General features: G+C 33.2%; 2 protein-coding genes across 2 annotated transcripts; one reads left to right on the forward strand and one right to left on the reverse strand.

Annotated features, from left to right (window-relative positions):
- Positions 1 to 4,172: 4,172 nt before the first annotated feature.
- On the reverse strand, positions 4,173 to 25,144 carry LOC134722161 (tetraspanin-1-like). Its single transcript, XM_063585727.1, has 7 exons — positions 24,971 to 25,144; positions 24,343 to 24,570; positions 11,219 to 11,293; positions 9,153 to 9,260; positions 6,486 to 6,662; positions 5,997 to 6,080; positions 4,173 to 5,460 (listed from the first exon to the last, which is right to left on the reverse strand). Exons 1-7 carry the CDS (start codon positions 25,040 to 25,042, stop codon positions 5,398 to 5,400), a joined length of 807 nt encoding a protein of 268 aa, XP_063441797.1. The 5' UTR covers positions 25,043 to 25,144; the 3' UTR covers positions 4,173 to 5,397.
- A 12,955-nt stretch (positions 25,145 to 38,099) lies between these two features.
- Positions 38,100 to 40,233, forward strand: LOC134722162 (fucolectin-1-like). The gene is made up of 2 exons (XM_063585728.1): positions 38,100 to 38,332; positions 39,999 to 40,233. The coding sequence occupies exons 1-2, from the start codon at positions 38,230 to 38,232 to the stop codon at positions 40,214 to 40,216; spliced, it is 321 nt and encodes a 106-aa protein (XP_063441798.1). The 5' UTR covers positions 38,100 to 38,229; the 3' UTR covers positions 40,217 to 40,233.
- Positions 40,234 to 72,089: the final 31,856 nt, after the last annotated feature.

Genomic DNA, 72,089 nt, shown 5'->3' on the forward strand with positions numbered 1-72,089 from the left:
ATCATACAAATATAAAAACTGATAATAATTAGGATATCTGCTACAAATATACAAAGTACACTCTTACTTACCGTATTGAATCTAAAATGAATGATAAAGCAAAATAATAATGATAATAATATTAATCAGATGTATTGTTACTATCATTATTATTAATTATACTATTATTAATAATAATAATAATTATTATTATTATTATTATTATTATTATTATTATTATTATTATTATTATTATTATTATTATTATTATTTTATTATTATTATTATTATTGCAATATAATATTTCCCATAGACTATTTCCCACAAAAAGTAACCAAAAGTTAGCGTTCAATAAATCCATATTACATCTTCAAAATTCATGACGTCGTTAACAATACAATCTTAGTTTAAACCAATGTTTACTTTCAAATAATATATTGCTATACAATAAAAGAGTAATTGCATGAATATTGGGGAATTTTGTCCCTCGTAGAACATATATTGCACTCGCAAGCTCATGCAATATAAAATTCTACTCGGGACAATATTCCCAATAATCTTGCAATAACCCTATATCATTATTATTATTATTATTATTATTATTATTATTATTATTATTATTATTATTATTATTATTATTATTATTATTATTATTATTATTATTATTATTATTATTATTAATAATAATAATAAAACCCTATTAAGATAAATAAAAACAATAACTATGCAAAACCTATTCAAATAATGGGTGATCTCACAGCGCCCAAGAAATGTGAGCAGCAAAAATTCCAAGGAAATTATATTCAATCATTTAATTCCACATTATATGTGTATCCTTTATTTGCGGGTTAGAAAGTGTTGTCTAACAACACTACCAGCAGTATTAATGACTGATCATTGCATTGACATATTTAAAAAAAAAAGGAAGGTTTCAATGATTTATATGTCGACAAAATTATGTCATGTCATTTTTTTCAAACCATAAAAGTACGGTGAATTTGTAAAGAGAACAAAAATCTTTAAGTTTTAAGGAACGTTGAAGCAATTAAAACGAATGCAAGTATTTTAAAAGTAAAATCACAAAAATACTGAACTTAGAGGAAAATCAATTCGGAAATTCCATAATCACATGGCAAAATGAAATAACAAAACGCATCAAAAACGAATGGACAAGAACTGTCATATTCCTGACTTGGTACAGGCATTTTTAAATGTAGAAAATGGTTGATTAAACCTGGTTCTATAGTGGTAACCCTCTCACTTTAATGACAGTCTCATCAAATTCCGTTATATTAACATTGATGCGTTAAATAAACAGACACAATAAATAAAATAGTCAAAATATGGGTACATCAGTCATCATCGTAAAGGAACAATTTAACAGAACACAAAAACATCTACTATCTACGAACATATTCATTGATTCGAGTGTCTGACGTCAGAAAAATTTATACGTCACATAAATTTGTCGTTCAATGTGCATACATACAATTTTTATTTTTTTTACCAAGGCAATGTTAGCATACAGCGTAATTATTAGCGTAAATTGATTAATAATGCTCATAAAAACTAATGGCTTATAAAAAATTCATCCGAAATCCGAAATCGGAAACTATAAGAGAGATAATATCTGATAAATGAATAGATGTAAATTGGAAATAAGGATTGAAAGAAATATGCAATATAAGGTTGATGTCGAATCCAAACCAGTATTTTTTTCATTTAACATTGACTCAATACTGTTTTATACTGCAGATAAGAATTGGAACAGTAAAAGTTATTTTCAATGCTTAAACAAAAAATTGGCTAAGCCTTACTTTTCTCTCCAACACGAGACCAACACTTACTTGAGAAGAAAAGTGACATAACAAGAAATCAAAATTGCACGAAATATCACTTTGATTATCTATTTACAACATTAAAGGACAACATGTAAAAAAACTTGAATGGACAGCTGGACATTAGTCAATTTAAGAACCTACAGTTAACACTTTAATGTGCACGAAGTGCTTTATTTTTAATAATGATAACAACAAAAGATAAAAAGGCACCATACTATTGACACTGGTTAATAAAAGTTCTTTTGAATGATACAATTTGCTATATGGTGAAACTAGCAGATGTTTCTTTAGGTATTACACTTAAAGTCTAGGAATTTATAGTAACTTCTAGAACCTTTCTTTTTTAAGTCATCTACTATCATTGCCTTGCCACGATTTCACATCTCATGATTCTTAAAATCAACTTATAAATACGTGGTCACATACAATTTTAATCACCCTTTATGTTAAATATTTAATATAAAGTACCCTCTCGTACTCCCTTTCCATTTTTTTATCACATGTTTTCATTTTAGTAATGCAAATGTGTCTTATTCTGAAAAATCATGCTAAAATATGTGTTCACACAATGAAGTTTGAAATATGAGCTAATTCTGATACTTTTGTCATTAGTATGGTTCAAACTACATTTTGTAATATAAAGAATTCATATAATTTTTAAAGTTATAAATATGCATCTTTTAATATGTAGCACAAATAAAATGACAAAAAAAGGAAATGTCAATAAATCAATTTACGTAAATAAAAAAAAACATTTAAGTATACACAAACTAGTCGACTCGAATGTCATATAACATTGCAGTTTTGAATATATAAAAAAGAAATTTTAAATCTATTTAGAAGAGTTTAAATACATGAAATTTTTGAAAACTTTAAACAAGATGACAGCCATAGACGAAAGTAAGTGCATCCATTTGGGTTTTGTTTTATTTGACATTACACAATGCATTTTTTTTAATAGTACGCAGAATGTTCAACCCGGAACAGCAAAGTATATCTACGGTAGAGATAATTTTTATCAGTAAAACTAAATAGTATGTTAAGTAAAAACTGTCCTGATGTAATATCTATGATATAAATTGACATGATATATTTGCGCTGTCGAACATTTGCAAAGACAGCACGACCTCTAGAGAACACATATTTCAGTGTTGTAGTAGTGTTACAATGACACTTATCTGTAAATGCTACCCCAACACTGGGATTAAGTGTATCATAGCAACACCAGAAGTTTGAAGGATACGTATTTAAGGTAAGGTTCGTGAATATATCACAATTTGTTATACACTATATGTTTCTTGTGTACAATTTGGAAATTAGGATGGCGTTCATTATCACTGAACTAGTATATATTTGTTTAGGGGCAAGCTTAAGGACGCCTCCGGGTGCAGGAATTTCTCGCTTCATTGAACACTTGTTGCTGACCGTCTGCTGTTCTTTTTTCTATGGTCGGGTTGTTGTCTCTTTGACACATTCCCCATGTTCATTCTCAATTTTATTTATAAATATCGGTATATGTTGTATAATTGCCAATAAAACAAATATCCACCAGAGACAAAATGACGAAGGAGTAAACAATGACATTTTTTTCCACAGACCGAGCTAAAAAAACACCGCGAAATGATAAATACAAAACAAGTCGGCCGGATTACACTTTAGATATCCTATTATTATATGAGTGTCTTTAGATTTAGAACATTAGATCTACAGAGGGAATTCTTTTTTTTTTATATTTCGGATATAAAATCAGAAATTTTATACAACTTTGAACACTATGGATGTGAGTTGATCTTTAAATTGGGTGTCATATATAAGTAAGATATAGAAGACTTACATAGGAGAGTGTCTACCAAATAGCAGTTATCCATTGTAACAAAAATGACAAGTCATGAACTTTCCATTTTCCGCGAATGAATTTGAAATAAAATAACAATGACATTGTGCTTTTTCTCGTTCCTAGATATCAGTTCAAAGTTTGGTGCAGTAGAAAGTTTACATGTTTTAAAAAAAAGACCCTTAAACACTAAAAACGGATTTAATCTGAGAAAAAATGTTTTCATTTTGGTTAACCATTATCAGATATCCAATCTGAATTACTGTAGATAAATAAATTTTTAATTACTGTAGATAAAACAAAGATGCACAATTTAGACTGATTGACAGTAAAGAAAGCTTCATACAACCAAAATGTTTATTCAATTTGTACCACTTTCCTAATAGTACAATGTAGAATGGCAATACTTATCTCTTACATTTTAACTTTTTTCAGGTGCTCACGTGACCAGTAACAATCATGGTGATTGCATTATTAATTATCTAACTGAAACTTTCACGTTGATAAATACATTGTAATAAGCAAGTGTAACATTTTATTCTAAATATGAACAATACAAATTTAAAGCTTATATATTATTAACAAGAAACATGCCATGCTTTCTGCTTTTACGTCAGGAAAGGATGACAGAAGATCTCTGACGTAATGTTTATGGTCCGTTTGGGAAATGATTTACCTTGATGGTTGACTCATAAGTGTTGTCACTTGCCAAGAACGAACAAGAAAACTTTGTTTAGATATTTAAACATTGACACTATACACACTGATGATATTTTTTGTTTTTAAACGTGGTTCAACTAGCATAAATATCAAAAAGATTCCGCTTTTGATATATTGACGAACGTGTAAACGGCAGGACAAGAAATACAAATTGTGACTCTTTTCGCACAGTTCAGACCTCACCATAGAAGGAAAATGACATTGTAATTTACATTGTACTTGATAAGCCTGTAAAGCAGGAAGAAGAAATTGCAGCGTCTATCACCATTTTACTTTTGATTGCCGGTTTCATTCGGTGCATATTTGATACTAAATCAATTCAATACAATTATTTGCATATCTTCCTAGGTTTTGATCTCATTTATTCCCGTATCATCTAATTGAAACATATTGATGTTGTTGCTTTTTCTTCTCTCAAACGTGTTTGATCAAAGTAGACAAAGCCATTTCTGTTAAGAATAGATATATTTCTTTAAAAAAGTTAGAAAAAAACATTAAGAGTTGATAATAGTATATAGCTTTTAAGGCATTCATAATATATCGGATATAATCGCATTAACATGACAGCATTGAGGTAATCTCTTTCATATTTCAGTACAATCTTTCTTGTTTCGATATAATTACCATAATTAAGCTGATAACAAGAATGCAAATCTTATAAATAATCAAATGGATTTAATTTCACCAAGAACTCTCAAAGCTGAATATTTGAAAGTCAATGATATATAAGAGCCGCAACAGTTGAAAAGCTGTATGACAAAAAAAAAATGTAGCCACACCAATCTACGTTTAGCTTAGCCTAATGGGTTTGTCAATCTTAGTTTCATAATAGTTTGTAAACAGTCAATTTGTAAACAGTCAATTAAATAAATGTTTGTTATAAATCATAATAGTTTTCCCATGTACAGTTATTTGACTATAACATCGTCATATACTTCGACAGCCAACGAACTTAATGAAACCATACTACAATATGTTTGAAAGAATCACTGAATAAAGGAACTGTAATGCAGGTCAGCTTTGTCACGTGGGACGGATTTTATTTCTTGTCCTGGCTATCACGATGGCAGCAACAAGTGTAAATATCTGTAATAAATATTTATAATTGTAAAAAAATGACGTGACATTCAACGGTCGGGTACAACAGTTCAGTTAGATAAAAAAAAATTGTTCTAAATGTACAATCATTAAATACGATTTCTCTTCTGAAATGTGTTAATCAAATACAAGATATCTAAAAGAGATAGCATAGATAAAATATTATCCTGTACTGTTTTTCGTTATATTGCAAATACATGTAGATGTACTTAAATGCAAATGATATGTGTCTTTGTATATTATCTTACGTGTTACGTGTCAGCCCATTCAACCCAAAAAACATGTTTTGGCATTCCGAATTAGACGGCGTTTTTTTTCTTCTTCATTTATTATAATTTGCCATATAACAGTATCCGATATAAAATAGGACAACTAACCAATCAAAACTATGGAATATAATCAGAGTTTAAACCCAAAGATACGATACTTAATATTTAAATTTCTTTTTATGTAATTTAAGAAAAGATAAGTACGATAATTTCGATAAAATTAAACAGCTGAATCAGTATATTAATGAGACTAACCTGCAGTGTAGCAATCGCAGCTGAAATGCCTAGTATATAATCGTTGTATTGTAATATCAAGTCCAGAATAGATTCATAACAGCCCTAGATAAAAAAGATAAAATGCCATACAAAATAATGCAATTACTACATTTATCCATAAAAAGTTGGAAACACTTCAAGCACAGTTGACATGTTTAACTTTGATATAATTACCTTTATTAGTTTGAAATCATTACTGATGTATTTTGTCATTGAATTCATGCATAATAGTTAGATTTTTGAAAATCACATGTTTAATTAATACCATATTTTGATACACTAGAATTACGAAAAATGACATCTGAACAACAAGTATAACATATTCAAAAACATTTTAGTATCTCTAATAAATATGATCTCATTTGTCCACATATTTCCAAACATAATATCGTTTTTACTTTCAGCAAAAGATTTGTAATCAAATGGGCCTGTTAATGACCATACGTCTTTCCTCCCGCTAGTCCATACCTTGTGTGCATGAGAGTTTCCTGTTGTAGGTTTCGTGGGACATGAAGGATCTGTAGGACCACTCTGATCAGGAAAATCTCCTGTTACAATACAGCACGTGTCTGGTACTTTGTTTGTTGAATTCCATTTCTTAGCTGACGACAAGTCAGTAGAATTATACACACCGCAGCAATGAAACTATTAAGAACATCATACATATTCACATTACAAAAGAACGATTAATTATTCTAAATATTAATTATCTTCAAAGTTGAAGCACAATATATGGGAATTATGAAGTTTGTAGATTTATTACTTGTGTTTTTGTTATTGCATTTCCTGTACAAAATCATTTGTAAAATAAAATTACTATAGGAATATCATTCAAGGTATACAAAATCAGCATAAGGTATTACTCCCGGGTATTGACACACGAATAAAACTATCCTTCATTGGGTCTATAAAATAATCTAACAAGTACTTTCTTATAGTGACCTGTTATCTATTCCCCCTATGAATACATAGTTATTTTAGCACTCTGAACAGACTGTGGTATTGATAATATATTAAAAAACTCTTAATTTCCGTAGCGTTTCCTACATTGTGGCACGAAATTGCAATATTTTTTATGACTACTCGTAAGATAAATAACGGCTGTCAAAGATCATGAAGATCACCAAGTACCATTGCAAAACGTAGTCTGTGATTTCTTCCATAAACACAAAACACTGGCATTTATCATCTAAAGATACCTGTATTGACAATGTTTGTGTCATTCTGATGCGTACAAAAAGGTTGGAGAATGTAAAGAAAATAAAAATACCAACCTCAAAGGAAAACCCCTTATCAATTTGCAAAACCAAAATCTCAAAAACATCAATCGAATGGAAAACATCTGTCATCAATTGATTTATTCTGTATTTTCTGTGTGTGTTACATTTTAGTGTTCTGTCGTTGTTCTCCCCTTATATTTAATGCATTTCCCTCGGTTTCAGTTTGTTACCCCAATTTTGTTTTTTGTCCATGGATTGATGAGTTTTGAACAGCGATATACTACTGTTGCCTTTATTTACAATAGTATGGGTTCATGACACACAATTTCAATATTGTGAGCGGAAAAATATATCTGAAATACAGCTTGTGAAATTGGAAATATTTTACCAGACTTTTGGTTTTTAAGTAAATTAAAATATTTTTGGAATGGAATAACTCAAGTTGATCACTAACGATATTCAAAGGAAAAATCACAACGGAAAGTCTCTAACCAAATGGCAAAACCAAAAGCTCAAACACATCAAACGAGTCATATTCTTGACTTGGTACAGGCGTTTTCTTATGTAGACAATGCCAGATTAAACTGATTTAATAGATAGCTTAACCTCTCACTTGTATGACGTCACTATGCGGTATGGGCTTTGCTCATTGTCGAAGGTCGTACTGTTACCTATAGTTGTTAATGTCTGTGTCATTTTGGTCTTTTGTGGATAGTTGTCTCATTTGCAATCATACCACATCTTCATTTTATAACATCAGATTCTATTATATTGACAACGATGCTTCAACAAAACAAAGAGACATAATAGGTAACAAAGTCAAAAATAGGAGTACAGCAGTCAACATTGTGTTATAATCTTTATCACGATAAAAACAAACAATATAAAAAAGAAGATGTGGTAGGATTGCCAATGATACAACTATCCACAAAGACCAAAATGACACAGACATTAACAACTATCGATGCCACTGCTGGTGAACGTTTCGTCCCCAAGGGTATCACCAGACCAGTAGTCAACACTTCGGTGTTGACATGAATATCAATAATGTGGTCATTTTTATAAATTTCCTGTGTACAAAATTTTGAATTTTTCGAAAAACTAAGGATTTTCTTATCCCAGGCATAGATTACCTTACCCGTATTTGGCACAACTTTTTGGGAATTTTGGTTCTTCAATGCTCTTCAACTTTTTACTTGTTTGGCTTTATAAATATTTTGATATGAGCGTCACTGATGAGTCTTATGTAGACGACACGCGCGTTTGGCGTACTAAATTATATCCTGGTACCTTTGATAACTATAGGTAACCGTACGGCCTTCAAACATTTAACAGAGAAGCACAAAAGGGCATATATCTTTAACAATCACATTCATTGCTTTCTTGTTTTTGTATTTAATTATTTTTGTTAAATCCAACAATAAAGTCTTGAAAGATTTATAAAACAGGGGCAAAACGAATAGATAAACATGGAATCGCGCGTATGACGTACATCAGTTGATCTGAACGTAAACGCATTTCACACTCATTATGAAACATATGAACATGCATGATGAAAAAATCTTTTGTTTTGTTCTGTAAGTCACGTAAATGTTCTAAACTTTAACCAAACTCATATTTTTAAGACGAACGAAAAGCGCAGAACAAAATAAGATGTTAAAAATTCAATCCGATTTTCATCTGTGCATCCAACAAGAAAAATTGCAATGATGTCTAAAATATAAACAGATATTTTTAATTGTTCAAATTAGAATAATCATTTAACTTTGTAAATATATGTACAAAAACAGTTAAGTGAATAAAAATAAATGTAGGTACGTTAATGTGATAATTTTATAGACTCATAATACTCAAATGACAAAAGGGTTTTATCAACTCTTGAATTTTGATAATGTACAGTATTGATAGTACATACCGTTACAAATGCATAGTTCCATGCCACGGATATCGGATCTGTTGCTGTTGATCCAGCATATTGGTCATCTATGGATATCTGTAAGGCACTTTTCAGTTGAGATTCAACCTTGATAAGGAAATAAAGATACATGCTTTAGAAAATTGTTTGAAAATTGATTAATTGCCACAGAACATACAAACATACAGCATCACACGTTCTACACTTTTGAGCTAAAGTAAAAATATGCCCATTCTTTTGCCTCCTAAATGAAATTGAACTGTTAATCTAGTGTTTCTTGTTGCCTGTACTACCTTAACATTATATAATCATATTTCTATGTCTGGTGTGAAATATTTTAGTATTTCGATTACTATAAATTCAATATTTTAAGAAACATTCTAAACGGAAAGTCCCTAAACAGATTGCAAAATCAAAAGCTCAATTAAATCAAGCAAATGAATAACAACTGACATATTCCTTACTTTGTACAGGCATTATCTTCTGTAGAAAATGGTGGATTAAACTTGGTTTAGCATGTCAACAAAAAAGTGCTGACTGCTGGACTGGTGATACCATAGAGTGGCAAAACGTCCGCCAGTAGTCTCATCAATACACTGAATATGTAGTATAATTTTGTTCACTGTGCGCGAGTTACGTCTATATCAGACCTATCAGTAGCACTCGAACAGTGAGAAGGCCAAATCAAATCAAATCAATTACAATATTGAGAAACATAAAAACAGAAAATTCACTAATGTGACCTTCCAAATTATACTATTTACCGGATTTGTAATAACATAAGCAACACGACGGGTGCCAAATGTGGAGCTGGATATGCCTACTCGTTCGAAGCACTTGAGACCAACCCGAGTTTTTGGTGGGGTCCCGTGTTGCTTAGTCGTTACTTTTATATGTTGTGTCTTGGGTACTATTATTTGTCTGTTTGTCTTTTCTGTTTTAGCCATAGCGTTGTCATTTTATTTTCGATCAATGAGTTTGACATTTTTGTATCGTTCGCCCCTCCTTTATGGGGAACGATTAAAATTAAAATGTTTTAACTACTATCCAGACCCCTTTTTCCCAAATATGGCCTTCATACAAAATTTGACTTACGTGAGTGATTCAACGGCTGCCATATGTGGAGCAGAATCTGCTTCTTAGATAACACCCGTTTTGTTTTATAATAGTGCTCAGTTTTTGTTTTTCTATGTTGTCTTTGGTGCGATTTACCACTGTTGCCTTTATGTATTGTGTACTATTCTTTATCTGTTTCTTTGTTTTTCTTATTTGAAATGGTAATTGAGTGACAAGACATTCTAAACATTTCTAGTAGTGAGTTTAAATAACTTTTCTGGTTGTTTTTCTTTTAGAAAGTATGAATTCTGATTCATATGCGTACAAAAACGAGTCTATTAGTAAGTAACGAATTTAAGTAAATAAAGGCAACAGTAGTATACCGCTTTTCAAAACTCATAAATCCATGGACAAAAAACAAAAATCGGGATAACAAACTAAAACCGAGGAAACGCATTATTTGTAAGAGGAGAACAACGACACAACACTAAAATGTAACACACACAGAAACGGACCAAGCATCAGACAAAATCCCACGAGAATAACAAATATAACATCAAAATCGAGATATCGATCTACCAAACTCAAAAAATATGTTGTCAAATTAAAAGTCAAACACTTTGATGTTTTAGATGTATTTGTTGTTGGATTCGGTATGATTCTTCACAAAGGAAGTTTTTCATAACCTAAATGAAGGAATTTTTACCTAAGAATCCATTTATTGTGGAAAAGTCCTTTTAAAAAAAACACTTTCAATTGAGCATGGTAGTAATATTAGTATAAAGCGTAGAAAATCGTTTTTTGTAATAGCATAAAATTGTAGATTGTAATTGAATGTATTAGAGTAGGAATCCGAACCTCACACAGAGATAAGGACGATATTTCCATGACCTAATCACCAAATGAGCTCAAACTGAAAGGTTCAGTCGTCAATCAGTTGTTGTTTTATGGACATTTGTAAACTTTGAAGATACATTGTTAAAAACACAAAAGTTTAAAATCTAACTTACCCAATCCCATTTCAAAACACAGACAACAACTAACGCTATCTCAATAACTAAGATGGCAACCATTGCTGCAACAAACTAAAAAGATAAAAGTTTGGTTAAGAATTATGAAATGATTTTTTATAGTTGTGATAACCTAAATAAAGAGCTGTTATAAGAACTCTAACAATTTATTTTAATTACAAGCTCTATACAGCCCTAGTGCTAAGATATTACAATATCATAATGTTTCATCAACATTTGAAATATGAAGTGTCTGCAGAATATCACGAAACAGCACTTCAAAGATACATAAATCATTAGTTGCATGTCTTAAAATGCTATTGTGGTAAAACATGATGGATTCATGTACTGAAATAACCGTTGATCAATGTTGACGCTATTTTAAGTTTAGTATTCAAAACGAATATCGTGTTAATTTGCTATTTGATCAGAACAAAACATTGTTGTCCGTTCTTTTTTTACTGAAAGAACGAGTTAGAGTAAACAAAATATAACAAACAAATTAGCAAGAAGAACTGAATAGTTATCAAAGGTACCAGGATTATAATTTAGTACGCCAGACGCGCGTTTCGTCTATATAAGACTCATCAGTGACGCTCATTTCAAAATATTTATAAAGCCAAACAAGTACAAAGTTGAAGAGCATTGAGGATCGAAATTCCAAAAAGTTATGCCAAATACGGCTAATGTAATCTATGCCTGGGATAAGAAAATCCTTAGTTTTTTTAAAAATTCTAAACATTGGTGCCTATGACATTTAAAAATTTCTGTTCCACCTAAAACACCCGTCAGAATACTAATGTCAAGTTATCTCATTTAGAATTAGATTATTTACCGGATTTAAAATGACATAAGCAACACGACGGGTGCCACATATGGAGCAGGATCTGCTTACCCTTCCGGAGCACCTGAAACCACCCCTAGTTTTTGGTGGGGTTCGTGTTGTTTATTCTTTAGTTTTCTATGTTGTGTCATGTGTACTATTGTTTGTCTGTTTGTCTTTTTTATTTTTAGCCATGGCGTTGTCAGTTTATTTGAGATTTATGGGTTTGACTGTCCCTTTGGTATCTTTCGTCCCTCTTTTATCATTTGGTGAAAAGTCGTTTGCACAATGATAATTCATGAACGAGAGAAAATTAAAAAGAAACTTAATTGCATTGTCCACTGAAAAACAGATATTTAGATACAGCAAACCAATCCCTGATATCTTCACGAGTACTCGCCGTCACGAAATATGATTTCACTTTTGACGTTAACAAACCGTGTTCCATGGTCAAATTGGTTGGAGATATGTACAAGCAATCGACTAATTGCTGCAATATGGAAATAAAGTTACCCTTGGAATTAAGATGAAAGTCATTTTAAGTACAAGGCCAATTTCGAGATACATCTTTACAATATTGTGGCAGGATGTTGAACCTATGAAAATGAATTAGATGTTACCCATATTATCACTATTCATTAGTCTCATAAGCAGGCGGATACTATTGCAGGATTTAAAATAAGCACCAATCCTATATTTATTGTTTAAAAGGATTTCAATCCTGATATTCTATCAAGTTGATTGTTACTGCGGTTTAGACTCGTTGGAGCAATAACATAATTAATTGTTGCGTGTATTGAAATTTTAACTAGCTGCAAAAGTAATATATCGCCATTTGCATCTTAATGAGGTATTAGCATTGTGATTATACTTTAAGACTTAGAAGGATAATATGATCTGAAAACTGTCAGCCTGGCTGTTAAAAGTAGATTATTTTGTTGCTGCTTGTATATATGATCTGATAAACAACCGTGTACAGATAAACAAGATGCATTTTAAGTTGCTTTTAATCCGTATTACGTCATTGTCGATATGACATTGACTTCATTCAATACGGTTAAGTGCATTTTATTATGTGATGATCGTGGTGTTATTAACTCTCGTTATTAGAAAAAAATAAACAATATATTTTTTAATGAACTGATGGTCATTCTTGCTGAGTTTTTATCTTTTTTTCACGTATAGATCTCTATTAACAGTATCGATATGTCAATGCTATAAACATTTTAATTATTGCTTTTCTTTTGAATATTTGTCGACAAGTTTAAAAATAATGTTTAGTCTCATAAATCTAATGGACCAAAACAATAACACAATTTCTGTTCTAGAACGAATGACGTACAGAAAAGTTAACAAACCAGCTGATATGTTTAATTGGTCTTTGATAACCATAAACACTTAGTTATTCTCTCTTTTTACATGAAGTCAGTTGTTATTCATTCGTGTGATAAAATGTAAAATAACAAAAAATACTGAACTCCGAGGAAAATTCAAAACGGAGAGTCCCTAATCAAATGGCAAAATCCCAACTCCGGGGGGATGGAATTTAAACTGGAAAGTCCCCAATCAAATGGCTAAATCAAACGTTCAAACACATTAAAAGAACGTACACCAACTTTTATATTCCTGACTTGGTATAGGTATTTTCTAATGCAGGAAATGGTGAATAAAACGAATTTGACATTTGATAAGGAAATTCCGTTCTAAATTTGTAATCCTTTGCTTTCCTTTTTTCCAAATAAAATGAAAGATAATCTTTTAACTTATCAAATAATTGCATGCGTAAATAAACTCATCATAGATACCAGGACTAAATTTAGTATATACGCCAGACGCGTTTCGTCTACAAAAGACTCATCAGTGACGCTCGAATCCAAAAAAGTTAAACAGACCAAAAAAAGTACGAAGTTGAAGAGCATTAGACCAAAATTCCTTAAAGTTTTGCCAAATACAGCTAAGGTAATCTATGCCTGAGGTAGAAAAGTGTAGACATATCGCGGTACTACTTGATAAAGGTCTTCAGACTTATGAAAAGTACAATACATCTTGATTTCTTTTAAATAAGAATCCACAATTGGCTAACACCCCTATTGAAATACTTAGAAAACACGCCGTTAACCGAAATGAAGAAAGAGGTAAACAGATTTTTTTAAAAGCCTTGTTTGGAAGTCACTAGTATCACCAATAACATAAAGAAATTTAGTTAATTTCTTTGGAGAATGTTTCATACTAAAACCTATGCATAGAACAGTATATAGCTCTGAAGTACACAGAGTTTTATTTTGGTTAAGAATATCCTTCTTATACCTTTTTGGTATAAAATTGCTAAAATATGTCAAAACTGCAGTTTTTTTAACTGAGGCCTCTATGTATCAATGTTAAAACCACATAAAAGGGTTGATAAGATGCAAATCACGGTAATAGACAAAACCTGGGAGAATTGTACGTACTTCAAAAGTAACGAAACCTATAGTTTCGACAGTCTAAACGTCTCCTTCTATAAATGCATCACTCAACAATATGTTCGAAAATAAAACTAATAATGTACAGTGTCTTTGTTACACAAAAATAATGAATAAAAAATGATAAAATCCAAACTCTTTCATATATTAAGTCGAAAAGCTTTTGATTCTGTGTAAACTTTCTTATTAAAATGTAAAATCACAAAAATACTGAACTCAGAGGAAAATCAATTTGGAAAGTCCATAATCACATGGCAAAATAAAAAAAACAAAACGCATCAAAAACGAATGGACAAGAACTGTCATATTCCTGACTTGTTACAGGCATTTTCAAATGTAGAAAATGGTGGATTAAACCTGGTTCTATAGCGCTAACCCTCTCACTTTAAAAGCGTACGGAAATATTTAGAGAGAGAGATTTAGATAAAGAGAAATTTAGGTTGGCATTTCTAACCAATGGCCAGTACATGTTGAACTTACTTTATAATCTAATGGATCTACTGATGTTACACAATATGGAGTTTTTTATATAATGGATTGTAAAATCAGCAAATATATCAGTGATCATTGAATTTAGTGGACTCATGTTAACGAAATCGGTACATCCACATTAGATATAAACGTAATTATACTAAACGGGAATGCTTGAATGACTTATCTATTTGCCAGTTTAGTATTGTTTAAAACATTATAAAACATAGATAACATTTTTATGGCCATTTTTTATTTGTCGTCGAATCATATTTCTTTTACTCTTGTTATGGGAACGGAAGCAATCATTCATTTAAAACTTTTGTACAGTGAATTGACATTTCAAACATTTGTTCCTTTATAATATTTGATTTTCCACTTTTGTTCTTGAGCTGTTTGAATATTTCGATCATTCGATCTAATTGTTTTTATTTGTCAGAGCTCGTGTAAAAAAGACATTAGTATCTTGATTTACAAAAGAATTTTACTACAAAATTTCTATGCATTTATCATCCGAATCATCAAACAACATTAACAGAAACATTTAGATACGTATCAGACTTCAGTAGTTCCGAAACAAGTCGAACAATTACATTGTTCATAACAAACAGTAACTATATCCTAATATGCCAGTGGAACCAACAAGAATATTATATTTACAATAAATAAAGGCAACAGTAGTATACCACTGTTCAAAACTCATAAATCCATGGACACAAACTTAAACTGAGAGAAACGCATTAAATATAAAGGGGAACAACGACACAACAATAAAATGTAACACACACAGACTAAGCATTAGACAAAATCCTATGAGATAAAAAATATAACATCAAAACCAAATATATGAATTTGGGATAGATAAGTTCTAAGACACGTCTTATAGTAATGTGAATTCACTCTTAAAAATAAGAGAAAACAAACGACACAACGGAAACATAACGTTAAAATGTAACGCACACAGAAACTAACTATAATATAACAATGGCCATATTCCTGACTTTGTACAGGACATTTTTAAAGGAACAAATGGTGGGTTGAACCTGGTTTTGTGGAATGCAAAACCTCCCTTTTTTATGGCCATGTGAAATATAACATTAAAATGACAACACAACATTACAGGACTACAATATAAATGAATAGGAGAACACAATTGACAAAGAAACACACGAATAATAGCTAACAAGGCAACAAGTTTAAAATTTTAATAAGCCAGAAGTGCATTTTGTCCACACAAGACTTACTAGTGACGCCCAGATACAGAAGTTTGAAAGCCGAAACAAGTACAAAGTTGAACAGCATCGTGGAAAAGTTGTGCCAAAAACGGCCAGGGTTTTCTGTTAGGTACCAGAACATCCCTATTAGTTAGAATAATTCATACTTTTGCAAAAAGTAAATTTTATAAAATGATTATACAAAATGTTTGACTGTTTCTTGTTCAATCTCGTTTGGTGGCCTACGTCATTAATATATGGTCAAATATATAAGCATACTCGAATTTATTGATAATGTAATATAATTATCAAACGGTGTTGTACATATTAAGGATTGATAATATATTAATACTCGTAAGTATAAGTCTGAGGTAATATGCCAATACATTCCGTAAAGAAATAGAAATTGTTGCCAATAAATTCAATTCCGTTTTCTCTCAATAATTTGGGTCTATATCCAAGGTACATCACGTATCGATGCATTTTCATCAGTGTGTATATCTTCAACAGAAAAGCCCGCACAAACAATTGCTTTTATTTGACGCCTTGGTGTTTCACATTGCCTACACCTTTACGTAAGAAATTAAAGCTTGAATCAACTTAAGTTATGTCATTGTGCGATTCATTCTTTTGTCTGGGTGTCAACCAGGCCTCCCCGAAAATGACAGTCAGAAAGGTCTTGAAATGGTTGATGCCGGAATGAGGGTTGCTGACATCATGACTTGATTTAATGTGCACAAGGCAACAGTTTAGAGACTAACAAACAGATATCGACAAATTACAACTGCACAGAATAAGTTGATATCTCGTAGACAAAAAAAACCTATCGTCATGGGAGGAGTGCTTTCATCGCTTTACGTCAACACGTGACAAGATTTTTTCGGCTAAAAAAAATAGTGCATTGACTAAGGGAAGCTGCTGTTGTGCCTGCCAATCCTTCATTGGTGCACTTAGAGCATGATTGAGAAATTGATTTTGAGAAACACTATACTCATTTACGCATTTTGACGTTCCCGCGCTCCATACAAAGAAAATCCTAATTAATGTGAATGATAAACATTCATGTTGCTTATAACATATCATAAATCCATTCTTTTAAAATTAAAATTAAATTTTGTTATGATTTTGTTATAAAATAAAATTTCACATTTTTGTTGCTAAACTTTTTTGGCTCAGTATATATAAAAAATAAGGAGATGGGGTATGATTCCCAATGAGAAAATTAACCACCAAAGTTCAGGTGGATGTAAACAATTATAGTCAACCGTAAGGACTTTAACATATCATTTCATACTTTTTTTTCTTTAGTACCGTTCGTTACAAATATTTGTACTGTTCGTTGGTCTAATGCTGATTAACATAGAAGATATAAATATGAAAATGACTGACAATTTCTCAAAGCTATTTTAAGCAAATCTGCCATAAGAATACGTTGTATTCTTGTATGTTCTACTCCAGTATATTTTGATATGCATGAAACACTAATAGCAAGCTCATAAAAAATATGTGTATATGCATGATATGAATGTGTACTTCATTAAGACAGTACATGTTGATCGAGATATAGTCCGATATACTAGTAGTAGTATCCCCTCCACGAATGTTTCGTTTTTATCATGATTTATTTTGTTTGAAATTTTCTTAAAAAGTAAATTCTGCAAATTTAATCAAGTTAACATTGCTAGTCATTCAGTCAATATTTACAATTAATGTTTAAATACTCAGCTGTTTGTCAATTGCTTTTGAATTATTCATAAAACAGCTATTTTTACGTGCGAATACTGTAATTAAAGTACAACTTCCCTTGTATTTATTCTAAATGCAGTTAGTTTTAGATGTATAATGGAAATTTGTGCAGAAAAAGGCAAATTGATTTAAAAGAACACACTCACACATGCTTTATAGCCAAATAAAAATAAAAATCATTCTACCTCTTAATCATAATGTTTTACCTGTTCCAATGTTCTTCAAAACACAATCTTTTCAACAGTTCATTATGTTTTACTTAAATCGCATAAAATGCTTGGCATTGTTGCTGCTCTACGTGTTTTGGAAGTCTTTTATAATGACCCAAACTAAGCTTACCAAATTTTATTTTATACTCTGTTACATATGCGGAAATCGATTTAAAGATTTGAATAAGTTTTTCATCAGTATACGTAGTATATAAGTAATAGGAGATCTGGCGGATACGTCAATGAGACCCCATCCCAATGACATAATTAACCAATAGACATATTTAAAAAAAATATATAAATAGAGTTGATTTTGAGATGCTTAATTGCTGTATTTAACAATACTAACATGGCGGGTAAACCTATTTGAGCAAGAAATTCTTACTAATCCAAAGCACCAAGTACATCCCCGGTTTGTTGGTTGGATTCATGCTATAAATTTACTGTTTACAAAGTTTTTGAATTTTTCGAAATACTAAGGCTTTTCTACCTCAGACATAGATTACATGTATTTGGCAAAACTTTTAGGAATATTGGGTCTCAATGCTCTTCAACTTCGTACTTTATTTGGCATTTTTTTAAAAACTTTTTTGGATTCGACCGTCACTGATGAGTCTTTTGTAGACGAAACGCGCGTCTGGCGTATATACAAAATTTAGTCCTGGTATCTTTGATGAGTTTATTTAGTGTTCTATTTACTCTTTGGTGGACTGTTGTTTGTATTTTCTTTTTCCTTCTTTTTGTTCGTGATAGTTTTATGTTGACCGTTAATTGCTTACATATACCTCATTTGGTCACCGTTTGAACTGGTATTATTGGCAGTCGTACTAGATTTTTTTTTCATATATTGCAACATACATTTAATTTATAATTGGCTTGATACTGAGTTTAGATTGATCAATAGACTAAAGGAAATTTCCTGATATTTCAAAAGAAAATCATATCAACATGTATTGATTATCAATAATTTGTCATTAAAAATTTATTCATGTTAAACTGTTTCCCGTCTCTTGAAGATCAAATATCTCACTTGTCAACAAACCAATTTTATAAAGTCTATATAATTACATTTTAATCAAATACAATGCTTAGGAACAAAGATCATGTATCTACATTATTATGGAAAATCTATTTTAAATATATCTCCAAAAAGTTTATATTAAAATTTTATTGGTATCGGATCAAGGATTTTCGATCAGTAGGATAACTGCCAAATGCTACTGATTTCTATGGTGAAATTTGTAACTGAATTCAAACACAAATTGGGTATAATCAGAAAAGCTAAATAAAACCAGTTAAGAGGCATATGTTTCGAAAGGTCAATATCGAATTTTGCCCCAAAAAATCCATATTCATGAAATGTCATAAAGATATCTGCATATCTTTGAATGTGTCAAATGTTTATGAGATTTTCTAAATCTTGTTTCCTTCCAAACCTTCCCAATCTGCTTCCCCGTAGTCGCGATATAAGGGGAAAATGACAACATTTTCCAACATTTCAACACTAAAACCTGCATTTACACTAATCAAATCAAGACACATGCATCACGCATACGCTTTTCAAATTAAGATCTCCAATCTAGGTTATTTAAAGATGTTGCACAAGAATAAACAGGAAATTAGTTATAAAATTTTCAACTGTCGTCATAAAGCGCCTGTGTTTGTCCCAGACATGAGCTTTATTAGCTTGTAAGCTATATATTAGTTGATATGGTACAATATGTATCAAAGGTACCAGGCTTATGATTTGATACGACAGACGCGCGTTTCGTCTACATATGACTCATCAGGGACTCTCCAATCAAAATAGTTAGAAAGCTAAACAGGTTTAAAGTTGTTGAGCATTTAAGAATCAAAATTCCAAAAAAGTTGTGGCAAATACGGCTAAAGTAATCTGTGTCTGGGATAAGAAAATCCTTAATATTTCGAAAATTACTTTTGCAAATCGTTAATTTAAAAAAATGACCATATAATTGATATTCATGTCTACTCCGAAGTGCTGACTTCTGGGCTGGATATACCCTCGGGGACGAAACGTCCACCAGGAGTGTCCTCGACCCAGTGGAAAAATATCGAAAAGTAAAAACACAAAAAAACTGAACTCCGGGGAAAATTCAAAAAGGAAATTCCTAAATCAAATGGCAAAATCAAATTTTCAAACATATCAAACGAATGGATAACAACTGTCATATTCCTGACTTGGTACAGTCATTTTCTTATGGAGAAAATGGTGGATTGAACCTGGTTTTAAAGAGCTAGCTAAACCTCTCACTTATATGACAGCCACATCAAATTTAATTACATTGTCAACGATACGTGAACAAAACAAACAGACGCATTAGGTAAAAATGTCAAAAATAGGGGTACAACAGTCAACATTGCGTTATCCTCTTAATCACTATAAAAACAACAAATGTAACGAAGAAGCACAAAAAAATTACCCTCATAAATTGTAGCATCCGCTTTTCATTGCTTATTTGACTTTAAGCTTACTGATTATGTCATATATGTGCATATATATGTTATCAGACTCTTCGATAGATTTTATATCCAGTAGTTAAAATGGTACGATATCATTTCTTTTTAATGTCTTCTTGGCAACAATCTGCATTTATTTGTTATAAAATATTGCAAAAAGGGAGGGTAAATAAACTCATCATAGATATCAGGACAAAAATTTGTATATACGCCAGACGCATAAGACTGATCAATGACGCTCGAATCCAAAAAAAGTTTAAAAGGCCAAATAATGTCCGAAACTGAAGAGCATTGACGATCAAAATTCCTAAAAGTTATGCCAAATACAGATAAGGGTGTTATATATTTCCCCAACATTTGACCAGAAGAATTTTAATCTTTTGAAGAAATACCTTTTCTAAAACTGTTTTCATATATCTATCAAAAAATCCAATAAAAATTATATGTTTTTCATCTCATTTTGTTTTGTAAAATTGCGTCAAAAATTTCGTGTAAAAAAAGTGTTTGTAAACATTGCATTAATTCTGGCCAAAGTGCGAAACCAAACTCCTTACTATGTTTTGCTACCTAAATAGTTATCAAAGGTACCAGAAATATAATTAAGTACGCTAGACGCGCGTTTCGTCTACATAAGACTCACCAGTGACGCTCATATCAAAATATTTATACAGCCAAACAAGTACAAAGTTGAAGAGCATTGAGGATAAAAAAAATTCCAAAAAGTTTTGCAAAATACGGCTAAGGATATATATGCCTGGGATAAGAAAATCCTTAGTTTTACGAAAAATTTAAAGTTTTGTAAACAGGAAATTAATAAAAATGACCACATTATTGATATTCATGTCAACACCGAAGTGCTGACTACTGGGCTGGTGATACACTCGACCGAAACGTCCACCAGTAGTGGCATCGACCTAGTGGTGTAAATAGTTATCAAAATTACCAGGATTATAATTTAGTACGCAAACATTTAAGTTATAAAAATTATCATGTAATTGTAAAAGTGCTGACTACTCGGGCTAGTGATACCTTCTGGAACGAAACGTCCAAGTGGCCTCGATCAATTGGTGTAAATAGTTATCAAAAGTACCAGACATATAAGTTCATATGCCGGACGCTCGTTTCGTCTTCATAACACTCATCATTGACGCACCGATAAAAAAAAGTTAGACAGCAAAACAATTATAAAGTTTAAGAACATTGAAGACCTAAAATTCCAAAAATTTGTGCAATAGACTATAGCTCTTCATCTTTTATATAAGCTTTGGATTTCAAATATTTAAGCCAAGAGCATCACTGAAGAGACGTGTTTTGTCGAAATGCGCATCTGGTGCAAGACAATTGGTACTGTTAATGTTATTACTACCACTAGATCGATGCCTCTGCTGGTGGACTATTAGTGCCCGAGGGTATCAACAGCCCAGTGGCCAGTACTTCGGTACTGGCATGAAAATACGGATTTTTTGTGTTACTAAAATTAGCTGTTACGAAATAAAGGAAATTATTATAAATTAAGGAATGTATCTCCCTCATGCAAAGCTCTGATTCCTTTCACGGAATTTGGCTATACTTTTTGGGCCTTTTGGACTATAGCTCTTCATCTTTTATATAAGCTTTGTATTTCAAATATTTTGGCCACGAGCATCACTGAAGACATGTTTTGTCGAAATGCGCATCTGGTGCAAGAAAATTGGTACCGTTAATGTTATTAAGGTACTCCATTCCTGGGATAAGAAAGTCATAAATATTTCGAATAATTCGTACATTTGCAAACACTTAATTTGTACAAATGACAATATAATTGATATTCATGTCATGATTGAAGTGCTGAATACTGGGGTGGTGATGCCAGCATCGACCCAGTTGTGTAAATAGTTATCGAAGGTACAAGATACAAAAATATGCCATTCAAATATCAAGTTATTTAAATCTAAAACGTAGATTTCTCTCCTTTTAGAAGGACAACTTCCAGCCATACAATACGTGAAGTCTGATTTTTTTTATACAGTCTTTTTAAAACACAGTAAATTAATTATTTTGAATACATTTGATGACACATAGGGGTAACAAAAATCGGAAAACATCACATTGAAGGGGAGACAGACAATGCCTTTTACAAAACAAAACAAAAACCGGCAAAGTCACGAGTATGGAAGAGTGTCTAAACTTTGTTTAAATTCGGAACCCATGACATATGGAAACGAATTATGTCTTTATATGTCTATTATGATCTATTTTAACTTTGTTTGTTGTTGTTTGGTGATTTCCTTAATATCTAAAGTTTAAGTTATATATTGTTGAATATTTAATTTCCTCCTGAAACTTCATAAATAATTGTAATCCTTGTCCAACGCTTATTTGTCAATTAAAAGTATAATTTTGACAGCCCACGTTTGCAAATGTCATTAAATTTATGGTATATTAAAGAATTATGACAGAAATACGAAAGATGTACCAAGAGGATATGTAAGTTCACAAGTCAAAATCAAACTAACAATACAGAAACAAAACAAAAACTATAAAGGAAAAAGTAAAAAACATCAACTCCTATACAATCCTGTCTAATATAAATAAAAGCCCTCGGACAAGTTGGGGTACGGACGAGGCAGCAAACCATTAAAACAAAATACCATATGACACTTTGATGATAACATACGGTCTTCAACACTAAACAGTTGTTTTAACAATATGTCAATTTAAATTTAAATAGCACCGAATCTAGGAAAAAAACCCAACATAGACCGAATTATCAATGAAATATGACACCTTGAAGGTATTTCCTCTGACAAGATTTCAGACGATAAAAGTTTTTCAGAATATGCACTTTATATCTCTTCAATATCGATTATATAAGAAATACAGATGACATAATACCGTATTAAAAAGTAGCTGCTCTTATCCAAGTCACTAGGTCATATTACATGGTTTTTTTTTTTATATATTTTTTTTAACTCACAGTTACTCAAAGTAAGTTCGAATTAGATTTACTAAAACAACTGATTACTCTAAACAAAGGCAACAGTAGTAAACCGCTGTTCGAAATTCATCAATTGATTAAGGAAAAAAAACAAATCCGGGTTACAAACTAAAACTGAGGGAAACGCATCAAATATAAGAGAAAAACTACGACACAACAGAAACACAACATGGCTTTTTTCCTGACTTGGTACAGGACATTTAAAGAACAAACTGGTGGATTGAACCTGGTTTTGGAGAATGCCAAACCTCTCGTTTTAATGACACTGTTAAATATAACATTGCATAGTACTATCGTCTAAAATCGACGATAGTGCTATGCAATGAAATCCGCACAGTGAGGCCTTAAATCATTCTGTCCTGGATAAGGTTGTCGGAAGTTTTAACATAAAATAACAGAATAAAGGATAGTAGACATATTACAGCATTATAGATTTCAGATCGGTACTAAATAGTCTTTCTGGGATTTGTGAAAACAATTTAAGCAATTCCCACACGAGCGATTTATGATTTTTTCTTTCCATTAAATTCTATAAGGCAAAACATGACTATAAGATATTTAATGTTACTTAGGTGTTTGTGTCTGTGTTTGTAAGTATTTTTATCTTAAAAATATACTTCATATTTTAATTTACGACAAATAATTATATTTTATACACACCAAGCAACAGCAGTCAGTTAGACACAATTTGGATTGCAAAACACTACATACTGAGATAGATAAAAGTGCAACATAAAAACTTACCGAATACAGCAAGCATTTCTTATTGCAGCAGGCACCACAAGCTCCAACTGACGCTATAACTAGAATAAAGCTGCCTAAAACGGCAGCAGATATTGCTACATAGAGAAAAAAGGAACCAACAGATTCACTTCCACCTGCATCTCGAAATAAAGGTTCAATATAGCCTCCAAATATGTTACTTCCGGAGGCAACTACAATCCCGAATGCTGCTATAACAAATCCTATAGCCTGTAAACAAAAGATAACATTTAAATTAGTGAATTTATTTACATTTTGTTCTTCAAATACCTTGATTCTTCCCCAAAATCTACATAGTTGAAATTAAATAATAAAAAAATTACAGTTATTTATTTAAACAAATAATAAAGTAAGTTTTCTTTGCTTTTGTCGCGATTAAATGAAAAGTTTTTATGTCAGTTGCAAGTTATTAAAAAAGTTTAACAAATGCACGTTGTTTGATTTTTTATTTAATTTCTTGTTGCCTTTTGCACTTTAAAAAACGGCTTAATGTTGCTGTATGCAGTTTTTTTTCAACTTAAGTAAACTTTTGAACAATTTTTTAAAATGAAAATTTAAACAATTCTAGGAATCTTACCAATAGTTAAAAAATATAAATAAGAAGACTTACAATAAATATGACGTTGATTGTAATGAGAATAATTTTTGATATCGTTTCGATGCTGCATTTTCCCATTTGCATTAATTTAGTGGTATCCTTCCATCGTAGATCTTTAAACAGCTACAGTGAAATTGACTCTCAGTAATCGATTAACACGTTCAGTTGGATGGATTTTATCCGTGGAATTGGAAATATGTTCAATTTTAAATGGCTGAGAGGAATATATTCTTTAATTTAGATATTGATTAAATTGTCAGTATTATGTTAAAATCTATGTTCTGTTTGGTATGCTGTCTATTGCGTCATAGAATGTTATTGTACAATGGTGTAATAGTTTTAAAAAAGAATTCGTTTTATTCTTAGAGTGAAGCATGACGTATAAAACAAACAATATTCCATACGGTAAATAAATTATAAGAAAGATCCAGCAGCGCTAACAAAACTATGACACTAACCTACTCTTATATTAGGATGTGTCAAACTAATTGAAAAGAATTGACAAGCTATTTCTGACTGACATTTTAAAATTGATCTTTCCATTTTTGTGTCATTTATTTAACAATCATATTGTAACATTAAATGTTAAAAAAATGTTCTTTTTAAAAATGTGCATATTTCCTGTTTCCTTCTAAACTTATCCTGTTTTCTTTTTTTTTTTTATATTCTTGTGAATGAAAGGTAGTCGTCATTTTGTGATAACTTGGGATAACTTTAATCCTAGCGAAGTGAAAAGGGCCAACAATAATTCATAGCTTCGGAGCAACAGTATATCTGAGTAATATTAAAAGTTAGTCTTCAAAAACTAATTATGAAAGTGAGATGAATAGTTAAAATACCTGAAAAATAAGAAAGCCACAAACAGGTTTGGACTGATTACAAAATCCTGGTATCTATGATAAGTTTATTTTATTGAAAGATTGTTACATGATGCAATACAACATATAGCAAGACTGGCATCAAAAAGACGCATTCAGCGCTCACAAAATAAAGCTTCAATTATAGTAATGCCTGGTTTGTTTACATTTTTGTCAAACCTAAATGAGTATATTATACTTTCTATATCCAATGTTGTTGGGTTTTTTTCCTAAAAAAGTGTTTAACACTACAATTTTACTCTTATGATGATAATGAAATCTTTTACGATGCTTTTCCCAAAGTGTGCTTATTTTGTATTTCTTTTTGTATGATATGATTTTTTTTTACGTTTCAGTTTATCTGTGTGAACTTATACTATATTATAAATTTGCTTCAAATTTTGTGTAATCTTTATCTCAGTATTAAATGCTTTTTTTAAATTTCTTCGGATGTAAAAGCGTTGGCAGAAGTACATTTTGAATGAAGTGCAGAAGTTATATCAGTTTTTCCGTTTGTTTTCTATGCATTGTTCTGACGTTGTTACCATAAACTCATGCTGCTTTAAATGTTTTGGTTTAATTGCATATAAATATCATATTCGTATGCCCTTCGACTGTTGTCAACCAATCAAAAGTAGGAGTTCTTATGAAACATACATGTGATGTAATAATTCTAGTTAACATGCTGTAGAGTATAAAGGACGAAACATGATATGATGTGACGCTTCAAAACAACAATGTTGTTACGTGTGAGTCATATTACAGCACAAAACGTCATTTTCTGATAGAAGGAAAATAAATAAATAATGCATAAAAAACGTGGGGAAAAGATGACAAAAAAATCGTCAGAAAAATTACAATGAAATATCAATTACACTAAATTTCAAATGTGCTTGAAGTTGGTCAATACAACTATGAATATTGCTATTGAATTAATTGAATGTAAAAATAATTTATCACTTTCTACAATTGTTTGTTTTCAGAAATGTATTACTTAATGTTTCTAATGATCATCAAATATGTATAAATAGCTATTAGAGTATCATGATTTATTGTATTGGGGGCACGTTATATGTTGGTTAATTGTGTAAACATCTTAATGATTCTGGGTATTTCTATACTATTGCATAGCATATCTGTCACTAATCCAGAACATTCCAAAAGGAAAAACACGGAGAAACCTACCAAAATAAATGAAGGCGGTAGTCAAATATAGAAAAAGAAACATATTGAAAGACGCAAATTTTCTACCATAAGAAGACGCCTGGGTCCATCCCTGCATAGCATGTACTTTACTACTGCACTTTTAATGTATACAGTCTTATTAGAAGTTACATAATTGAACTGAACTTAAAATGATGTTTTTGCGTGTGCAATTGTTTTCTTACTTTTACTGAATGTCAACGTAATCTAATTGTGTTTCAGTTTTAAAAACATCTAACATTACTACTTTTAGTCGAGCAATCAGTGCTGAAAATCAGATTTAAATTTACAATTACAATATAAAACATCGGAACATGTATAGTAATACACAATATAAAGACGCATAAAATACATGTCGTCTTCAATTTCGAGACCAGTAAAACTACAAAGAAGGTCATTTCCTTTTACATCTTCTTTTTTTTTTTTCTAATTTTAATTAATCTGCAGGATATATCATATCATCAAAAGCCTACTAAAAAAATCAACAAGCAAGTTAAAACAAAATGTAAAGAAAAAACCCAATTGGTTAGATACTTCATTATCTAAATTAAAAAATAACTTAAATGATAAAGAAAAATTATTACAAAAATATCCTTTTGATCCAGTAATACGGTCATCTTTTTTCAGTCTATTTAAACATTTCAGAAAAACAAGGAAGAAAAAAATAAGGGATTTTCGACAAGATTTAATAGATAAATTAGATAATTTAAAAGACAATAATCCAAGTCAATATTGGGCACTGCTTCATGAGTTATCATATAATAATAGGTAAAATACCACATCTGATGTATCAACAGATGCTTTGTTTTCTTATTTTAAAAATTTAAATGAAAAAGACACTAATGCATCCTGTGATTATTTTAAAGATAAGCTAAAAGATATGGAAAGAGAAAAAATATTTACTGAACTTGATAATTTGATTTCAAAAGCAGAAATAGAAAAGGCGATTAGTACACTAAAAAATAAAAAAGCCAGTGGTTTTGACTCAATTTTAAATGAAATGTTAAAGTCCAGTCAAATATATTTAGTTTCTTGTTTTCAAAAAATGTTTAATAGTATCTTAAACTCAGGAAATTTTCCAGAAATTTGGGCAAAAGGATATATAGTTCCTTTATTTGAAAGTGGTTCAAAAGATGATCCTTCAAATTATAGAGGAATTACCATTGAAAGTTGTTTAGGCAAGTTATTTGTGAAAATTTTAAACATTCGTTTAGAGAAATTTTTGGCAAGTAGAAATATTATTAAACCGGAACAAATTGGTTTCTGTAAAGGCAAGCGCACCAGTGATCATCATTTAGTTTTGAGAACTCTTATAGAAAAGTATACTCAACAAGGCAATAAAAAATTCTTTACGTGCTTTGTTGACCTACGAAGAGCCTTTGATACTGTTAATCATGATTGACTTTTTTATAAACTGAGTAATATTGGAGTCAGTGATTTATTTTATAACACTCTAAAAGATATGTATAATGATACTGAACTTTGTGTAAAGGTAAACAAATATTCTATGACTGAAAACTTAACATCTAACATAGGAATCAAACAAGGGGGTAATTTAAGCCCCACTTTATTTAAATTTTTTATAAATGATCATATTCTTGACTCTTTTGATGAGACATATAAACCTGCTATTTTAAATTCCTTACACCTTAATCTGATGGCCTACAGAGGTGTATTGATAAAATATATAATTACTGTGATAAATGGGGGCTCCAAATAAATATAAAGAAAACTAAATCAGTATTTTTTAATAAAACAGGAAAACTAGATGAAAAAATATTTAATATTAATAATATACCTATTGAAAAGGCTAGGGGCTATAAATATTTAGGAATTTATGTAAGCGCAAGTGGAAGCTTTACAGAGGCTAAAGATGATTTATATAAAAGGGGACTGAAAGCTTTATTTAAATATAAAAAAAAGTTTTAACTTATATAAACCTAAAATTAACACACTTTACATATATTTGATCATACTGTGAAACCTGTGTTGTTATATGGGAGTGAAATATGGGGATCTTCAGTAATAAATAAACTAAATAAATATGAACATAATCTTTTTAAACTATGCAAGGACATGAAACAAGAAAGTATTCATGTCAATTCTGTAAAAAAAAAATCTTTGGTTTTAGGTAAAAAAAATCTACAAATATAGCTGTATTGGGTGAAATGGGAAGATTTCCCTTATTTCTTGAAGTAATTTTAAATGTTTAGATATTATAAATATATATTAAAGTCTGATGATATCCTTCTCTCAGAAGCCTTGAATGTCTCTAGATCACTAAATAGTTTAAACAAAAATAGTTGGTATAGTTGTATTGCTATTCTTATGAAATATCTTGATATAGATCTTAAACTTATTAAAAATTCAAAGATGGATTTAAAATCACTAATTTACCGGAAATTAAAACCGAAATATTCTTGTATTTGGAAATCTGAACTTTACAATGATAGACAAAATAAACAGCATGGAAATAAACTAAGAACTTACAGATTATTTAAAGAAAATATGTATATGGAAAAATACTTATTAATTTTAAATGAGGATGAAAGGCGACTGCTCACTAAGTTTAGAGTCAGTGCACATAAATTCGAAATTGAAAGAGGCAGATATGTGGGGCTTCGAGTGGAGGATAGAATATGTAAATTATGTAACACTGAAGTTGAAGATGAAATTCATTTTCTTCTTCAGTGTCCTGTTTTAGAAAATAAAAGATCTGAATATATAGATTACTTAAATAAAGTTAACAAAAACTTTAAAAGCCTCCCAAATAAATCAAAATTAATATGGTTAATGTCATCTGAGGATAATGTTATAATTAAAAAAGTAAGTTTATTATTGTGTACTTTATTCAAAGAGAGAAAATCAATTCTAGAAACAGTTTAGTCACCGGTAGTTTGTCCATCTATATTATATTGTAAAACTATATATATATATATATATATATACTCATGCCAACAACATACATCCAAGTATCAAATTTACTCATTAAAGTCTAAATCCTAAATCGCCTTCCTCGATACTTCAAGTTCGCTCACAGAGGGCATCATATCTACAGATTTATATTCTAAGCCTACTGACACTCATCAATATTTGTCCCCTAAAAGTTGCCATCCTGCTCATCTTACCAAGAGCATTCCATACAGTCAGGCACTTAGAGTCAAGCGAATATGCTCCAACACAGAAACAACTGAAAGACAACTGCGTAAACTTGAAACTCGCTTGAAGAAAAGGGGCTACAAACACAGAAATATCAAAAAAAGCTTTCAGAAAGCGGAGTCAATTCCGAGGAGTGAACTATTGGAATACAAAGTTAAAAAGAAAAATAAAAGGACTCCATGTGTTCTTACTTATCACCCATCTCTCAAAAACAGCTTTGGTGTCATTCGTGAGCATTGGAAATCAGTTGAAAAGAATTCCATACTGTCCAAAATTTTCCCTGAGCCTCCAATGATAGCTTTTAGGCAACCTAGTAGTCTGCGGAACCTACTAGTGCGGGCTGAAGTGTCTGATAATAGAAGTACTCCTGGAGAATGTCGTTCGTGTGGAGAAAAACGCTGCAAATGCTGTTTACAGATGCAGCATTCGTCAACATTTCACAGTAAGGCAACCGAAAATAACTATAAGATATTTTGCAATGTTACCTGCAAAAGTATGAATGTTATTTACATACTAGAATGTTCGGTTTGTGGCCTCCAATATGTTGGTGAGTCAAAGCAGCCTTTCCACAAACGCCTCAATGGCCATAGGAGTGATATCTCTAAGAAGCCACTTCTTCCAGTCTCTCAGCACTTCAGACAGTCGGATCACAAACTTGATGACTTTAACCGCATGAAAATTCTAGTGATTGAACAGAACATTCACTGGAGTGATGCACAGCGACAGGTTCGAGAAAGCTTTTGGATAAAGGAACTTAATGTACATCACCCAAACGGCATCAATAAGAAATACTAGCAGTTTTGTTTTTCACTTATTTTTATTGTTAATATACACATACACGTATATTGATTTATAGTGTTTTGTTTAAATTATGATATTCAGGATTAAAATCAATCGACCAAAACTTACCTGTATTATCACTGATCTATTTTCACACCTTATACATTATGTATCAGTATTGTTAAAACTTGTGACACAAGAAGAAGGCCATTTGTTGAGCCGAAATATTTGTCAACACAATTTTATAACAACATTTTCGTTTAATAACACCTTATATCAGTACCGTCGTGCAAATCTTTAGACTGATATAATTTTTTCCTTATCTGCATAGTATCGCCTATTCTAGACGATCCGGTACATAGTAAATTTGCTGGTTGGTCCTTTTTATAGACTTTTATATATATATATATATATATATATTCATCTTTTTTGCAGATATTATTTGGGTGAAAAAGACTTGACTTTGTTTAATTGTTAAATAATCAATGTAATCAATATGTAATCACTTGTATGAAATTGAACTTAATTGTACTGCTCAAATTATTTGGCGTCATAATTGACAATAAAAAAACTTTGTATTGTATTGTATTGTTTCTCTTATGTGTTATATTTGTTGCAATTAGCCAAGCATTATATTATAAAACATACAATACTGAGTCGAAAATCTAATAATATGCATTAAGCTTGGAACATATCAAAACATTTAAACCCACTGCATTTGGTTGCACCTGTCCCAAGTCAGGAACTTGTTGTTCAGTGGTTGTCGTCTGTTTGTGTGGTTCACAAGTGGTTCTCGTTTTTTATAGATTAGACAGGTGATATTCCTGTATCATAAATTTACCTCAACACTGCAGTGACATGGAATGCCAATGTTGTGTTATTTTTTTGGTGTCAACTTTTTGTAAATAAAATTTCATTTTATTAATTTATTCATTGTCGGAAATAAATGGCTTTTATCAGATGCGGTTCATTATTATTTTTTTATTTTTTTTCATCTTCGTCAACTTCTTTCTTGATTTATTTTGTTTCACGACTACGTTGGACCGAGCGAGCGCCTCTTGTGCGTTTTTTTGTAGACACAACGCGAGTTTGGTGTAAAAAAAAAAGGCAACAGAAATTTTCCGCTGCAAACTATTCTGATCCTACTATCTTTGTGAAGTTTTTTTTTTGTATCCGAATTGCCGAGTTCTGACACTGTAGAAATTTGATTAAAATCTATATCTGTATTTCTGGAGTCGATTTCACAAAAAGACTTACGACTAAGAATTGTCATAAGTATACTAAATTGTTCACGACTTACGGTCAATATTAGTCTTAAGTTTTTTTATGAAATCAACTCCTGGATTGTGGCAAAAAAGGAATAATTTCTTTTAAAATGTTGTTTTTCATGGCAGTAATAGAAACTTTTCCTACTTAGAAACCGATTTTTTTATGTCTTTATATCAGGCAATGTGGAAGAACAAGATTAAGGAACTTAAATCTGTTTCAAAATACAACAGTTATCACCATACAAGCTAAACAATTAATATCAGCTAAATTATAAAGAACAAATATGTGTCCTAAGTACACGGATGCCCCATCCGCGCTATCATTTTCTATGTTCAGTGAACCCTGAAAATAGGGTAAAATCTCTAATTTGGCATTAAAATTACAAAGAGAATATCATAAGGAACATGTGTACTAAGTTTCAAGTTGATTAGACTTCAACTTCATAAAAAAACAACCTCCACCAAAATTTTTAACCTGAAGCAGGACAGATGGACGAACGAACGAACGAACGTACAGAAAAGAAAACATAATGCCCATAAATGGGGCATACAAATCAAAGAAACTATGAATTTTGCTTTTTCAATACAAAGTTTCATACCCCGACATTTTTTCATAACATATGCTGGAGAAAAGTTAGAAATAAAAGAAAAGATGCAATACATAATTCATATATACACAAATAGACTTAACTTTATTTTCAAACATAATCAGAAGAATTATTCGGTTGTGGTACTATGCAGGATGTGAATTATAGAAAATGCAGTGAATCGGTTACACTTTAAAGTCATTTAAGGATATTAGTTGTTGATTGTATCCTTTGAACTTCTGTCCAAGAATAATATTCCTAATAGAATGATCAAAATAGCTTTAGGTGTAATACTAACAAATCATGGAACGTCACATCCAGTTGCATACGAAAATAGGTCGAAAAAAATATTCGCTTGAATTTGACAGCTGTAGGATTTAATCCTACATTTTATTGCAGCAAAAAATATCTGGGTCATGAACATATGTCTTCGTTTTTTCAAAACACCATTTTTTTTTTTATTTGGAGTTTCTATAGAATATTTTGGAAACTTGAGGTTACATGGTTACTATAGCTTTCACACAGGTTTTAAACTTTCTAGTGATGGTTATAAAAATCAATGCAATTAAATTGAATGTGCATTTTTTTTTCTATACTACTGGACAGGATACAACTGTACTTATACCAAATATTGAATAAAGATAAATTCTGCCCTATTTTTTGAAAGGTACAAATTTAGCAAAGACTACTAGGGGAAAATCAATGGATGTATTACACCTGTATACAGTAAAACCTTAACAAAGCGAACCCTGCATAAAATACCAGTCGGTCTTATGAAAAGCTTCAGTATTTTGAATTATGTAGTATGAAAACCTTTTTTTATCCGACACAATCCACTCTGTTTTCCCATTTATGTTAATAAATTAATGAAAGATTGCTATAAATTCCTTCGTCACCAGTTTGAAAGAAAAAATCAATTTCTATCCGACGCAGCTCAACTGTTATATGATAGCATCGTCAAATACGTGATAATAAGCGGGATAACTCTATTTGCATTAAATATTGGTAGGTGCAGGCCGGTTCAAACAGTTTGAAAGTAATCAGGTAATTGATATCTATCAACATGAAGATCATTTGAACCGTGATGATACTTTATCATTACTTGCAGAAAGAAAATCGTTATTTATATGCTTTTATATTTATGTAATAATATTTTAACAAGCACATGGGTCGATGAGAGATATAGACGTTTCGTCCCAAAGCGTATAATCAGCCCATGATTTGATGTCCCTACTGGAGACGTTTCATTCCAGAGAGTATCATCTGCCAATTTCTTAACTGATTTAAAAAAAACAATCCGGGGATTCATAACGGGTAAGCTTGGTAAAAAAAAAATTTTTTTATTATTTGTTTCCCTGGCTTATATGATAAGGGGTCGATGAAGAACCTTTACAATCAATGCAAACAAAAAGGAAAAATCACAAAATACTGAACTCCGAGGAAAATTCTAAATAAAAAGTCCCGAATCCAACGACAAAATAAAACGCTAAAGCACATCAAACGAATGCAAACAACAAGAAATAAATTATGATGCTTTGTTTTATCTGTACACTTGCTAGAGGTATAGGGGGAGAGTTGAGATCTCATAAACAGGTTTAAACCCGTCGCATTTTTGCGCCTGTACCAAGTCGGGAGCCTCTGGCCTTTGTTAGTCTTGTATTATTTTTAATTTTAGTTTCTTGTGTATAATTTGGAGTTAAGTATGGCGTTCATTATCACTGAACTAGTATACAATTAGTTTAGCGAACAGCTGAATGACGCCTCCGGGTGCGGGAATTTCTCGCTACATTGAAGACCTGTTGGTGACCTTCTGCTGTTGTTTTTTATATGGTCGGGTTGTTGTCTCTTTGACACATTCCCTATTTCCATTCTCAATTTAATGTACATGTGGCTTAACAATTTTCGACAAATATGAATATCGATCGAATGCAAAATTAGATGCAGATCGTTTTGATGTTTTGTCTTCTGAAACAGTTTAGGGATAGGGACTAACTGTGCACCACTTATTGCGGACCTGTTTTTGTATGCTATGAGTTACAATTTATGACAAAAATCAGCAAAGACCCATCGAAACAACATCTGATAAACAAATTTCATAATACTTTTAGCTATTTGGATGACATTTTGGCTCTCAATAATGACGACTTCAGTGTGTATACTAAAGAAATTTATCCTGTTGAACTTACTTTTAGTAAAGCTAATATTAACAATGAACACTGCCCTTTCCTGGATCTTGATATCTATATCACTAACTGAATTACTAAAATTTATGATAAAAGAGATGATTGTTCATTTCCTATCGTCAATTATCCATTTTTAGATGGTGACGTTCCCTTGTATAAGGACATCATTCGTAAATATAGCTCAACATGCAGACTTCTTATACGTTTAGATATTTCACATCCATTTTTTTTATGGAAATATTCTTTTTAAAGCACAAAAATGTCAGTATTCACCGCAGAAACTAACAAAACCTTTAAAAGTAGACTTATTAAGAAGGGATATAGTTACGATACTTTGTCAGGTCATTAAAGATCGCATTTTTGGCGTTAATATTGATTCACTTATAGGGTCTTTGCATCGGAACTAAACACATTTATTAAAAAAAACAGGTGGACCTTGTTTATATAACCTAATTATCATAGGGGAGAACATTTTTATTGATTTGAAATAGTAAAAAAAATCAACAAAGATACCAGAAGTATAGGTTTGTTGACAAGAAGCGGGGTCAGTCTTCCGAATCATTGATCATTGACGCTCCAGTAAAAAATGCAACAACAAAAAAGTAAATTAAAAAAGGGATGTCCATATTAAATGGCTAAATCGAACGCTATCAATCAAATAATCATAGATACCAGGATTAAAATTTCGTATTCGCGCAAGACGCATTTTGTAAACAAATAATTTATAATTATGACCATATCATTGATAATTCATGTCAACACAGAAGTGCTGACTACTTGACTTGTGATACCTTCAGAAAATAATAACTCCACCAGCATTGGCATCGACCCAGTGGTTGTAAATAAACTCATCACAGATATCAGAATTGAAATGTTGTATTTGCGCTAGACGCGCGTTTCGTCTACAAAAGACTATTCAGTGACGCTCGAATAAAAAAGAAGTTGAAGAGCATTAAGGACCAATCAATTCCTACAAGTTTTGCAGCAAAGGTAATATATTCCTGAGGTAAAAAAATCCTTAATTGGTATTTCAAAAATTCAACAGAACAAGTGAAAAAGAGTTTTTGACTGGGTAAAGCATGTTTGTAAAGCTAGCCAAATCTCCTGTTTATAGATCCATTATATTGACAAAATAATAAAAGTTTTAATGTTAAATGTACGAAGTTGAAGACCCTTGAGGACGAATTCAATATCATAAAATGTTTACGAAATGGAATTACTTATAAAGTATTTTGAATATGCAAAAAAACTCTTGGCAATAATAAGGCAACCATTGTATATTCGGGTCAACTGGAGTATACGGACATAAGGTCTTTGTGAATGTTTTGTGACAAAACTGGTTGAATAAAAAAAGGAGTATTGAGATCTCCAAAACTATTATCCAAGTAACCTTGCAAATAAGGAACCTGGCTAATGGTTGATTTATTAACGTGTTCTTTTTTATTGGAGAATTTGATGAATATTAAAAACCTTTAATTGTCTCTGTTTTATCAATGAGATACTGAAGTGGACCATCGGCGATTAACAACTTGCCATTGTATAGACCTACCAAAAGTTGAAGACTACATGATGTTATCTAAAAATTCTTTGGTTAGTTAAGGTTTGGCGCGCAGGTCGGTATGGAATTTGTTTAATCATCACATTCTACAGTTTGCGGTCTATTTCCCTGAAATGTCTTAAACTACTGCTAACATGCTGTTAATAAATGATTAAATGTGTAAAATATTCATCACAGGTTGGTTGGCCAATTAGTTGGTTTCTTGGTCAAGTATAGTAAGTCGAATATACGTTATGTGTTGTCTAACTGAGAGTTTCTTGTGTTGTCTTCATAAACAAAATAGAAAATATAGTTACGTTTATATAATCGATCAAAAGAGTGTCGAACAGAATGAAAAAAAGTACATTTCACATGGAAAAGGTGCTGAATTTGACGACATCAATGCTACTAAAATAACCGAAGAAACGGATGAATATAAATCTCTCTATTCTTTCATGTTATGTTGCATTTTTATTGTTAAAAAAGATTATCTAATAAGTAAAGACAAAAACGGAACAAAAAATACAACTTTCAAATTTGGTGTCAACACCCATGCTGGTTCATGAGCAACTCCTTCTGGGACAGTTTTTAAACTGTTTGGATCTTTAGGGCAATTTTTGGTTCCAGTAGACTCAATATTTTAGTCTTTTTGATAAACCGATGACATACGAAAAGAAAATGCAATCTTGCTCTTTTGGCAAGGTAAGTACAAACGAATAAAACAGTCAGACGAAACCAGAAACTGAAAGAGGTAGGAAAATGTTATAGCATCGTCGTTCATTTATACTGTTTATTGTAGGTATAACGCTGAAAGAATGTATATTTCAAAGGATCAAGTTAACACAGATGATGCTATCAAATAACAAATGATTATTTTGCGTGACATTTTGTTGTTTAAACTTTTATATGTGTCAACAAATGTCTACATGATGAGCATCCTCTACAATGCTACAAGATTCTGTAATGGGAACATTAATATTTGTGGTTTCTTTGTTATCTTTGTATACTCTGTCTTCTGGGTGTCATATAACAATTTCAGGCAGAAATGGTGAAGGTGTTATGAAGTGTGATGATTCAAATCTACAAAAAATGATGGACTTCGTTAACTCGACAATTACAAAACAAACACAAATACTACAAGATCTACTCATTAAAAACAGCCAAGGTACGTAACTTCAGGTAAACATGCTGATTTCGTATCTTCAAAATGATTAATTCAAGTTATATTTTTAAGATAGACATTCAATTCGAAGACGTTATGAAATGAAGCAATCGTATATCTTGTTGTGTGAGATTACATGCAAGCAATTACAAAATAATACAATGAACTGATAGATACCAAAACAACTACAAATTATTTTTCTTTTGAATAAAAAATCCAGTAGATTAGTGACAACTGAAAACCATAAAAAGAATTTACATACGTATTTAGTCACATTGTCATACTTTCAAAATCTTTTAAAGAATTCAAAATTTTGCACAAAAATGAGGTCTGCGTCATCAAAACTAGAATCGTTTGAAATATTTATGATTTTACATGATTGTAATGTTTCCAACAAACAGGGACCAGAATCTGCAAATGCGTTGAAGACGTTGCATACAAAAAGCAAACAGGTCAAAGCTCAACACTGAGTAACTCCAGTAGATTTAGCTCTAGCAACGGTGTCGATGGACTACTTCCTAGTGGAAACGAGTATATGATACACACTAACGAGGAAAAAAATCCTTTTTGGTGGGTGAACTTAGGAAGGGAATATCTGGTTGAAAGAGTAGAAATATGGAATCGTAAAGATTGCTGTGGTGAGTACATTTTGATAAGATTTTGAAACGTTATAAAAGAGGGACGAAAGATACCAAAGGGACAGTCAAACTCATAAATCTAAAACAAACTGACAATCCCATGGCTAAAAATGAAAAAGACAAACAGACAAACAATAGTACACATGACACAACATAGAAAACTAAAGAATAAACAACACGAACCCCACCAAAAACTAGTGGTTATCTCAGGTGCTCCGGAAGGGTAAGCAGATCCTGCTCCACATGTGGCACCCGTCGTGTTGCTTATGTGATAACAAATCTGGTAAATAGTCTAATTCGGTAGGTCACATTCATGAAAGGGAAGGGGATTTTAGTTACAACGTAAGGAACATATCCGATATCATTTGTGAAACGGTTATTCCATAACGGTCAACCAACTCTTGATGGCGTCCGTAAAATTTACGAAGGGATGATTTCAACTTCACCATTTGGAACTCCTGGTTTAATAGCTTCCTTGTGAGCAGCAACTCTCTATCAAGAAAATCATGAAAGGAAATGCAAGCACGGGAATATCGTACCAATTGGGAGATATATACCCTGTATGCAGGTGCTGTTAGAATGTTGCTACTTAGAAATGGAAAGTTCACATTTGGAAAGCTGAAATCATCTCTTTTGTCGTAAAGTTTTGTTTTCAACCGAACCTCATTGTCAATTTCTAGATGTAGGTCAAGATATTAAGCCGATTGAACTGTATCTGTAGTATCCTTTATCTCTAGTTCGATGGGATAGATGCGTTCCACATAGTCACCAAATTTTTAATTATTTAGTGAAAGAACATCATCTATATAGCGGAAAGTAGAGTTAAAGGATATTGCTTACTTCTTATCTTTCTCTCTAAGAAGTTCCTGCATGACGTCAGCCTCAAAATAATAAAGAAATAAGTCGGCAAGTAGAGGGGCCCAGTTTGTTCCCATTGGAATGCCGACAGTCTGTTGAAAAACACGTCCTCCGAACGTAACAAATATGTTGTCAATCAAGAAATCAAGCATCTTGACAATATCAGTTTCAGAGAATTTTTTGTTTGAATCAGAGTGATTCTTTACAAAGTAGGATTTATCCCTCCCTAAGACAATAAGATATGTTGAAAATGGAACTTGCCAAGTATACGACATGATATTTGATCAATTATCTCGCAAAAGCACCTGTTCTAATAAGTTCAAAACCAAATGAAAAAAAAGTATTGTGTGAATGTGCCTTTACAACATTTCACATAGAATTTCAATAAAAATTTTCAAACGTTTCAAACAGACCTACGACTCTGCTGTTATTTTTCGTAATATTAATATTATCCATGTCACTGTTGATTTCCTGCTAAATGTTGGTGCCTCTCGCCTTCTTTCTCTACCGATACAAACTTGTCTCAACTAAATAGTCAATAGTGATGAAAGCGGTGTAAAACACATGAAATCAATCTATCAATCATATCATTGTATAAAAAATAAGTTATTTACTCTTATGATAATCATAGTAAATGTGAATACCATCCCTCACAGATGATATATGTGTTAATTTAGGGGGGGACACATATATTCACGTATGTTAGAAAAAGGTCTCCAAAATAATGAAAATAAATAATGCAATAAATCTAAAATAATTTCTATGTCAGGTCGATTCTTATTTACAATAAATTCTGTTTTATATTCAGGTGAACGAACTCGAAACATGGATGTTACTGTTGGACCAACTTTGAACGAAATGAAGTTATGTGTACATTACAAAGGTCCAAGTCAGAAAGGTGAACACCTAGTGCTCGGGTGTAACAAAAGAATGAGAGGTCGCTATGTCAAGCTGCAAATGCAAGGGACAATAGCTATGAATCTTCTTGAAGTCAAAGTATTTGTTGTCAAAACATGTTCGAACTAAAATAAAAATCAATATTATTAATGTTATTACTATTTTTAACCAAAACGTTGTTTAGCCTCCGCGAATATATCGCCTTTTTAACAGTTCTTGTCTATGCTTTAGGACTTCTTTAGCAAAATCTGTTGGAATCGGTGTTACTGTATGGCGTGTTCTAATCCGTTCTGACGTAATTTTAGAAAACAGATATGTAAACACCGATGGTTGTCGCTTTATCCTTTAACGTAAGAGGCTGGGCAAATGTTAAAGAGGCACTATAGCTGTCAAATTCGTGTTCACCGATTTGACTCAAATTCTCAAATTAAATTTACAACAATGAAAAATATTTATTAGTATCCAAACTATAAAAAGTCTAAAATAAACAATAAACCGGACATGGACATACGTTTGATGATGTCTTTGATATTACGGTGTGGCATATAAAATGATGCCAAGTATAAGTCCTTCATACTCTGTAGTTTTACTTTTGTCAAATAATTTCACATTCAGTGACAAGTTCGACTTTTTCATCGGATACCAAGTTTGATTTAATACTGTGAATACGCCTTTTCCAATGAAGTCTCGATCATAACGGTGAAATGTAATTCTCTAGGAAAACTTAACAAGATTTTATACAATTTTTCTCTGGGTCCCTACCTGGTTTAATGCCTTTTAAACCATGATTCAGTGTCACATATTAGATCTGGTTTTACATATTCAACAGCTGCCCTAAATTCAGATTTGTAAGTGTTTATGCTGCAACAGTTCACTGTTAGAAGCCTAAGTTTTAACTTTTAGTAAATACTGTGTACTTGAGAAAAAGTTGTTGAACCAGGCGTATGTCAAAGAACGCCTCGTCCTTTTCCTTAAAAAAAGTTCATCGGGAAGTACTTTGTTGATAAATTTTCCGTATCAACTTCAAAAATAATTAAAAACCAATTGTTCAGAGAACAATTGAAAGTCTTTCCAAATCAAAGAAATTTTAATAAAGAGATTCATTCTGATGCGATAAATAATGGTTTAATTATATTTTTGAATGATATAAAGGAGGTAATATGCTTCTTTTGGTGAAATGAATGTCACTTCCGGTCTCATATGAAGCTTCTTTCACACTGATTCCAAAAATATATAGTTTCTATATACTTTTGTATGTAGAATGGGAGATAATTGGCCACTTCCGGTTTGTTGGGAGTCATTTTAAGTTTTCAGTAATCACTTTATGTATCTATATGACAAAATACATGGATTCTGCGTATTCTGATATATGAGAAAAATGCAAAAAAAGGCTACTCCCGGTTTTCTCAAGGTCAGTTCCGGTAGTCATTTTTCAAGGTCGTTTGTTACCTTACCTTTTGTACAAGGTCAAATGTTGAAGTTATAATGAAATAACCTCATATCAAGACATTTCAGGGGCATCAACTCCTATAAGATGCCATTAAATTGTATAAGTATAAATGTAGCATATCTTCATTACAATAAAGCAGACTTTTTGCACTTGTTCTTTTATATCTATCTTTCAAAGTGTCAGAGAAAATGCAAAAACAAGCAAAAATCACAATTGAGAACTTGACCTTGACCTTTGACCTTGACCTCATTTTCTAAATTAGTGCCTAGGGGACTCATATAAAAACATTCCAGGGTTGTACGGTTAATAGTTTATAAGTTAAAAATACATTCCGACAAATTTATTGTTTAAAGGTAGATAACTCCTATAAAATTTGATCAAATCGCTTTGATCCAAATTAGCCAAAAACTCCTAGGGATATAACGAACAATTAAGAAAAAGAATTTTGTTGATATCTTTTTTTGTTACAAAGAAGATGCACACAAATGATAAACAGTGAATAGGGAGATAACTCTTACAAAAAATCATTTCCTATCATGATTTTCTTGATAGAGGGTTACTGCTCACAAGGAAGCTATTAAACCAAGAGTTCCAAATGGTTAAGTTGAAATCATCCCTTCGTAAATTTTACGGACGCCATCACGAGTTGGTTGACCGTTATGGAATAACCGTTTCACAAATGATATCGGATATGTTCCTTACGTCGTAACTACAATCCCCTTCCCTTTCATGAATTTGACCTACCGAATTAGACTATTTACCGGATTTGTAATCACATAAGCAACACGACGGGTGCCGCATGTGGAGCAGGATCTGCTTACCCTTCCGGAGCACCTGAGATCACCCCTAGTTTTTGGTGGGGTTCGTGTTGTTTATTCTTTAGTTTTCTATGTTGTGTCATGTGTACTATTGTTTTTCTGTTTGTCTTTTTCATTTTTAGCCATGGCGTTGTCAGTTTGTTTTAGATTTACGAGTTTGACTGTCCCTTTGGTATCTTTCGTCCCTCTTCTTTTACAAAGAAAATTGTTCGTCTAAGCAGGATGATATTTAAAACCGTATAAACTATACGATACAATATACAAAATATCGAAGCGACATATTGCGAAACAAAACTTTCAGAATGTGCCGGGGAAAAAAATAATAATTAAAAACCAATTGTTCAGAGAACAATTGAAGGTCTTTCCACCATAAACAATGTATTTTAATATTGTTGTAAAATTAAGTTTAAAATGTCATTTCAATTGTCAAATAATAGATTATTTTTCGCTGATTCCAAAAATATATGATTTCTATACAATATTTTTTAAATAAGGGAGATAATTTGTTACTTCTGGTTTGAAAAATGTTACTTCCGATAATATTTGAATATTTATTTGACACTGATTCCAAATATATCTGGTTCTACATACTTTTATAATAATAAAGTACAAAAAATAGCTCCTTCCGGTTGTTTATTTCAAGGTTAAATGGTTTGATATATATTCCCAAAAGTCTCATGGCTTTATCATGTATACATATGAGGTAAAAGCAAAGGACTTTATTTATATATCTAAGAAGCGGATTCTGCTCCACATGTGTCAGCCGTCGAATCGCTCACGTAAGTCAAATTTTGTATGTAGGCCATATTTGGGGAAAAGGGGTCTGAATAGTAGTTAAGACATTATAATTTTAACCGTTACCATCACGAACTGGTTGCCTGATAATATGTGTGGCTTAACTCACTAACGACATGTTTTCGCGGTCTTGAATCTTTTCATGCTCGTTTGCTTCATTTTGACTGAATGAGGATCCTCATGACGGATGATAGATACAATGCAGGATATACATATTCTACCCTCTACGTCGACACAACCGGCCTCGTCCTTTAATTTGGATTTAATGATATTCCCTCACATTTATTTATATATCCACTTAATCGATTGATGACGCAGGAAAGTCGTTTTACTACTGTTGCCAACATGTATGACCGATTGTTGATGCCTCTTAATGTTTTTGTTGTATGGGTCCTACCAAACTTTAAAACAGAAGTGGAAGGTACCAAAGGGCTATTAGTCGATGACAGCCATAAGGTATCGGGGTGTTGAACGAAAAAGAAACAACGTTAATGTGACAAGAAAACTCATAACTATTTTACTTTCATTCCAAAATATTACTGTTGATAATCTCAGAATTTCCAAGGCGTCATCTATCAAGAAAACATATCAATAATGTGGTCATTTTTATAAATATCTGTTACAAAACTTTGAATTTATCGAAAAACTACGGATTTTATTATCCAATGCATAGATTACCATAGCCAAAATTTGGATCCTCAATGCTCTTCAATTTTGTACTTGTTTGGCTTTGTAAATATTTTGATATGAGCGTCACTGATGAATCTTATGTAGACGAAACGCACGTCTGGCGTACTTAATAATGGCAACAGTAGTATACCGCTGTTCAAAACTCATAAATCCATGGACAAAAAACAAAATCGGGGTAACAAACTAAAATCGAGGGAAACGCATTAAATATAAGAGGAAAGCAACGACACAATACTGAAATGTAACACATATAGAAACGGACAAAGCATCAGACAAAATCCCACGAGAATAACAAACATAACATCAAAACCAAATACATAAAGGGATAAACAAGTACCGTGACACGTCTTATCGCAATGTGAATTTACACTCAAATATTAAATTATATATCTGGTACCTTTGATAGCTATATACTCTTAATATGATTTTAATCATGATTGTGATTTCTAATATCTAACTGTACATATTTCTTCTGTGTCTGTGTCTTTTAATCTGTGTATTGTTCTTATTGTCTTTTTCATAGTCTTTATTATTTCAAGACTTCAATGTTTTAGGTAGTTAGCAATTTGTTAGCGGACATGACGTAAAACCAGTGAGTTCAACTTTATTTATAACTTATATAGTTAAAATAATCCATTCAAGGACTTTTTGATTTCCAAATAATTAATATTACCAATAATTGATAAGTTCCAGGTCGACGGGTTCAAACAGAAAGATTTTCCAAGCAGAAAGATTTTGAAAGCAGAGAAAACTGTGCATCATATAATCGGCATGACTTTATCTGATGACAATATCAATACAACAATAAGACTCACGCATAGTTATATACTTTAATGCAGTCACGGACCCGCGATTTCACGGGTGTGTTCTAGTATATCTTAATTGGTACAAATTATCCTTCTAATTCTTAAAGTATAATCACAATGCTCATACTTCATTATCTTAGATGCTCATAAAAAATAACAAGATTGGTATTGGCAGGAAATGACCACAGCATTTATTAATAGATATGATATATAAACTGTTATATGAAATGCAATTTGCGATATGATATATGTACTATTATATAATTACATTAGATGTAAGTTTCATTATAATACGTTATTCTGATTGGCTAACATGTTATTCCGTAAACAATTGCATCAGACAATAACATTTATCATGCATGATGACACGAGGTCCCACAAAAAAGTGCACAGGTGAATTATTCTAAACTGGATAAAAATCGTGTTTTCATGATTTTAGCTTAAAAAAATGTAATTATAAGTATTGAATACTTCTTTTTGCAACTTTATAGGGTTGTAAAAGCGTTGACCGTGCGTACATTTTTAGAATGAAGCGCTTCCGCGCTTCATACAAAATGTACTTCGGTCAACGCTTTTACCACCCAATAAATTTACAAAAAGAAGCATTCAATTCTTAAATGAAATGCAATTTGTGATACATGTAGATATATGAACTAAAATTAACTGATAAAAATGCATATGTGTCTTTGAAAATGTTATATGATGATCGCCGAATATGTTTGAGGTGGCAGACCATATATGAAAAGGGGAAGTTCAAGATAAGCTATTAACCCTGGAAATCAGAGGCTAATGCTATCATACGATTACAATAAGTCTGTCAACTGCAAATATGTTATCTAAGCGCAGCGAAATCTGCCATAATTCAAGCGACTAACCCTGGATATCAGAAGTTATCGCTACCAACGCAAAGTTTAATAAAAATCAGAAAAAAACAACAACAAACTAATAAATTTCTTTCCAAGTTATCCATTCAATTTCTATATGCTTGCACGTCCACTCCTCGTCCAGGATTATTTTTTTATCTTGAATGACCGTCACGTGGAACTTTTGTACATCTTTCCACATAGAGTGATGATTTAATTGATGTAGTCTAGACAATACAATTCTGAAATAAAAAACAAAACCAAACAGCAGTATCTTCCGTAGGAATTGCATTCTACTAATAAATTTAAGGGAGGGTGGGCGGGTTTTAGAAGATAAATCTATGGCTAAAAAATGCGTCTGCTTTTCCTAAATGTCGACGTCAAAAAGGAGGATTATGGGTAAATCAATCACTTGCAAAGATCGATAATCCAACTAGAAACCAAATACTATTACTTGACGATGTAGTATAACGACGGACAGTGGTATGAGCACTACCGATAACTGATTTAAATTTTAGATTTTAAATTCTATTATCTTAGATGCTCATAAAAAATAACAAGATTGGTATTGGCAGGAAATGGCCACAGCATTTATTAACAGATATGATATATGTACTGTTATATGAAATGCAATTTGTGATATGATATATGTACTATTATATGAAATGCAATTTGTGATACATGTAGATATATGAACTAAAATTAACTGATAAAAATGCATATGTGTCTTTGAAAATGTTATATGATGATCGCCGAATATGTTTGAGGTGGCAGACCATATATGAAAAGGGGAAGTTCAAGATAAGCTATTAACCCTGGAAATCAGAGGCTAATGCTATCATACGATTTCAATAAGTCTGTAAACTGCAAATATGTTATCTAAGCGCAGCGAAATCTGCCATAATTCAAGCGACTAACCCTGGATACCAGAAGTTATCGCTACCAACGCAAAGTTTAATAAAAATCAGAAAAAAACAACAACAAACTAATAAATTTCTTTCCAAGTTATCCATTCAATTTCTATATGCATGCACGTCCACTCCTCGTCCAGGATTAATTTTTTTATCTTGAATGACCGTCTCGTCATTAGAACTTTTGTACATCTTTCCACATAGAGTGATGATTTAATTGATGTAGTCTAGACAATACAATTCTGAAATAAACAAACAAAACCATACAGCAGTATCTTCCGTAGGAATTGCATTCTACTAATAAATTTAAGGGAGGGTGGGCGGGTTTTAGAAGATAAATCTATGGCTAAAAAATGCGTCTGCTTTTCCTAAATGTCGACGTCAAAAAGGAGGATTATGGGTAAATCAATCACTTGCAAAGATCGATAATCCAACTAGAAACCAAATACTATTACTTGACGATGTAGTATAACGACGGACAGTGGTATGAGCACTACCGATAACTGATTTAAATTTTAGATTTTAAATCCTATTATCTTAGATGCTCATAAAAAATAACAAGATTGGTATTGGCAGGAAATGGCCACAGCATTTATTAACAGATATGATATATGTACTGTTATATGAAATGCAATTTGTGATATGATATATGTACTATTATATGAAATGCAATTTGTGATACATGTAGATATATGAACTAAAATTAACTGATAAAAATGCATATGTGTCTTTGAAAATGTTATATGATGATCGCCGAATATGTTTGAGGTGGCAGACCATATATGAAAAGGGGAAGTTCAAGATAAGCTATTAACCCTGGAAATCAGAGGCTAATGCTATCATACGATTACAATAAGTCTGTAAACTGCAAATATGTTATCTAAGCGCAGCGAAATCTACCAAATTGGCGGTGCTGTGACAATTTTAGCCTATAGTTAAAATTTTCACAGAACCGTCAACCGCCAATAAAATTGGGGGGAGCTGCGCATAGCTGTGCCATTTCAAGCAAAATTTGATTAAAATAATATTCTGATAATTGAATATGCCATTATATGATATAAATTGTAAATTAACAAGCAACTATTTGTCTTATTTATAAAACAGCCCAATAATGTCGATGTTTCGTTTAACTGTTCAATAAGAACATATATAGGCAACTAAAAACTGTCAAATAGACATAGGAAGATGTGGTGTGAGTGCCAATGTGACAACTCTCCATCCGAATAACAATTAAAAAAAACGTAAACCATTATAGGTCAATATAGGCCTTCAACACGGAGCCTTGGCTCACACCGAACAACCAGCTATAAATTGCCCCAAAATTACTAGTGCAAAACCATTCAAACGGGAAAACCAACGGTCTAATCTATATAAATATATAATGCAATGTTTGAAGACCGTCATTGCAGTCTTGGCAATAAAACTCGAGACCAAATCAAGTTGTAACAGGCAAATCAATATATAACCTTGATATAAATTGACTAGCTAATGATGAAAGTAACCTAGTTTGATATTTTAAATATATCATTTCCCAATGTGCACTGTAATATAGCTGTGAGGATCTTCCAATCTTCGCATTAGAATATTCTTCACCTTAGAGATAGTTAAGCCATCGGTAAAAACAAACCTACCATAAAATTTTCACTTCCGACCTTTTCAAAGCCAAATTACCTCCTCCCGGTCGTTGTCTTGCTTCCAAAATCACATTCTTAATAATTGACCACCTAACAATCCAAACCCTTATAGGAGAATCGGCAACATACACACAATTAACTGGGAATTCGTATATGTAACGCAAATATGCACCCGCTTTCAAATGACCTAAATATTTTATTGGATAATCCATCACAACACAAGTTCTCTCCATATATAGATATATGAAGATGTGGTATGAGTGCCAATGAGACAAATATCCATCCAAGTCACAATTTATAGAAGTAATCATTATAGGTCCATACCTATGTTGAAGAGTTCGACGAACAACGAGAATGTTAAATACCTAAAACATGTAGAGATCATATTTTTAGTATTGTAGAAAATTGGTATTTAGTCAAACTAGCTAACCATCAAAAGACAAAATAGCGGTCCACCTACTACAACATGTACAAGTCTATCTGGCAAATAGCCAAGCAATAAAAGCCACTGGACAAACACATTTGTCTAATTGCTCATGAAGAATGTGTATAGTTGTATATTATTTTGAACTGTTTTACCATCAGACAATCTGTGATCAACTGATAACGTGCCTTGCTATAATTTGCGTGTAAATTTGAACTATATTTATTTATTTAACTTTCAATAATGATACACAATGTACAGTGCATCATAAGCCTATTTGGCTGGCTGAAAATTACTTGTATATATGAATGTAATTGTTTGTTATAATTCAGGTTGCACTTTAATATTAAAATACTCTATTCTATAGTTAACCCTCTACCAAACTGATCGGTCTTAGATGAAACCAAATGAGTTTCTACATATTTCTTGTAAATTTTGACATCAGTCTTGTTTAAAGCATGATTTGTAGACCATGTATTGCTCATATTTTGAACTGTCAACTCCCCAACAATACACAAAAAGACCACGACAAGCCAAGGAAAAACAGCCTGGAATATCATAGCTTTGTATGCAGAACTTCATATACCTGATAATATTGACAAATTACGATGCAATATCTCTCTTAAAAAGTCAACCTACTGTCCATCTGAAGCAACCTTGAACGCTCCAAACCAACGCTTACTGTAAATTTGAGTAAAGTCTTCATAAACATTTAGCTTATTGTAAATGCTTAAGCCAGATCAAGCTGATCGATGTGATGTATGTGAAGTTAGCAGCCGGTTCGTTATTCGATATTCGATATTCAATATCCAACCGGCTGCTAGCAGTCGGTTGGATATTCAAAAAATTGTTGAAAATCTTGGAAAAAAAGAAATACTTGATAACATTAAAAACATGATTTTCATAGTTATAATGACTGATAAGATACGTAGGAAATCGTAAAATGACCTCTCCAAGCTGTTGTAAGTTCTCGTTGTCCCGAAAATAAACCCTTTTCTATGTTGCATATTTGTCTTTATATAATATAGATTGTTGTCAATAAAACAACTTCAAAGATTTACTTTTATACATGCTATTTCTTTAAACAAGAAGAAAAACCACTAACTCTAGAAAACATTATGAATTATAAATAGAAATATTTATGGAATGCCCAAAAAAGAAATATATAGTGAAAACCTATCTGAGACCGCTTAAATGAGTGTGAGACCCCCCTGGTCATTCAATGTTCATAAAATTTAATTAAATTATAGACTCTGTATATATAAAGGTTGTATTAGAAGGATTTCCCAGAATATTGTTATATTCGATATCTATGGAGGGCTTATATTGTCACTTTATAGTTAAAAATTATTAAAATGTTAGGACAAAGGGCACAGGACAATGGTGATAGCCCCCTGATCGTTCAATCTGCCTAATATTAAGCAGACATCTAGTCAATCGGTAGATACAAACGTGACTCAAAGGAATTTGGGTACACTTCCTGTCTTTCATGTTTACGGAGCGCCCAAAGTGCCAATTGGATATTCAAAATATACAGTGAAAACCTACCTGAGACCGCTTAAATGAGTGTGAGACCCCCCTGGTCATTCAATGTTCATAAAATTTAATTAAATTATAGACTCTGTATATATAAAGGTTGTATTAGAAGGATTTTCCAGAATATTGTTATATTCGATATCTATGGAGGGCTTATATTGTCACTTTTCAGTTAAAAATTATCAAAATGTTAGGACAAAGGGCATAGGACAATGGTGATATCCCCCTGATTGTTCAATCTGCCTAATATTAAGCAGACATCTAGTCAATAGGTAGATACAAACGTGACTAAAAGTAATTTGGGTACACTTCCTGTCTTTCATGTTTACGGAGCGCCCAAAGTGCCAGTTGGATATTTAAAATATACAGTGAAAACCTACCTGAGACCGCTTAAATGAGTGTGAGACCCCCCTGGTCATTCAATGTTCATAAAATTTAATTAAATTATAGACTCTGTATATATAAAGGTTGTATTAGAAGGATTTCCCAGAATATTGTTATATTCGATATCTATGGAGGGCTTATATTGTCACTTTTCAGTTAAAAATTATCAAAATGTTAGGCTAAAGGGCACAGGGCAATGGTGATAGCCCCCTTATCGTTCAATCTGCCTAATATTAAGCAGACATCTAGTCAATAGGTAGATACAAATGTGACTAAAGGGAATTTGGGTACACTTCCTGTCTTTCATGTTTACAGAGCGCCCAAAGTGCCAGTTGGATATTCAAAATATACAGTGAAAACCTACCTGAGACCGCTTAAATGAGTGTGAGACCCCCCTGGTCATTCAATGTTCATAAAATTTAATTAAATTATAGACTCTGTATATATAAAGGTTGTATTAGAAAGATTTCCCAGAATATTGTTATATTCGATATCTATGGAGGGCTTATATTGTCACTTTTCAGTTAAAAAATATCAAAATGTTAGGACAAAGAGCACAGGGCAATGGTGATAGCCCCCTGATCGTTCAATCTGCCTAATATTAAGCAGACATCTAGTCAATCGGTAGATACAAACGTGACTAAAGGGAATTTGGGTACACTTCCTGTCTTTCATGTTTACGGAGCGCCCAAAGTGCCAGTTGGATATTCAAAATATACAGTGAAAACCTACCTGAGACCGCTTAAATGAGTGTGAGACCCCCCTGGTCATTCAATGTTCATAAAATTTAATTAAATTATAGACTCTGTATATATAAAGGTTGTATTAGAAGGATTTTCCAGAATATTGTTATATTCGATATCTATGGAGGGCTTATATTGTCACTTTTCAGTTAAAAAATATCAAAATGTTAGGACAAAGGGCACAGGGCAATGGTGATAGCCCCCTGATCGTTCAATCTGCCTAATATTTTATGCAGACATCTAGTCAATCGGTAGATACAAACGTGACTAAAGGGAATTTGGGTACACTTCCTGTCTTTCATGTTTACGGAGCGCCCAAAGTGCCAGTTGGATATTCAAAATATACAGTGAAAACCTACCTGAGACCGCTTAAATGAGTGTGAGACCCCCCTGGTAATTCATTTTTCATAAAATTCAATTAAATTATAGACTCTGTATATATAAAGGTTGTATTAGAAGCATTTCCCAGAATATTGTTATATTCGATATCTATGGAGGGCTTATATTGTCACTTTTCAGTTAAAAATTATCAAAATGTTAGGACAAAGGGCACAGGGCAATGGTGATATCCCCCTGATTGTTCAATCTGCCTAATATTAAGCAGACATCTAGTCAATAGGTAGATACAAACGTGACTAAAAGGAATTTGGGTACACTTCCTGTCTTTCATGTTTACGGAGCGCCCAAAGTGCCAGTTGGATATTCAAAATATACAGTGAAAACCTACCTGAGACCGCTTAAATGAGTGTGAGACCCCCCTGGTCATTCAATGTTCATAAAATTTAATTAAATTATAGACTCTGTATATATAAAGGTTGTATTAGAAGGATTTCCCAGAATATTGTTATATTCGATATCTATGGAGGGCTTATATTGTCACTTTTCAGTTAAAAATTATCAAAATGTTAGGCTAAAGGGCACAGGGCAATGGTGATAGCCCCCTTATCGTTCAATCTGCCTAATATTAAGCAGACATCTAGTCAATAGGTAGATACAAATGTGACTAAAGGGAATTTGGGTACACTTCCTGTCTTTCATGTTTACGGAGCGCCCAAAGTGCCAGTTGGATATTCAAAATATACAGTGAAAACCTACCTGAGACCGCTTAAATGAGTGTGAGACCCCCCTGGTCATTCAATGTTCATAAAATTTAATTAAATTATAGACTCTGTATATATAAAGGTTGTATTAGAAGGATTTTCCAGAATATTGTTATATTCGATATCTATGGAGGGCTTATATTGTCACTTTTCAGTTAAAAAATATCAAAATGTTAGGACAAAGGGCACAGGGCAATGGTGATAGCCCCCTGATCGTTCAATCTGCCTAATATTTTATGCAGACATCTAGTCAATCGGTAGATACAAACGTGACTAAAGGGAATTTGGGTACACTTCCTGTCTTTCATGTTTACGGAGCGCCCAAAGTGCCAGTTGGATATTCAAAATATACAGTGAAAACCTACCTGAGACCGCTTAAATGAGTGTGAGACCCCCCTGGTAATTCATTTTTCATAAAATTCAATTAAATTATAGACTCTGTATATATAAAGGTTGTATTAGAAGGATTTCCCAGAATATTGTTATATTCGATATCTATGGAGGGCTTATATTGTCACTTTTCAGTTAAAAATTATCAAAATGTTAGGACAAAGGGCACAGGGCAATGGTGATATCCCCCTGATTGTTCAATCTGCCTAATATTAAGCAGACATCTAGTCAATAGGTAGATACAAACGTGACTAAAAGGAATTTGGGTACACTTCCTGTCTTTCATGTTTACGGAGCGCCCAAAGTGCCAGTTGGATATTCAAAATATACAGTGAAAACCTACCTGAGACCGCTTAAATGAGTGTGAGACCCCCCTGGTCATTCAATGTTCATAAAATTTAATTAAATTATAGACTCTGTATATATAAAGGTTGTATTAGAAGGATTTCCCAGAATATTGTTATATTCGATATCTATGGAGGGCTTATATTGTCACTTTTCAGTTAAAAATTATCAAAATGTTAGGCTAAAGGGCACAGGGCAATGGTGATAGCCCCCTTATCGTTCAATCTGCCTAATATTAAGCAGACATCTAGTCAATAGGTAGATACAAATGTGACTAAAGGGAATTTGGGTACACTTCCTGTCTTTCATGTTTACGGAGCGCCCAAAGTGCCAGTTGGATATTCAAAATATACAGTGAAAACCTACCTGAGACCGCTTAAATGAGTGTGAGACCCCCCTGGTCATTCAATGTTCAGTTCATAAAATTTAATTAAATTATAGACTCTGTATATATAAAGGTTGTATTAGAAGGATTTCCCAGAATATTGTTATATTCGATATCTATGGAGGGCTTATATTGTCACTTTTCAGTTAAAAAATATCAAAATGTAAGGACAAAGAGCACAGGGCAATGGTGATAGCCCCCTGATCGTTCAATCTGCCTAATATTAAGCAGACATCTAGTCAATCGGTAGATACAAACGTGACTAAAGGGAATTTGGGTACACTTCCTGTCTTTCATGTTTACGGAGCGCCCAAAGTGCCAGTTGGATATTCAAAATATACAGTGAAAACCTACCTGAGACCGCTTAAATGAGTGTGAGACCCCCCTGGTAATTCATTTTTCATAAAATTCAATTAAATTATAGACTCTGTATATATAAAGGTTGTATTAGAAGGATTTCCCAGAATATTGTTATATTCGATATCTATGGAGGGCTTATATTGTCACTTTTCAGTTAAAAATTATCAAAATGTTAGGACAAAGGGCACAGGGCAATGGTGATATCCCCCTGATTGTTCAATCTGCCTAATATTTTATGCAGACATCTAGTCAATAGGTAGATACAAACGTGACTAAAAGGAATTTGGGTACACTTCCTGTCTTTCATGTTTACGGAGCGCCCAAAGTGCCAGTTGGATATTCAAAATATACAGTGAAAACCTACCTGAGACCGCTTAAATGAGTGTGAGACCCCCCTGGTCATTCAATGTTCATTAAATTTAATTAAATTATAGACTCTGTATATATAAAGGTTGTATTAGAAGGATTTCCCAGAATATTGTTATATTCGATATCTATGGAGGGCTTATATTGTCACTTTTCAGTTAAAAAATATCAAAATGTTAGGACAAAGGGCACAGGGCAATGGTGATAGCCCCCTGATCGTTCAATCTGCCTAATATTAAGCAGACATCTAGTCAATCGGTAGATACAAACGTGACTAAAGGGAATTTGGGTACACTTCCTGTCTTTCATGTTTACGGAGCGCCCAAAGTGCCAGTTGGATATTCAAAATATACAGTGAAAACCTACCTGAGACCGCTTAAATGAGTGTGAGACCCCCCTGGTCATTCAATGTTCATAAAATTTAATTAAATTATAGACTCTGTATATAAAAAGGTTGTATTAGAAGGATTTCCCAGAATATTGTTATATTCGATATCTATGGAGGGCTTATATTGTCACTTTTCAGTTAAAAAATATCAAAATGTTAGGACAAAGGGCACAGGGCAATGGTGATATCCCCCTGATCGTTCAATCTGCCTAATATTTTATGCAGACATCTAGTCAATCGGTAGATACAAACGTGACTAAAGGGAATTTGGGTACACTTCCTGTCTTTCATGTTTACGGAGCGCCCAAAGTGCCAGTTGGATATTCAAAATATACAGTGAAAACCTACCTGAGACCGCTTAAATGAGTGTGAGACCCCCCTGGTCATTCAATGTTCATAAAATTTAATTAAATTATAGACTCTGTATATATAAAGGTTGTATTAGAAGGATTTCCCAGAATATTGTTATATTCGATATCTATGGAGGGCTTATATTGTCACTTTTCAGTTAAAAATTATCAAAATGTTAGGACAAAGGGCACAGGGCAATGGTGATAGCCCCCTGATCGTTCAATCTGCCTAATATCTGCAGACATGTAGTTTATAGGTAGGCAAAAATTATAACCTTATGTTGGAAGGGGGCAACTGTCTCCAATTGGGATTGTGAGAGATTAAATTAGCAGCTGACCACCGTTTTGGCAAAGAGAGAGACCAATTGAGCTCGGCTAATTGTGAGCTTTGGGATGAAAAAAAACAGGCGCACCGGGTATGATTACCACGAATTTTATACTTTTTGAAAACCCATTGAATTGGGGATACTAGTAGTTGTTTTGGGTGACCTAAAATGATTTTATTTTGGATTGTTAGGATGAAGACATAGATCCAATAGCTTAAAATAGCTGGAATTAGTTGTTGAAAACGTTAATGCCCTGAGAGGTATTGCCAAAATTAACCACCTCCGATGGTACTCTCGGATGAGGAAGGATCAGTTGGTTCAGTTGATCGAAACGAGGATCAACATTATTTGAGCTTTGTCCCAACCCTATACGAGGAAGGATATTATCACCCAGGCCAAAAAGGATGAGTCGATAGGGGTTAGCAGGATGTCGAAAGATCAACTACTGGAGAAGTTACAGGAAAATTCAGAGAAGATAGGAAAGCCATTGGGGATAAAATTGAGGTACATCCACCATTCGTCCACTGAAGAAGGTATTTTTAAAACTACTTGAAAAATGACCCCATTATTGACATGGATGTGACGACCTACCTTGAGGTCTCTCGGGTGTCAAGGGTGGAACTTATAGACGATTGTGCATTGAAAGGATAAAAAGGATCAAAAAGTCAATGTATTGCTGCACAGTGAAAATTAACCAAACAGGTAAGATGGATGATGAGAACGAGGGATACTTTCACTCGGGTAAACCAGATTTTCACCTTAACCACGGACTTGCTTGAAACCTAGACCTTGAGGAGATGGATGAAAAGATCGGAGAAAAGATTGCACAGTGGACCTCTGAAAAAAGGGCTGGACATCGAAGGCAATTGTAAAACTTCAAGTCAATATTAACAAACACCGACCGCTGGCCGGGTGAGTCCTAGTACATTGATTAGCCGTAGTGGATCAAAGCCAAGAAGACTGTAATAAAAATAGGCAGAAAAAAAAGTAGACCCAAAACAAACGGACAAGGTTAAACAGAGCTCAATCTTGTTAGCCTTAAGGATATTAATGAATTTGAGAAGGCCAATTCCACCCTGGCGGTTACTGTATCTAGAATAGATGATAGTGAAGTATACCCGCTGCACATTTCAAACGTTGGTAAACAGCGGGAGAGAGAACTCAACTTATTGCTGATCGAAGGCTGCAGGTGCTCGAAACACTTATATAGCAGGAAAGTCCTGGAGACCAACAAAGAGTGTTGCGTCAACCGTAAGGCAGTCAAGATCGAGCTGCCTAAAAAGGGAAATACCAGCTGACCTTTGTCAACACCACTCATTCGATGAGAGTCTCTTTCGTGGTGTACGCGGACTTTGAGTGCTTTAATTTACCGTTAAGGTTGAAACCAAAAACGATAAGGTAGCAATACACAGTTAGAAGTTTAGTTACGCATTATGGACATGGTGATTTTTTTTAATATGAAAGTTTTTGTACAATAAGATAGATTTTTAGATAATTGAAGAATAATATAGCCTTCATAGTGGGGTTATATGAACATTTAGATTGTTTTTAGCATGTTTTATATGGCATTTACCTGTTTGACAGTCCGTATTTTCCTATTCCTACCACCCATAGGTCCATAATATAAGTTATATGGTTCGCTACTGACCCCCTACGGATCCATGGAGGGTTAGTAAAATCCATAGGGGGTGAGGCCGGAGGCCGAGTCCCCTATGAATTTTATTCACCCTCTATGGATCCGTAGGGGGTCAGTAGTTAACCGTATAACGAATTTACCGGACGCTGGACTTTTTCTGCGGCGTTTTGTTGAAAAAAAAACCAAGGAAACACAACAACATTAATAGATGACGTCGCCATTAACGCGTCATGAACCCCATATGAAACTTACTAACCCCATACGGTCTCATAGGGGGTCACCACGTGACGGCGTTTAACCACTCACAACGTGATAATTCATCTGTGGTCAGATAAATTATTGTAGTGTTTATCAACAAAGATTTATCGCTCGATCTTTTCAATTCAATTTTATGGAAAAACGAGCAGAAATGCATGTATTTTTTTATTTTTTTTACCTTTCGATAGATTTTTGCCTATGGTTTCAGGAAAGGTATCACTGTTCAAACCAACGCTTAGGGACGTTAAAAACAAACGCTTAGCAGTGTTCAAACCATCGCCTAGGGGAGTTCACGTCAACGCTGTAAATAAATAACGTTGATAAAGATTACAGACCCTAAACAGTGTGAGGCGCTCGCCAGGGAGTTGCAAGAGATCAAGCGAAAGATTTAAGCCAGTAACATGCAGCATCGACTCGAGAAGATTGAACTCAACCGGGACCTTTCCAAGGTGTTAAGCATGTGGTTGAGGCTCTGCGAGAGGCAGCTTCACCGATCACCAAAACGATCGTATCCGTCCTGCAGCAGTGACAGCCATCCCTCCTACACCGCCCAAGTTTGACTACCCACTACCCATAGCACCACCTACAGACATCATCCTCGGACCTCGAGCACAGCAGTATTTGCAGATCAGTAACAATCCTTCCGCCGACCACACCTGAAACCGATGGTACCTTCATCGGAAGCTAACCAGCATGCAGTTACTTCTGACGGCGATGATATTTTCGTGGATGGTGTAAGGTACAAAGGAACCCTTGACCTCTGGGAACTCATGGTGAAAAAGAAACCAGAATAGTTCGAGCCCGAAGTTTTTAAGACCTTGTCGACTATTCAGAGATCCTGAACAGTTCCGGTGCCATGTATCAAGGCAGTTAAACCTCTCGAGAACCCAAAGGCAATAAAGAAGATTGTGTCGCATATCTAAAGCAAGATGAGCAATGTAGCGGACTTCAAACCTTATTTCTACCCTCCGACTTTGACCAGCTCCTCTATCGCTTGGATCTGTGCAACGCTGCCTACAGTGCTGGAAACAATGGTATGCGCAACGCAATTGTAGCGATCCTCGATGCCGTGAAGAAAGGTGAACACATCAGTATCAAGGAATATAAGCAACTCCATCGTAATATCATGCGTTAAGAAAGGTTTTGCTCGAAAGTATGCATATGGTGGTAGAAGTTTGTTTGACACTATCTGCGTTATCTATCGCTGGTCGCATGTTCACCTCCTTTGCTGCCAAGACCTTGGAAAGTAAGGCTATGAGCGCTGCCACCAATGCAGCAATGATAGGAGTTAAAAAGGTGGTAGCTAAAGTCGTCGACCATGTCGTTGACAAAGTGACCCGCCCTCGAAAACCCATTGTCCAACGCAGCAAACCCAATCAACAGCTAATTGTTAAACGCAGTAAGCCCCACAACCAAACCCAGTAAAGCAATCTCATCTCTGGTCGTGGCATCGCTATCATCCACAACTTCCTCCAACGCTATAAACAAATACATAATGTCTGAGATCCTTACAATCACAGAAGTGTTGACCTTCGATGAAAGTCTTCATTAATATAAATACCAAGTTCACGTATTCGAACCTTGAGCCGGCGCCCAACTAACCAACTCTGGAGCGGAGACTCGAATCAACATCGAAACGCAGGACCTGTTCCTCCACCAAACCGGGCGTTATCTCTTGGTAGGAGGGCGACTTCAAAAGCACGACGGCACTCCATATGCAGACGTTGATCTCATTCACAATGGTATCATGTATCTCTTCAAAACTATCTGTTATCGACTCTCCGGCCATCAAATTGAACACATTAACGACCCTGGCATCGCCACCACTTTGCTGGGAATGTTAACCTACCCCGACGACTTCTCAAAATCGCAGGGTCCCAACTGTGGCATAAGGATTCTTCCACCGATGCCGAGGCTGAGAACACTGGATTTGCAGCTTGCCATGGATTCATTATCACCAAGACCACCAACAAAGGATCATACTCGTTTGCCATCCCCTGAAACATATTTTGGGATGATTACAACAAAATATTGTACAGGCACAAACTCCCACTCGTTCGCAATTCAGATTCAAATGTCATTCTTAGGGCAGCCGCCGTCAATAACGTGGCAAAAATAATCCTGATTTAAATCTCTTGGTTCCTCCCTCACGTCACTTCTGCAGACGAAAACAAGATGCAACTGTACAAAACCATCCAGAATAAATCCAAGATCCACTGTGGATTTTGCATGAGACATTGCGATTTCATAGCCGTTCCCCAAGCCTCACAGTTTAAGTGCTGCCTAGCTGCCAATAGTGGTCGCGAAAAGCCTAGATATATCACCATTGCCTTCCAAACCGACAGAGATAATGACAAAATCCATAATGCTTCCGTGTTCGATCACTGCTCAGTCGTCCACTTTAATGCCGGTTTCTCACAAAACAAGGTTGCCATAGTGTTCAAGAAGGCTGTAGACTTCAGAAAGAAATTCTACAACATTGACACCCTCTTCAGTAACGGTGGCGTCAACCCCTCTGGTTTCATTGATTTATAGCCGCTGTTTGTCATCGATGTAAATCATCAGTCCGAGTGGACATCCAGATTCGAGCGGAATTCGAGCGTTATGTTCCCGCCAACACCGAAGAATTTGCACTTGCAATGTCCTTCAGTTCGAATCGAACGGTCAGAAGTTGAACGTCGTGTTTTAATAAATAAATGGACACCATACTGTTGCAACAAATCTTCAACAACACAGACCCAAAACAAGGGTTTTCCATTCTTGTCTCTGGAAACGATAGTCGCATTCTTACCTGGTTTGACCCCCTTACCTAACTACAATTTAAGGAATCGAACACCATATTGGGATTTAAGCGACATCTCTACACGACATTTGATCGGGCAACAATCGGTTACAAAGAGGGTGAATACATTGTTAGCATCAAAAGCATCAGCAGCATCCTGGTGAACAGTAGCATCATCAATGGAAGCTACGTACACGTCACCCAACAGTCCACTATCTACAGCTTTTTATCCCGCAATCGATCCCGGGATAAAGATCATTCAAAAGCCAAAAAGCATGGTTTACTTACCCTTGACCTTGAGAACCATCAATCGCATGCAGACATACCTCACCGATCAAAACGGCGATCCTATCAATCTCCGAAGTGAACATCTCACCATCCGCTTCCATTTTCGCGAGGTATGCATAAATAGTCTATCAAAATACGGTTTGAACTTGATAAAAGGTCAAGCTAATAAATTACAGAAAGCAGTCAAAAAAGGTTGCCCGGTCACCATTCGTTTATCCCACACAAACCTGCAAGGTGCATACAAAATGTTGCTTACCCTGCGACAGATAGAAAAAGCTCCTAGAAAAGGTTATAGTGGTATGACTCTGAAAATAAGCACTACCCAATTGAAGAAAAACATTCAAAAAGAAAGGGGCTTCCTACCAAAGTTAGCGGGAATGGCTATGCGAGCCCTTCCTATGTTGGCGAACACAATTCTGCCAGCATGAAATGTTGGAGCCCTTATAAGTTGCCTGTGTGAAATATAGCCGTAAATAACGCATTTGGACCTGGATTTTACATAAAACAGGGTGGTTGTGTAAGCTGTGTGAAGGTGCGTGGTATAGGTCTGTATATCTTCCCCCGCCAAGCTAACTTCAACCTCTGGTGACGGTTTGTACTTGAAACAACTCGATTCTACTAGGGTTCTGGTTTGATCTGATCTGGATCAAACAGTCCGTTCAAGAACATCCCCCTTTTAATACAATCTTTATATATATATAGAATCTATGATTTGGTCGAATTTTATGGACATTGAAAGACCCGGGGGGTCTCAACCTCATTTAAGCGGTCTCGGGGAGGTTTTCGCTATATATTTTGAATATCCAACTGGCACTTTGGGCGCTCCGTAAACATAGAAGACAGGAAGTGTACCCAAATTCCTTTTAGTCACGTTTGTATCTACCTATTGACTAAATGTCTGTCAAATATTAGAAAGATTGAGAGATCAGGGGGCTCTCACCATTACCCTGTGCCCTTTGTCCTAAAATTTTGACATTTTTCGACTGAAAAGTGACAATCTTAGCCCTCCGTAGATATGGAATATGACGTTATTCTGGTAAATCCATCTAATACAACCTTTATATATACAGAGTCAATGATTTGGTCGAATTTTATGGACATTGAAAGACCCGGGGGGTCTCAACCTCATTTAAGCGGTCTCGGGGAGGTTTTCGCTATATATTTTGAATATCCAACTGGCACTTTGGGCGCTCCGTAAACATAGAAGACAGGAAGTGTACCCAAATTCCTTTTAGTCACGTTTGTATCTACCTATTGACTAAATGTCTGTCAAATATTAGAAAGATTGAGAGATCAGGGGGCTCTCACCATTACCCTGTGCCCTTTGTCCTAAAATTTTGACATTTTTCGACTGAAAAGTGACAATCTTAGCCCTCCGTAGATATGGAAGATGACGTTATTCTGGTAAATCCATCTAATACAACCTTTATATATACAGAGTCAATGATTTGGTCGAATTTTATGGACATTGAAAGACCCGGGGGGTCTCAACCTCATTTAAGCGGTCTCGGGGAGGTTTTCGCTATATATTTTGAATATCCAACTGGCACTTTGGGCGCTCCGTAAACATAGAAGACAGGAAGTGTACCCAAATTCCTTTTAGTCACGTTTGTATCTACCTATTGACTAAATGTCTGTCAAATATTAGAAAGATTGAGAGATCAGGGGGCTCTCACCATTACCCTGTGCCCTTTGTCCTAAAATTTTGACATTTTTCGACTGAAAAGTGACAATCTTAGCCCTCCGTAGATATGGAAGATGACGTTATTCTGGTAAATCCATCTAATACAACCTTTATATATACAGAGTCAATGATTTGGTCGAATTTTATGGACATTGAAAGACCCGGGGGGTCTCAACCTCATTTAAGCGGTCTCGGGGAGGTTTTCGCTATATATTTTGAATATCCAACTGGCACTTTGGGCGCTCCGTAAACATAGAAGACAGGAAGTGTACCCAAATTCCTTTTAGTCACGTTTGTATCTACCTATTGACTAAATGTCTGTCAAATATTAGAAAGATTGAGAGATCAGGGGGCTCTCACCATTACCCTGTGCCCTTTGTCCTAAAATTTTGACATTTTTCGACTGAAAAGTGACAATCTTAGCCCTCCGTAGATATGGAAGATGACGTTATTCTGGTAAATCCATCTAATACAACCTTTATATATACAGAGTCAATGATTTGGTCGAATTTTATGGACATTGAAAGACCCGGGGGGTCTCAACCTCATTTAAGCGGTCTCGGGGAGCATGGGGAGGTTTTCGCTATATATTTTGAATATCCAACTGGCACTTTGGGCGCTCCGTAAACATAGAAGACAGGAAGTGTACCCAAATTCCTTTTAGTCACGTTTGTATCTACCTATTGGCTAAATGTCTGTCAAATATTAGAAAGATTGAGAGATCAGGGGGCTCTCACCATTACCCGGTGCCCTTTGTCCTAAAATTTTGACATTTTTCGACTGATTTGTTTTTTGTTTTTTTGGCTTTCCATATATATTTCTATTTATAGTTATAAATATTTCTAGAGTTATGGGTTTTTCTTTTTGTCTTAAGAAATATTATACACAAAAGTACATCTTTGAAGTCGTTTTATTGACAAAATTCTATATTACATATAAACAAATATGTAACATGAAAAAGGGTTTATATTCGAGGACAACGAGAAATTACGACGAGAAATTACGCCAGCTTGAAAAGGTCATTTAACGATTTCCTACGTATTTTATCAGTCTTTTAAAATATGAAAATCATGCTTTTTATGTTATCAAGTATTTAATTTTCTTATAATTTTTTTCACTAAATTTTGAATATCAAACTGGCTGCTAGCAGCCGATTGGATATTGAATATCGAATAACGAATAACGAACCGGCTGCTAACTTCACATACATATCGATGTGTACGTATTGTTGAATTAGCAAATCCTAATTTAAAATATATGCAGTAAAAGCACAATGTCCTGCAAGGACATAAGCCATACATTGGCAAGACCGAAATATTTCCCGAAACTGTTTAACAAATGTAAAGCCCGTGTAAACTTTTCGTACTATCTACTACCGAATTGTGTATTTGAAAATCTATTCCAGTTATGAAAGTTATGTGTGGTATAATAAATGCTTCCGGTCCCAATGTACGGGATCGGATCACCCGAAAACGAGACAGAGAATCTGCAGCTGCATTACTTGAGCTTGGAATATACAACGCTCAAATCTGAAATTAATTACCATTAATAACAATACTAGAGGACGAATCAACATCCTTACTAACTTTGATATTTGCTTGTTAATCATCAAAAATAGTGCTTGGTTTTAATATAATTTAATAAATAATAATAAAAAAAAATTGTTGCTAAATTGAGAGGTTAGAATTATCTTTTAACAAAAATTTTAATAAGATTAAAAGTATCTGACCCAGTATAGCTCTTGATTGATTTTACATGATAGTAATACGAATTTACGTTAAATTTATTTGCGGTAGTTTGATTTTTTATTTATTCCCCGCTTTTCATATGATAACCTATAACTAATATAGACTAAAAAAAAACGCATCTGTCCAGTTACCCAATGTACCTATTGAGTAAATTTCTGTTTTGTTGCTGTCTTGGTTGTATTCCGGGGGAGGGGAGTTACTGACTATCTTTTCAGGTATAACTGTGCCGACAGCACTTTCTAAATCATACCCGTTCTAACCAGAAAACATTGCAATACATACCCTGTTCTAAACAGAAATATTGTAGAGAAAAAAAAATCACCTTCTAGACATGCTTAGAATGCGATAATGTATACCCTGTTCTAGACACGCTTGTAAAATGTATACCTTATTCTGGCCAGAGACCTTTATTTTCTAGACTAGTTCAGAAATATAAATCCTGTCACCAAACAGTTTATCAATGTAAGCAAAAAACATACGTGTTTCAATATCCAGTATCCAATCTGTTCTTTTTAATTCAATTGTTTAAAAATTAAACCCGTTCCCGACAGCAGGGCAAGAAAAAGCAACCCTGTTCTAATCAGCAAGACATGAAAATAAGGGGCCTGTTTCTGTGACACATTCTTACATATAAAAATAAAGGAAGACCCCCCTTTTTTGGGGGGGTAACACAAGTCCTGTGAAATAACGACTTTCTAATTATCCACAGAAAAGGCCTCTGAATAAGCTAATGGTAAGGCCAGATCAACATATTTGACTGAAATGTTTTAACTTATCGACATTTCTTGCAAGCTCATCATTGTCCTTACTACACGGAGATGGATTTTGAAAAACTGGAAAACTGATTATCATCAGCAGAACTAGAAGTAGCGGTCGTGAATACCGGAGCCATAGTAAGTCATAGACATAACCTCTGAACTGTGTAAAGTTGTTGCTACTGGACCCTCTATATATATGTTAACACTCGAATCTCCATCAATGTTTGAACGCAAAATAGTTTTCTTAGCCTCTTCCTACCAGATACCTTGAGCATTTTAAACTGAAAAAGACATGCTATGATAAATTATGTAAATATGTTTATGAACATATAAGAATTAAAACAATGCAAAAGAAACAAAAAAAAAAAAAAAAAAAAAAAAAAAAACCCAACGCATTTGCTGATTCTGCTGTGGCCGATCATGTCTCAAAGCACGAGAACAAAAAAAAAATGAATATAAGATTTGCCAATGCCAATGGCCCATCCATCGTAAAGCAAACAATATTTTATTTTGTATTCAATAATCCAGCCATCTTAACTTTTAACGTGCGTCTCTAATCAACCAAAATAATGCTAAATTTAGATTTAGAAGTTTGCCCTCAATTTGAACTAAATTCAAATTGTCAAAATTGCATATCGGAAATAAAATTTAGAAATAATTCGATGTAGAAGTAATCTATTTTCTTCTCGGAATGGCGATTATGATTTTTAGCAGACGGCATGGTCAGGTTTTGTGACAAAACCTGACCATGCCGTCTGCTAAAAATCATAATTTGCCATGACCCTTCGACAATTGTATCCATCGAGTCAAAATAAACGGCAATTAAATCCTTGATAAATATTTTTTGAAACAGTTTTAAAACAAATAAGGTTTTTAACAACTTATGTGTCAGATTGGTTCCGATTTTTTAGAAGATAAATCTATGGCTAAAAAATGCGTCTGCTTTTCCTAAATGTCGACGTCAAAAAGGAGGATTGTGGGTAAATCAATCACTTGCAAAGATCGATAATCCAACTAGAAACCAAATACTATTACTTGACGATGTAGTATAACGACGGACAGTGGTATGAGCACTACCGATAACTGATTTAAATTTTAGATTTTAAATCCTATTAAGATGCAAATGGCGATTTATTACTTTGCAGCTAGTTAAAATTTCAATGCACGCAACAATTAATTATGTTATTGCTTCGACGAGTTTAAACCGCAGTAACAATAAACTCAGTAGAATATCAACTTGAAGTCCTTTTAAAACACTATATAAATATATAGGATTGGTGCTTATCTTTTGAATCCTGCAATAGTATCCGCCTACTTATGAGATTGCGACTAATGAAAAGTGATAATAAAGGCAAAATTTAATTCATTTTCATAGGTTCAATATCCGTCCACAATATTGTAAAGATGTATCACAAAGTTGGCCTTGTAATGAAAATGAATTTCATCTTAGTTCAAAGTATAACTTTATTTCCATGTTGAAGCAAAAGTTCGATTGCTTGTAAATATCTCCCACCAATTTGATCATGGAAAACGGTTTGTTAACGTCAAAACTGAAATCATATCTCGTGACGGAGAGTACTCGGGAACATATCCGGGATTGGTTTGCTGGATCTAAATATCTGTTTTCAGTAGACAATGCAATCAAGTTTCTTTTAAATTTTCTCGTTCATGAATTTTCATTGTGCAAACGACTTATCACCAAATGATAACTTGACATTAGTATTATTTATAAAAAAAAACACAAAAAGATGTGATATGATTGCCAATGAGACAACTATCCACAAAAGACCAAATAGTTATCAAAGGTACCAAGATTATAATTTAGTACGCCAGACGCGCGTTTTGTCTACATAAGACTCATCAGTGACGCTCATATCAAAATATTCATAAAGCCAAACAAGTACGAAGTTGAAGAGCATTCAGGATCCAAAATTCAAAAAAGTTGTACAGGATTTCAACATTGAGATCATTTGAACCATGATGATACTTTATCATTACCTGCAAAACGATAATCGTTATTTATATGCTTTTATCTTTATGTAATAATATTTTAACAAGCACATGGGTCGGTGAGAGATAGAGACGTTTCGTCCCATAGCGTATAATCAGCCCATGGTTTGATGTCACTACATGGGACGTTACGTCCCAGATCGTATCATCTGCCAATTTCTTAACTGATTTTAAAAAAAATCCGGGGATTTCATCACGGGTAAGCTTGGTATCATTTTTTTTTTATTTTGTTGTTTATTATTTGTTTCCCTGGCTTTTATGATAAGGGGTCGATAGAAAACCTTTACAATCAATGCAAACAAAAAGGCAAAATCACAAAAATACTGAACTCCCGAGGAAAATTCTAAAAAGAAAAGTCCCGAATCCAATGGCGAAATCAAAAGCTCAAGCACATCAAACGAATGCAAACAACGAGAAATAAATGTCTATTACAAATTATGATGTTTTGTTTTATCTGTACACTTGCTAGAGGTATAGGGGAGGGTTGAGATCTCATAAAGATGTTTAACCCCGCAGTATTTTTGCGCCTGTCCCAAGTCAAGAGCATCTGGACTTTGTTAGTCTTGTATCATTTTTAATTTTAGTTTCTTGTGTATAATTTGGAGTTTTGTATGGCGTTTATTATCATTGAACTAGTATAAATATTTGTTTAGCGGCCAGCTGAAGGACGCCTCCGGGTGCTGGAATTTCTCGTTGCATTGAAGACTTATTGTTGACCTTCTGCTGTTGTCTGTTCTATGGTCGGGTTGTTGTTTCTTTGACACATTCCCCATTTCCATTCTCAATTTTATATGTCATACTGTCCATCAAGGGCCCGTGCTTGGAATCTATTATTCTTAATGAATTTTTAGAATAAAAAGAAATCATGACGTGTACTTGTTATATTATTTTAAATCTTTACTTTTGTACTATTGCGATAACATGAGTTGACATATTCTGTAGCGGTATAGAATGGTACGGTAACAAATGCCCGTTGATAGCCTGAAAAATTCAGATCCTTCATGTAGATGGAACGTTCTCATATAGTTTTCCACTTGCAAATTAAAAAAGAAAGAAAGTCACCGGAAAGCCAATATATTTATTCGCTATAATCACTATCATATATACACAAATGTATGTACATGTGCCTTAACAATTTTCGACAAATACGAACATCAATCGAATGCAAAGTTAGATGTAGGTCGTTTTGATGTTCTGTCTTCTTAAACAGTTTTCATAATAATGAAGGAACTCTGTTTTCATCCCAACACTAAATGTGTCATCATACTCACTGTACCCATGTTTAGCACCGTTACCAAAGTTTTTGACTCATGCTGCATTTAGTTGTAATTTTAAGGTTTTGTCGACTACAGACTGTCTTCTCGTCTTTGGTCACTATTTTGTTTGTTTTACTACTTGAAAAGAAATAGGGTCAATTTCCCTTGTACTTGTATTTCAAACATGTTCGAAATTAGAAAGCTTTTGAAACTAGTTTTAATCATGTTAAGTACTAGAAGTCTATTGTCTAAATTTGGAGAAAAAAATGCAAAACGTTTGATAATTTCAAGGAATTTCATGCAGCTGTCATACTAGTTTAGCTAGCTTACCACGTTTAAAACACTGTTTTCTGAATAGGAAAATGCCCGTACTAAGTCAAGTGTATGACAATTGTTTTCTATTTTTTTTATGTGTTTGAGCATTTGATTTTGCCATTAAGGGGAGTTCCGTTTTGAATTTTCCTTAGAGTTCGGTCATTTTGATATTACACTTTTCCACACTATGAAAATGATTTGTTATTCCTTTATTGCAAATTTCTCAGTGACATCGTCTATTCAAAACTTTATTTTTGATAATAAAGGTTGCTGTTTTGAAGCATTTAAAGTACTAGTAATAATAATTTGTTCGAAAATACAACCAAATGTTGTCAATACGATGTATATGAATCTTTCGAAAAACTAAGGATTTTCTTAATCCAGGCATAGATTACCTTAGACATATTTGGCACAACTTTTTGGAATTTTACATCCTCAATGCTCTTCAACTTTGTACTTGTTTGGCTTTATAAATATTTTGATTTGAGCGTCACTGATGAGTCTTATGTAGACGAAACGCGCGTCTGGCGTACTAAATTATAATCCTGGTATCTTTGATAACTATTTGATACATCAATTTTAGTAAATGAAATTAACATTTAGAAAATAAAACCTCTGTAGAATGGATTCAGGGGATATTGGCTTTACATCTTTTATTTTAATTAGAATGTCTTAACTGAAAGGGCCTATCGATAGAAGTGTACATATCGTAGGGCGATGATGATTATAAGCTGTCTGAAACTACTTGATTATACAGCATGTGCTGTTTCACCAAAGATGGACCTTGTTATATAACCTATGGAATTATTGGATGTGAGAGACATTGCTATTTATTAAAAAATAGTAGCAAATAAATCATTAAAGATACCAGGCGTATATTTTTGTTCGCAAGAAGCGGTGTAAGTATTCCGAATCATTGATCATTGACGCCCAAAAATTGCAACAACAAATCAAAGAACTCCAAAGTAAATTGAAAAAAGGGATGGACATATTAACTGGCGAAATCGAACTCATCAAAGATACCAGGATTATAAAAAAATATTTGCACTAGATGCGTTTAATGAACAGATACAGTGATAACGCATGTCAACACAGAAGTGCTGACTACTATGCTGCTGATACCCTCGGGGAATAAAAACTCCACCAGCATCGACCCAGTGGTTGTAAATAAACTCATCTAGGATACCAGGATTAAAAATATTGTACTTACGCTAAACGCGCGTTTCGTCTACAAAAGACTATTCAAAGACGCTCTAATCAAAAAGAGTTATAAAGGCCAAATAAAGTAAGAAGTTGAAGAACATCAAGGACCGAAAAATTCTTAAAAAATTTTGCAGCAAAGGTTATATGTTCCTGAGGTAGAAAATCCGTAATTGGTATTTCAAATATTCAACAAAACAAGTGAACAACGTTTTTGTCATGGTACAGGAATTTTACAACGATGATTATAGGTAAAGCCTGTCAGCACTTTTGTGATGACATGAATTATCATTGATATGGTTATATTTATAAATTAACTGTTTACAAAATTTTGAATTTTTGAAATTCTAAGGGTTTTCAACCTCAGGCATAGATTACCTTAGCTGTATTTGGCAAAACTTTTAGGAATTTTCATCCGTACTGCTCCTCAACTTCAAACTTTATTTGGCCCTTTTAACTTTTTGGATTCGAGCATCACTGCTGAGTCTTTTGTAGACGAAACGCGCGTCTGGCGTATATTCAAAATGTAGTCCTTGTATCTATGATAAGTTTATTTGTAAAGCTATCTAAAACTCCTGTTTATAGATCCGTTATATTGACAAAATAATAAAGGTTTAATGTTAAATATAGTACGAAGTAGTTGAAGAACCTTGAGGACGAATTCAATTATAAAATGTTTACGAAATGGAATTACTTATATAGTATTTTGAATGTGCAAAAACACTCCGAAAACGTGTGACGTTATTGAATACAGAATGTAACGTTATTCCTACTCAGATAAATAGAAAACAAAATATGTGTCGGAATCTGAATGGTGTTTATTTTATTTTCATTTCTCCTGTCGGGTGTCGTAAATTACCTAGTAATGCAATATGAAATATTTCGTCCTGCACATGGAAACTTCACTCAAATGAATTAACATTAATTTTGTCTAATTTTCACACCAAACGACCATATTGTAATTCAGTGGTTGTTGTTTGTTTATGTGTTACATATTTGTTTTTCGTTCATTGTTTTATATAAATAAGGCCGTTAGTTTTCTTGTTTAAATTGTTTTACATTGTCATTTCGGGGCCTGTTATAGCTGATTATGCGGTAAAGTCTTTTTTTTTTTTTTTATTAAAGGCCATATATATAGTTGTTAATTTCTGTGTCATTTAGGTCTCTTGTGGAGTGTTGTCTCATTGGCAATCATACCACATCTTCTTTTTTTATATATACTTGAAACTTGCTTGAACTGGTTGGTTCAACGTGAATCTTATGATAATAGTTCATGAATAAATTACCGGAAAGATACAAGATCTTAATTCTAAAATTTAAATAAAATCATGAAAAATACCTTCAAATTTTTATAAAGTTCACGTGGAAATAAAATGAAAAATGACACGTGTGATTTGAATAACTGAGTTTTTATCTCCATCCTTTAAGACAAAGATGGTATCATCATCCATGCAGAAATAGTGCACTTTAAAATTTTGATCCGGTTTACAGTTTTATGAATGCTCGGCCACGTTTTTTTGGTGGTTGTTTAACGTTCAGTGGCAAATAGTTCATGCATGTTCGGGATGATACAATACAATATTGAAAACAGTTGTTTATAAAAGACACATTTAATGCACCAGTAAAAAAGGTTGAGCATTCTGTTAGTTGTGAAAATTATGAGTGAAAGTAATTATCCTGATAAAATACACATTCAAAAAAATAAAAAAACAAAACTCAAAGGAAATTTTAGAACTCACATTCTTGATTTGCTACATACATACGTGTAGCGTACTCTGCGTGGTGTAAATGTATCAGTTGGTTGATAAGCAAGTCGGACAAACATTGCGAGCTGTACGCAAGCTTTCACAAAATTCAACAGTCCCTTATTTGTGGAAAATTATTTACAAAACAAATCTTGAGATCAGATATGCATTCTTTATAAGTAAAACAAACTGCGAAATATATAAGGATCCAGCTTAAAATTGCACATGTAGGAGATGTAAGCCGGAGTCTGTACTCTGCGTGCCTTATATATATATATATACATATTTTTTTTTAATAAAAATGCCTAAAACCTAGCAACCTGTCATGAACAAAAAATAAAGAAAATCCAGACGATATGCGCAGCTTGAATATAAGTTTTAACACCATGTAAATAATTTTAACTTGGAGCAAAAAGACTGTCGTGCTACATTCTTAGCCGTATAACCCTATATATATATACCAAGTGCGGGATTGACGGCTAAACGGACACAAGTGACACAATATGATGATACGTGCCTATTAGAATTTGGTGACAAAACGTATTTTTGAATATCCAGTTCATATAATGGAATAGTTATTTGGAGATCTAAAATGAAGGAACAATGTAAGCAAACTTAGGTTTCCGTCATTTTGTCTTTGGTGGAAAGTTGATTAAATGGCAATTTTACCGCACCACCTTCTTTCATTATTTGTTTGAATTTTCTACCGAAGAATAAAAGTTTTAAGACTTCAACAAATATGTACTAAGAGACTGAAATGTTACTGTGATAATTATACTTATCAAAACTTTCAAATCTAGGGGACCAACGTTTACTAAAACTAAAAATTAGAAATAAAAAGATACTCATCCAATTAGCTTCAGTCACAATTTGCTTGATTTCTTAGGTTTTGATGTCGTGAGGTAGATATAGGAAGATGTGGTGTGAGTGCCAATGAGACAACTCTCCATCCAAGTCACAATTTTAAAAAGTAAACCATTATAGGTCAATGTACGGCCTTCAACACGGAGCCTTGGCTCCAGATGTTGCTTTCTTATAAATTGCATAAACCATATCTCGATTTATCATTATAGCAGCCAACTGTTGTACAAATAACATGTTCCATATAATTGTTTGCTTTATTTATACTTGTACTTTTACTAGTCTCATGCCGTTACCCTCTTCCATAATGAGCAAGCGGTAACGTAGATATTTCTTTTTGCGTAATAGTTTGTAAACTTTGTCGATTTCTTAGAAAAATTAGAGGCAATGATTTGAA

Source organism: Mytilus trossulus, chromosome 6 (genome assembly GCF_036588685.1).
Source record: "Mytilus trossulus isolate FHL-02 chromosome 6, PNRI_Mtr1.1.1.hap1, whole genome shotgun sequence".
In the NCBI taxonomy this organism is placed as follows: Eukaryota; Metazoa; Mollusca; class Bivalvia; order Mytilida; family Mytilidae; genus Mytilus; species Mytilus trossulus.

Coding starts and splice junctions, on each gene's coding strand:
- LOC134722161 (XM_063585727.1), bottom strand. CDS start 25,042: ATGCAAATGGGAAAATGCAGCATCGAAACGATATCAAAAATTATTCTC. Junction 24,571..24,970: donor CAATCAACGTCATATTTATT/GTAAGTCTTCTT, acceptor TTTTGTTTACAG/GCTATAGGATTTGTTATAGC. Junction 6,663..9,152: donor GGAACTATGCATTTGTAACG/GTATGTACTATC, acceptor TGTTCTTAATAG/TTTCATTGCTGCGGTGTGTA.
- LOC134722162 (XM_063585728.1), top strand. CDS start 38,230: ATGATACACACTAACGAGGAAAAAAATCCTTTTTGGTGGGTGAACTTA. Junction 38,333..39,998: donor GAATCGTAAAGATTGCTGTG/GTGAGTACATTT, acceptor TTTTATATTCAG/GTGAACGAACTCGAAACATG.